At 46.5% G+C, this 71,602-nt stretch overlaps 3 protein-coding genes and 1 long non-coding RNA gene across 5 annotated transcripts in view; 2 read left to right on the forward strand and 2 right to left on the reverse strand.

The window, feature by feature from the left end:
- The window catches only part of LOC120691764 (UDP-rhamnose/UDP-galactose transporter 5-like), a 4,010-nt gene extending 1,015 nt beyond the window's left edge, over window positions 1-2,995 (reverse strand). The window contains exons 1-4 of one of the 2 annotated variants that reach the window (XM_039974951.1): window positions 2,754-2,995; window positions 1,666-1,882; window positions 790-974; window positions 515-715 (exon numbers count right to left, since the gene is read on the reverse strand). In XM_039974951.1, coding sequence (XP_039830885.1) covers window positions 515-715; window positions 790-974; window positions 1,666-1,795 — 516 coding nt within the window. In that variant the 5' untranslated portion in view covers window positions 1,796-1,882; window positions 2,754-2,995. The remainder of the gene's footprint in view (window positions 1-514; window positions 716-789; window positions 975-1,665; window positions 1,883-2,753) is intronic. The other variant, XM_039974952.1, reaches the window with a different exon arrangement.
- An 18,905-nt stretch (window positions 2,996-21,900) lies between these two features.
- Window positions 21,901-22,601, forward strand: LOC120692597. Its single transcript, XR_005682676.1, has 2 exons — window positions 21,901-22,336; window positions 22,414-22,601. It is a non-coding gene; the product is annotated as an uncharacterized LOC120692597 (long non-coding RNA).
- Window positions 22,602-42,088: 19,487 nt separating this feature from the next.
- On the forward strand, window positions 42,089-44,326 carry LOC120692744 (transcription factor MYB4-like). The gene is made up of 2 exons (XM_039976128.1): window positions 42,089-42,545; window positions 43,543-44,326. The coding sequence occupies exons 1-2, from the start codon at window positions 42,283-42,285 to the stop codon at window positions 44,126-44,128; spliced, it is 849 nt and encodes a 282-aa protein (XP_039832062.1). The 5' UTR covers window positions 42,089-42,282; the 3' UTR covers window positions 44,129-44,326.
- Window positions 44,327-48,598: 4,272 nt separating this feature from the next.
- Window positions 48,599-52,765, reverse strand: LOC120689027 (malate dehydrogenase, cytoplasmic). The gene is made up of 7 exons (XM_039971374.1): window positions 52,552-52,765; window positions 50,784-50,942; window positions 50,513-50,688; window positions 49,710-49,987; window positions 49,481-49,616; window positions 49,287-49,398; window positions 48,599-48,985 (listed from the first exon to the last, which is right to left on the reverse strand). Exons 1-7 carry the CDS (start codon window positions 52,592-52,594, stop codon window positions 48,891-48,893), a joined length of 999 nt encoding a protein of 332 aa, XP_039827308.1. The 5' UTR covers window positions 52,595-52,765; the 3' UTR covers window positions 48,599-48,890.
- Window positions 52,766-71,602: the final 18,837 nt, after the last annotated feature.

Here is a 71,602-nt window from a genome sequence, read left to right on the forward strand (position 1 = left end):
TGCAGTGCTGATAGAATGATTACTAATATGTAGGCAGCAAAGGCAATCAAATAGTTGAAAACTGACAAAGTAAGGATATTAAATGAAATTATATATTTCATATCTGGGAACTAGAGTGATAACTTGTAAAGGTTATAAGAAATAGCATAATGAGGACATGGCATCAAGTCTTGCAGTTCATAAACTGGCAAATACCAAGTATTGGCATGGTGAGTAGCTATATTTGAATTTTAGAGAGCTACAATAGCTATATCCTAGTGTCTAAACAAAGGTGCTACATCCTAAAACAGCAGCAACACCAAAGAATGATTCAGTAACTGGCTAACTGCTAATCATTCATAACTTTGCAGTGAACAAGCATCACTATAAATACTGTTCCATAAGCCATATTTCAATACTTTGTCCTTTAAAAAGGTTTGAAGTACACCAAAATTGCAGCTAATTGCAAACAGAAGCACACAAGCAGTCATAGCAAGAATATAAGAAATCAATACACTAAAGTGGTCAAACTTACATATTGTTGCAAAGCTGTGCTCCAAACAGCTATAACAGCCGCAATTAGACCTCTTGCATTCACACTGACATCAGTGACTGTGCAGACTGCAACTCCTATAAGCACAACCATTATGCTCAGCTTTGTGTCCCGGGAATAATGTACATGGTCAAAGACAACCTCCAGAAGACATGATGCAGGTATCATGCACAGCTTTGCTATCTGAACAAGGGAAGAGAATGGATTTAATTGTTAACAATTCAAAATCAGAGCATAGATACTAAAAGTACACTAACCTGATAAAAGCCTACAGAGTTCCACATCAAGCTCACATTCATCCCAACAATCGATAAGTTTGAAAATATGACAAATTTGATAAGATCTGCTAGCGGCAAGTGGGAAGGCTGGCTCAGGCCTAACCACCGAAATACGATAGTCATCAAAGTGGTAGTAACAAAATGAAGCCCAGTTAAAGTTGTGGCTGCAAAGAAGAAACTGTAATTAATGGCATGGAAGGAGATATATCCATGTTCGATTCACAGTTTGTTGAAAAGGTGCAGAAATATGATAGAATCCACAACTACCTAACATATTGCAAGAAATTAAATAATGCTAACATGTTCTACTGCTTCCACAGAGGCCATTAACCATCAAAAGAGACACTAATAATTTATGCCAAGAAAGTTTAATCTTAGCAGCTAGAAATAGGCTTCACCTTTTGAGCCTCTGCTAGTCATCAGAGCACTTGATAAGTTTTTTTTACAATTATATTCTTATTCATTAACAAAGGCAAATGTGAATATTTAGTTGCAAACTCGTAGATGAAAATAAAGTGTTATTGACAGATGAGCATCAACATTCATATTAAGGTAGGAATCCCTTTTCTTTAAATAAATTCAAATATTGCATTAGCGATGTTAAAATCATTAATAAGTTTATAAGATGTTTCAGGTCAAAAACGTGCTAAGGAAATTGTACATGTATTCCACAAATAATTAAAACCCACCATCACTATTTTCTACTAGAAACAAAACAGGATAAGACTGATTTGTTTTTCAAAACAGAAAAATATGAATGCAACTCAGCTATAACTCTGACAGATGCATAAGATATAGCACAAGATAGCTCATTAGAGGTTTGGTAAATAAATGTTCACTAAACCACAGACATACCAAAACTAAATCCATGAGTAGCCATTAAAGCTTTGTTGACCATGATGATTCCAACTGATGTAGTAACATTGAAACTCCATGCTGCAAAATCCAAGGCAGCTTTCTTGTCGGATTTCTTCAGAGAACTCATCTCTGTTTTCACAAATTCAGTTCAACGCTTGCTGAATTACAATATCCTAAGGAAGGAAGCCATAAGATTAAGGAATCCAAGCATGAACTGCAGAAAAATGAAACGATCAATTATATATGTGCGTAAATGTAGTATTGAAGTAGAACAGAGTGCCAGTGCGAAAGTTAACCAGCAGAAGTATCTTTATGCAGCCATGCAACACCGATACGGATAGAACGATTAGGATATCAGATTATGCTATTTTCCAAGAAAACCCAGTACATGGATATGCTTTACTGTCTAAAAAGAAACAGTGATAAGTTGCTCCTATATTATATCTAAGTTCTATTACATAACATACTGGAAGGAGTTTCAAATTTAGGACATACTAAAGGGAATAATGACTAGCAATAAGCTGTTAACTAGCACAGCTGCACTCTGGTTCATCCTCCACCTGGGCTTCTTCATCCTCATTTCCTTCATTTTGAGCCCGCTGAAGTGGTACTGTCACGTGGGCGTACTCTAATTCCAGACTTCGATATTTGAGGCAAATGTGATCAACTCTGACATAGCTCCCATTGTACTACAGAGAAAAATACTTGCATTTGAATAGCACAATTCGTCCTACAAGTGTCTCTAGAATACCTAGCAATACAGATCGGTTCCAGACCCATCCTAAATCAGAAGACCGGTGGCTTCGGCAAGGAGGGTAACGATCTGGGAAAAGGGGGAAGTAGAAGCACGCGAGCCTAGCCATAGCTTGGGAGAAGCGGAATGGATCTGGAAGTTGTTCCTTGAGATCACGCGGAGAGGACAACGGGTCGACACTGGATCTGCAAGGTGGGCTGAGCAGGGCTGAGCGGAGGAGGCGGCATCTGGAGCAGGAGAGGTGATGGTTGCGGAACGAGGACGCCGCCGGCCGGGCCTGACGAAGAGAAGAAAGAAGAGCAGGGGCAGGAGAAAGGGGGGACGAACTCACCGCCGCTCGCCGACGACTGGCCGCCGGCAGGTTGTGGAGGTGCTCGCCGCCGCCGTTCGCCGCTGCGCCTGCGCTGCGGGTTGCAGGCGAGGCTGCGAGGGAGACGCTGTCAGGTGGCGGGCTGCGCGATGCGGGCCGGTGGGAGGAAGCACCGTGCGGGAGATAATTAAGTATTTGCCTCCTTGGTTAAATCGCCATCATTTCGTTCTCAAGTAAGGTGACAAGAAAATGCTGCCATATCTGTAGATTCTGTTTTCAGGTGAGGTGACATGAAATTTGTTTTTTATGTCGTAAATGGATCCGGATGAACATCCGAATTATTCGTATTCGCATCCGCTTAAAATATAAATATAAATATTCGTATTCGTATTTGATTTTAGTATGGATGTCATATAGATGCATCTGAATCCGACTTTGAGAACTTTTCTCTATCTGATTCCATATTCGTATTCGAGGAATATCCGATCACATCTATATCCGTCCGTATCCACAAAAAAGTGACTAGTGAGACAATTTTAAACTTATCTTTATACTTAATTACTTAATGATGTACACTATTTAAATTATTTAGAAAACTAGAAAACTATAATATATTTATTAAAATTAGAAATGAAATAAAATTAACTTTAACTATTTAATATATTTATTTCATGATTAAAATTATTTTATACGAATCAAATTAATTATTTATCTAATAATAAAATCTTTTTTATATATCTTAATTATTAAGTATTTAAATATTTATTTATTTTACCTTTAAAGTTAGTATTATATATTTAATATAAAAGCTATATATAGATAATTATATTCTTTTTTATTAGCTATCTTATAATCTTTTACTCCCTACTTGTATAATGATTTTGATCTACTATAAAACTGTTGATAGAATAAACTGATACTCGTGGTAGCTCTATGTTTCAAATCGAGAAGGAATCCGGATTCGAACTATCCGTTTTGTATTCGTATCCGATGAGATCCGCATTCGCATTCGTATCCGGATTAAAATGTGGTAAAAAGTGACATTCGGATCCGATTTCATCCGTATTCAATTCGAATCCATCCTTAGTAAATGGTAATGTTGAATTAGACCTCATCAAAAAATTAATTTTCTGTGAGGAATCCAAAATTTAAATTTGATGTGTTCTCAGGAAAAAAAAGATTGAGTTCGGCAGCAGTATGTGATAAGATTCATGCGAATTATTATTTTCCAAGGGAACAAACGATGGCTATTGCAATTGGAACTATGTTTCTAAAATTTTTATGTACTTATAATATGAACTACAACTTGAAGTTGTTCCTCCTATGACCATTAAAGTTGGACCGGATGATCCAAAGCCTGTAGTATATTGTAGCTCGAGTACAATAATCGTGTAACAGTATAACCGTGTTGGTTTTTCGGTAAAAAGACCTGGCCACTCACTACGAAAAATAGACTTATGAATATTCTAGTACAGTTCCAGGCTACTCCTCTCCGACGCTGGCATCGCTCCTCGTGGCGACTCGGGCAGATCCGAGTCCTGAGCGCCGCGCCCTCTCCCTTTGCTTCTCTCCCTCGCTGCCCGAGCAGACCAGCGGAAGTCCGCCTAGTTGCAAGGAAGATGGCGGTGAGCATCTCCAGCAATCCCCAATAATCATTTCTCGGTACTGGTATTGGGAGATGTTCAATAGCAACTTTAGAATTATTGGGGGAGTTGTTTTATAGTCTCCCAATAATCTCATTTCAATCCAACTATTTTATTGGGAGAGTCACAACTCCCCCTTTATTTAGAGAGAGTTGGGGGTGAATTATTGGGTTGTCCCAATAACTATTGGGAAAAGGGAAAGATTTAGTGAGACTGCTGGAGCACTGTTTCTTTATCAACTCTCCCAATATGGTAGTTGGATTGGGGATTGGGGAACTGCTGGAGATGCTCTAAGGCCCTCTTCCTTGTCGAGCAGGCGCAACTGAGATCCTCGGCCGCTGCAGGTAATGGTGCGGCTCACCGCTGGGCAGGTGGGCGACGGTGGTGTGGTCGGATCCGGAGCCCCCACGGCCGGATCCAACTGCCTCAAGTCCGGATCTGCTGTCAGACGTGATGAAGGCGGCTTTTCACGACTAAGGTGGTGCGGCGATGGCGAGGTAGCCGCAGCGTGGCGGGCGGCGGCGGCGTGCAGCGTGGTGGAGTCCCGTGTGGAAGGGCTCTCACTCAACGGATCAAAGGTACGCCGGGGATAACAGGCTAATGACTCCCAAGAGCTCTTATCGACGGAGTCGTTTGGCACCTCGATGTCGACTCATCACATCCTGGGGTTGAAGAAGGTCCCAAGGGTTCGGTTGTTCGCCGATGAAAGTGGTACGTGAGTTGGGTTTAGAACGTCGTGAGACAGTTCGGTTTCTATCTACCGTTGGTGTTAAAGGGAGAACTGCGAGGAGCCAACCCTAGTACAAGAGGACTGGGTTGGGTCAACCTATGGTGTACCGGTTGTTATGCCAATAGCAGCGCCGGGCAGCGGCGTCTAGGGATGACTCGAGTGCACCGCAAGCGGCTACGCGCGAAGGCGGGGGACGCCATGGAACTCGCTAGCGGCGCGGCTGCTACAGGCGCTGCGACAGCCAAGCGCACAGGCGGCGAGGCTCCGGCGGGCATGGCGAGCAAGCAAGCATAGGCATTGAGGCAACGGCTGGCGCGACAAGCAGCTTTGTGTGCCAGTGGCACAACAACAATAGGATCGGCGAGGAGCCCGGTCTGCATGTGTGATCCGGTTGGAGGGGGTGGCAGTCGACACACCTATGCGGCTGCGACACGTAGCCGACGCGCCGACGCCCCTCTGGAAGGGCTTCTACTGGACGTCAGGGCAACGGTGGCGGTGGCGAGCTAGGGTTCCGGCATCCTGGCTCGACGATTGTGCTGGGGGTAACTTGGGTGAAAGCCTCAACGATGGTGACGCATGTGGGCGCTGTTTTCCTGTTGAGGGTGTCGTATTCCCCAGCACGCCTTCCATGGGTGAAACCTAGTCCATTTGAGTGGCGGCGGCGGTATTCGCGTTGTTCCCTTCATGAAAGCATCGCTATTGGAACTCATCTCGGTCATGACATCGCTTCCAATGGATTTTCTACGCTTCTCCGCACCCGATCGATGTGAGGAGGCGGGGCTTCCTATATGAAGTCAGAGCTGCTGTGTAGGGGGCGTGGCTCGGTAACGATAACACAAGGCGAACCCCTCCTTCTTCGGCGTCCGTTTTTTCACTTGGGAAGTTCGACACACTGGGGGCGGGCGTGACTGCGTGGGTTTCTGGCAGGAAGTCGGAGTTGTTGTTCCTTGAGCTTAGCAACGATGACCTGTTGAGAGGATCTGAAGATGCCTAGAGAGGGAGTGAATAGGCTTAGTCTGAAATATTAAACACTTAAAATCTGATCAGTAGCAGGAGACCCGAATACTCCGGGTTTGAGTCCGGATACTCCAGACTGTCCGGACTATCCGGGTGAAAACCCGGACTCTTCGGGTCAAGGTGCAACGTGCTAAAATCTTAATAAATGTGTGTGAAATTTAGATCGAGTAAATTTGAAGTTACCAGGAGATGCTTCTAGGACTATTCAACCAGATACACTTGACAGAAAACTTGTATATGAGTAGATCGAGCTCAAACCTTAACAAATGTGTCTCACAAGCAAATATCAAGTAAAAACAAGTAAAGTAACAACAAGAGACAAAGAATTTGTTTCCCGAACTTCACACCCAAGAGTTCAAGAGACGGTGCTCAAGAACCCCTATACTTCTCACCCAAAGGCGAGACCAACGCTCAAGCCCGAGGTCACCTACTATGGATTCCTCGGAGAGGAATGAAGCTTACAAACTTCCCGTGGAGCTCACAAAATAGTTTGAGCACTCACAAGCACGCCTAGCCGTCTAGGAGCTCAAAGCTCCAAGAGTAGAAGACTTGAAACCGCCGGCTTGACGAAGAAGTAGTGCTCAAGGGTTGGAATGGATGCTCACCAGCTCAAATCACTTCTCTTGCAAGTCTCTCACTTGAATCTCTCAAGAAATCACTCAAGAATCAAAGGGGAGGGAGTGAGAGAGCCTTCTCTAGGGTTTGGCCTGTTCGGTTTCGAAATGAAGCAAGAGAGAGTGAAAGTGAAGGGGTATGGGGGTATATATATACTCTAACAGAAAACTAGTCATTGCTCAAGGGTTACCCGGATACTCCGGGCCTGGTGCCCGAACTCTCCGGGCTGAAACCCGGATACTCCGGGTTCAGCAGCATGCCTCACTCAAGATTGTTTCTTTTGTGGAATTTTGAGTGGTTTTTTGTCTCTCGTTGGTTTTGTTTGTGTCCCTTGAGTACTAGAAACCTGTCACAACTTTTAGATCGAAGTCCCCCTTGATAGTACGGCATTCCTAAACTCAATTATAAATCAAAAATCTAATGCTTGAGATCATATCCAACTCCACTTTTCATTTCTTTTTTTGAGGAGCGTACTTCAACATTTTTATTCGCTTATCCAACTGTAGCTCCTGCACACATACTTAGATAACAACAATAAAACGTACATGGTTTTGTCGTCAAACACCAAAACCCACTTAGGGGCCTAGATATCTTTCACCTGTCGTGACCTCTTGCTTTATACCCTCTTGTTTTGGCATCGCTAGTCGTCGGGGTCAGCCATGGGGAGTCGGAGCTGCTGGCTGCAACCCTGCTCGGCAATGATGACCAAGGGTTGTTGTGTGCTCTACTGCGTTGCGTGGGTGGGTTAACCTTCGGGGTGCTCGGTTTGGATTTTCTGCCGATCTATTATCTTATTATTTGGCCAACAAACATAGTCTCCACGTTTGATCTTAAGGCCTAGAAATTCCCACGTTAATCGGAGAAAATAAGAAAAATTAAAATTACCCACCACTGCCATTACAAAAAAAATTAGCCTAAAATACACATACACATGTTTATAAATTACCCACCAGTGCCATTAAAATATATTTCTATTTATAAATATAAATCTATTCATCATTTTGCATATCAAACTACATATCATGCATACATATAGAATACTAGCTACACAAATAATTAACATATTTTACCACACGTGTATTCTATTATATTACCAATATTTCAAATGCACCTTCACGACTATTATTATTAGTCAAAATAAATAAGATAATTCTAGACTTTGCACTATATTAGACTACCACCTGGCCTACAATGATCATGATAAGAGGGTGGCCAAAGTTGGTCGTGGAGGCATGGCACCATGCAACAGACAACATAATTAAACATAGTAGCAACATACGACTAAGAGGATCATAAAGTAGAGAAGCTAGTAAAAGAACAACTGGGTCAGTTGAACTGAGCAGTGGGCGGCATTACTGCAAGGATTGGCAGATAAGAACATGTTACTACTACTACAGCGAATGATAGTATAGGTAGTCGTGACAGGATTAGAGCTGTGCGCTTGTCATGCAGCTACATCATTAACAAAGAACGATGTAGGCAAAATAGGCACCACTGCACTAGCAGCAGAGAAGCACTCTTAATTACTAAAGCAAGTAGCATGGATGAGAAAGATTTAATTTTATGAATAATAGTTAGATAAAAATACAAGATATACTTAGAATATCAATACTAGCCGCGTAAATGCGCGGGTCACCTCACTAGTTCTTCTTAATTAACCGTGCTTTGTACGGTTTTCAGGCCCAGTTTTCCTTATAAATATATTCAATTCTATTCTTTTTATGTGAACTGTAGGAGCTCCCTATCCTTTTCAAAGGAAGGTTCTTCGAAGAAAAGAATATTCTAGTGCCTTGCTATTTTCTGGCGATTTAGAATGTCGATGAAGCAAGCGCCCAACTACACACGAAAAGCCGTGAGAAAATTCATGTAAAATGCAGAGCGTGCAGGGAGTACAATATAACGTTGATACAAATTTAGAATTTCATTTAAATCAGCTAATAAAGCCAAACATATATAAATGTCTTTTTCTAGATAAGCACATATTTAAAACTACAGAAAGTTGTACTCTCATACTGATAGAAGAGTGAATATAAGTCCTTTAGGACATTGACAATAGCGAGAGTTTTTACCAACATTTTTTATTAGAATATGGTATTTAAAACAAAGGTAATTAAATATATTTTTAGAATATAATTCGTGTGAATATAGTAACATCTATCTCATATTATCAATCTATGTACCTTTTTGTATATTGATAGTAAAAAAGTTGGTCATCCCAACTTATATGTTAAATCAGATGGAAGTATCAGAATTTTGACCATCAGTTACTGAGATTGATTGAACATTAAAAACCGTATGGGTAGATTTGTCTCAAAATAAGTTTTTACAATCATACCATTTTGCTATGATTTGCCGATGTTTCATAGAAGAAATTAGAGGAAACGTTTTGTTCCGAGGATCACGTTCCAAAATATGACTCCTTTTACAACTCTTGAGAGTTGGGAGTATTCGAATGGCAAAGCCGTAGCTGTAAGGTAATTTAAGTCAAATGAATAGTCTACTCCATAAAGTCCAAAGTTATTTGGTTGCCTGTGCATCAGAATCCTAAGGCAAATTGCTTCACACACTTCTGTAGCTTGTGACTTTCTAACAGCGTTGCGTTGAGTCTATTGTGGAATCAACTAATGGCTCAATGTTTTCGAGAGAGAAACAAGAGGCAACGCCTCTACTGTGCTACTGTGCTAAAATATATGAAAAAAGAGAGTATAAATCAGCTCTAACTCTCAAGAGCTACTGTGATATATTTTAACCCTATTGTGCTAAAATATATTTGAGAGAAACTAACATAGAGGTCACAGGGTATAATCAGCCTCTTATCACCCCAAAGAACGTCGTATGGTGACCAAGATTTAAATCCCGGCCGGTTCGTCCGCACTCTATCAGAGACGTGGCCCGCAGGATTCGAATTCTGGTTGCCAATCTCGCACCCACACGGGCTGACCAACCGAGCTGAGCCCCGCTCCCTATTTGAGATAAACTAATGGTTCAATTGCTCGCTCCTGATGCGGACCCATCGTCTAAATTAGCTCTAGCACAACATCCGACTTTGCCTCCTTGATTCTTCAACTTTACCAACATCAAAGGGTCTTCTTAGGGTGATACATGAACTCTCCGTCACAATGTTCAAGCAGGTAAATCAGCTTACCATCAGGCCGGCCTGGTAGAGCACAATATTACAATGTTGAACTTGTTTTAGATGTTAAGGTCAACGCCCATGAGCACGTCCGAGTTGTACTGAGGCTGTACTCAAAAGTTCGTTGCTTGAATGAATTTTCAGAAAAGGTATCCATCGCACAGGAGAGCTGTATATCATTACATTAAGAAGAAAAAAAAAATTAAATTTGTGGCCAGCAGAGGCGCACACACACTTCATATAGACACTTAAATTATACGGCACTATGAAACAACCGGGGAAAGACTAGGAGCACTAGGAACCTAACTAGAGGTGGTGCTTCAACTAGAAGGCCAACCTTCCGAGAGAATGTCTGAGAGCAGCTGGTTTAGGTTTCTCTCAGTCTTGTTGAAAACCCACGTGCGCTCTTTTCAAATCGACCAAGAAACCAGCATCACAGCAGAGTCGAGTCCCATCTTTTGATCCTTCGGCAAGCTTTGTCTTAGGAGGAGCCACCACTCCAAGATGCTAAACCCGGCAGAAGAGGGAGGATTTGGATATGCCAACACAGTAAGCACGGCATGCCAGACCTGTTGAGTGAAACTGCATGTGCTAAGCAAGTGATCCGCTGTTTATACCTCTTGATCGCACAACAGGCACGTCACATTTGTTGTTAATCCCCTACGCTGCCTCCTATCCACCATCCAGATGCGTCGCCAGCCAGCTAACCACATGAAGAACTTGACTTTCAGTGGCGCCCACGCTTTCCAAATCGGCTTTGCTCCCTCAAACCGTGTTGTTCCTAGGAAGAAAGCTTGGTAAAGCTGAACGAGCCGAAAAAGTGGGATCAGGAGTCCATTTCCACTTCAGGGCATCTTCAACACCTAGCTCAATTCAACATTTTCTGTGACTTGCCAGAGAATTAAGTACTTAGAGATAGCATGGACCTTGAGCGTGCCAGAGATGTCCTGGATCCAGCATTTCTCTGTTAAGGCATCAGCAACAGTCCTCGAGTTCTGAGCTTCTTGGTCTGATGAGCTTGCAGAGGTGTGGTGCAATCAAGCTTGGTGAGTTCTTTCCCAGCCAAAGATCGGACCAAAAAAATGCCAGGTTCTCATCTCCCAGCTCTATGTCGATCACTCGATTGAGGCTTTGAAAATTGCTTGGACAACTGCATCCTTGCCAAAATCCAGCTCCAGATTCTTCCACGGCCTGTTAGCATCGATGTGCTTGAGCCAAAGCCACCTTAAGCGCAGTGCATAAGCTGCGGTGCGAAGATCAACCACTCCCAAACCTCCAAGGTCCGTTGGCAAGCAGACGATCGGCCAGGCTACCAGGCACTGGCCACCGTTGGCTTTCTCCTTGCCCGCCCAGAGAAAACCCTTCCTCCTCTTATCTATTTCTTGGATTACCCAATCTAGCACCTCGAGGGAGATCAGAGTGTGGACACAAAGCGGCCGATATGGTGACTTTCACCAAAGTTAAGCGGCCTGCTTTGTTCAGCAAAGGTGCTTTCCAGGTCAGGATGTAGGCAGCAACCCGATCAACCAGTGGTTGTAAGTGGGATTTGTGCAGCCGTCTCACGGTGGGCACCGTATCCTATGGAAACCAAAGTTTCTGTGCAAACTTTGGAAACTCCCATGTAGACCACAGGATCCCCATCCGAGGGCAGCGGACAGATCTGAGAAATTTTTGCATTTAGGCGCCCCCACCTCCCCCACCGTTCCCTGCTGTTTTTGCACATCCCCCCCTCCGCCCGTCCGTTTGCCTCCGTCCGTTACCCCTCCGTCACACGGATCCACGCGACGGGAGTCGGACTCCCAGGCGTCATTCCGAGATCATCCCTTCGGTCGCCGCCACCGGACTCGAACTGGGTCGCCGCAGCCTCCCTTGAGGCGCCGCCGCCCTCAGGTCGCCGCCACCGGATTCGACTGCGCCGCCCTGGGGTCGCACGTCCTCGAGTTCCTGCGGTACCTCGACAAGTTCGAAGCTCGGTTCCTGGGCACGTACGTCCGCGCGAGCCCTAGGTACGCACGGGTCGCCGCCGCCCGTGGCTGAAGGGCACCGGAACGGATCGCCGCCGCCCGCCGCAGCGGGGCCACCTCGCCCACGTCCATTCTCGCACGGCCCGTGGTCTTGCAATCGGCCATGGAACCGCCGGCCGCCGACAACGCGATGGAGTTGGGAGCTACGTCTTCGGGAGAAGGCGCCAACTCCAACAGCCTCGTCGCCGCCCAACAGACATGGAGCCATCCACCTAACAGCACTGCTCTCGACGCTCCCATCATTCAAAGCCGCCCGTCCGCCATGGAGCTCCTCGCCGCCATGGAGCGGCCGTCCGCCATGGAGCCGGCGGCCGGCAGCCACGTGAACTTCAGCGTTGGTAGTGGCAGCCATTCATGCCGGCATTATTTTTTTGTTCAAAATTAATCTGATAATTGCTAACGTGCATGCATGCCTACAGTGGATGATCATGATGGCATCAACGTCGACGCCGGAGTTGAAGCCCACCCTGACCGTCCAAGCACACCACAACACTTGAGTACAGCAGTAAGTTCCTCTACTGTTCTCTTCATGGCATCGAGTGATTTTATTATGAGTTCATACAATTTATCACTTCCGTAGGTCTCTTGTACAAGTGACAGAAGCAACAGAAATCCCAAAGAACATTTGAAGCCAAAACTTGGAATGATATTTGATACACTCAAAGATGTGGAGGAATTCTACAAGTTGTATGCACATGAAGTTGGTTTCTCAGTTCGTGTTGGTCAGCACAAGAAGGGAAATGAGGAAATATTAATCAAGAGGTATTATTGTTCAAGGGAAGGGTATAGAAAGGAGAACGTACCAAATGCAAGTGATGAATCTGGGAAAAAAAGGAAGACACACAATGTGATGGAAACCAGATGTGGATGTCAGGCACATATTGTTGTCAAGCTTAGCAGTGACAAGAAGTATAGAATTATTTCAATGGTTGAGGAGCACAGCCATGGGTTTGTGTCGCCAGATAAAAGGCATTTGCTAAGATCCAACCGGAGAGTCAGTGAGAGGGCTAAGAGTACGTTGTTCAATTGTCATAAGGCTAGCATTGGCACCTCATAGGCATATCGACTTCTCCATGTTAGTGAGGGTGGGTTTGAGAATGTCGGGTGCACAAAGAGGGATTTACAAAACTATTATCGTGACCTCCGAATCAAAATCAAGGATGCAGATGCACAAATGTTTGTGGCACAACTTGAGTGAAAGAAGGAAGTAAATCCTGCCTTCTTTTATGAGTTTATGGTGGATGATGAAGGACGACTTGTTCGTGTATTTTGGGCAGATGCTATATGCAGGAAAAACTATAGTGTTTTTGGGGATATGGTTTTGGTAGATGCGACATATACCACCAACCACTATAACATGAAATTTGTGCCATTTACTGGAGTCAACCATCACTTGCAAAGTGTTTTCCTTGGGGCCGCATTCTTAGCAGATGAAAAGATTGAGTCATATGTATGGTTGTTTGAGACCTTTCTTAAGGCTATGGGCGGAGTAGCACCTCATCTAATCACAACAGATGAAGATGTGAGCATGAAGGCTGCTATTGCTCAGATTCTACCATATACAGCTCATAGACTTTGTATGTGGCATATCATGGAAAAGGTACCTGAGAAGGTCGGGCCCTCTTTAAGAGAAAATGAAGGGTTTTGGGAAAGACTAAACAAGTGTGTTTGGGGGTCCGAGAATTCAGATGAATTTGTGTCACAATGGAATTCTATCATGACAGATTATGGATTAATGGAAAATGATTAGTTTTCCTCTAGGTTTAACATTCGCGAATCATGGATTCCGGTATACTTTTTGGACATACCTCTAGCAGGAATGCTTAGGACAACATCACGATCGGAGAGTGCAAATTCCTTTTTTAACCGTTTCATTCATAGGAAGTTGAGCTTTGTTGAGTTCTGGCTAAGGTTTGACACAGCTTTGGAGTGCCAGCGCCTAGAGGAGTTGAAAGCTGACAATGTAAGTCTTCACACCACTCCTAAAATGATGACACCATGGCCCATGGAGAAGCAATGTAGTGTGATATATACACATGAAGTCTTTAGTAAATTTCAGGAACAAATCGTAGTTGCAAGAGACCATTGCATTGTTCAAGGTATTGAAGAGTGTGAAGATATAAAATATTTCACCATCAGTAGCCTATCTGGAAAAGAGCGAGTTGTTCAGATGAACAAGACAAACATGTTCGGTAGGTGCTCCTGTAAATTATATGAGTTCTATGGCATCCCGTGTCGGCATATCATACAAGTGCTTCGCGCCGAGAAGCAAAATGAGGTACCATCGAGTTATATTTTGAAGAGATGTGAGACAAGATGTAAAAAGGTGTGTATTGTATTTTTTTTCCTTTGGCTGTTTTGTTTCCTTCTGTACAGCCCCTTTTATATTTTATACTATCAGTCTTAATGACCTCTTCAATTTTACAGGGAACTATTCTATGATCATGAAGGTAACCTACTGGATGAAAAGCCAAAGGATCCTAGGGAGGTGGCAATGTGGAAAAAGATTTCAGAATCGCGCAACAAGTTTGAAGACCTTATCCAAATGGCCAAGAACTCTGAACAAGGGATGGACTTTTTATATTCGAGTTTATCGAACCTAGTAGAACCTCTCCAGAAGATCACGCCTGCTACGAGAGTTGATAAACATGATGAATATGAATCTTTCCTGGGTAATAGAATTCCAACTGAAGTCGATATACATCCACCAAACGATATCAGGTCGAAAGGGAGATCCAAAAGAATTAGGAAGAGCAAGGAGCCTAAGACCGGAAGTGGAAGTAAGGGTAAGAAGAAGCGCAAGTGTAGGAAATGTAAGCAAGTAGCTGATCATGATGCACGCAATTGCCCAAACAATGTGGTTGGCTGATTTTTCAGTTTCCTGTAACCTTATTGGTGGTAGGTGGATGGTTTGCCTTTCTTTTATGTGTTGCTGGGCTCTTTTTTTCTTCTTCTGTTAAGCAATATATTGTTTGCCGAATGTTTTTAAACATTCATTATGACCCTTATCACTGTACTGTTAGACATCGATATACAGTTGTTCTTTTACTATTGTTCATATAGTTTGGTTTGTACTGTGTCTTTTGACATGACAGGACAAAATACAAATTCTGTTAGCCAATTAGCATTCTATTATATTGTCTCCCCCCTCATGATGAGACTAATGCAGAATGTTTTCGCCTGTATAAAACTCTCACAACATGCAAGAATCTAGTTTGCACTTGAGTCAATCTCATTATCAAATGACAGTACACAATTCCATTACATATTTTCAGATGATATAGTACAATTCAATCTAAATCATTTCAAATGGCATAACACAATTCAATCTCATCAATTCTTTTTGGTACAAATGGACTGAACACAAAACTTGGACTTGAAATTCTTCCATGGGAACGTCTGGCTGGTAGGTTGAAGTCATCCCACTGCGGGTCGACGGTTTTGGAGAAATATTGTTCGACTGCCTCATCATGCACTTGTTCCATCCTTGGAGGTATCCACTGCAATATGAAATTATCTGAACCTTTGGATTCCAAAGTTTATCTAACAGTATAGCCCCGCAGCCCTGCAACAGGAATTAGAAATTCAGAATATAGAACTTGCACGCAAATAAACATCTTCAATGACCATGAAAGTGTTCAGGTTGTTGACATTGACCTCAAAGAAGTCTCTGCTCAAGTCACCACGCATGACATGGAAAACCATTCTATATTCTCGACGCAAGCACTCCCCAACAGTTTTGTGTCCTCCCTTCTCTTATCTGAAATCAGAGATACAGAACAAGCCATGAAACAATATGGTTTTAAAGATGTCAGGTAGTTTCTGAGGGACAATGATTTCAGAGAGAGTTTCAGACTACTAGCAAAGTTTCTGACATAATATAATAGTTTCAGACTACTAGCAGAGTTTCAGACTACAGGGGTGCGGCGACCTAGGCGATGAGGGGGGCGGCCACCCGAGGGAGGAGTAGCTCCGGGCCACTGCTTCCATATCTTGGAGGACTTGTGAACCTCCAGTACCTGTATGAATTGCTTAAAAAGCAGCAACGAACTGCAATGATCAGTGATTACATTCAGAATGACATTTTTCTGAATCTTTACATGTCCATGTTTGCAGTGAGTTGTATGGCAATAGCCTGATCATCAGAACTAAGAGATACTTTGTATAGTGTGCGTTTCTGTCAGCTCAATTGGAAATCCATCTAAGAAATCAATTGTCAGCTCTGCAGATTAGACAAAATATTGGTTCTACCAGAAGTCACATTTATTTCCATAAAGGATCAATGGTTGATTAGTACTGAACATATTGGTTCTGAACACATTTGTACATCCCAAAAAGAAGAATTGAGCAAAGCAAAACCATTTGAATCATTTGACCTCAAGTCTGAATCAGGGGCACATCAGAATCGAACTACACAGCAGAGAGGTTCTGGGGCACAACAGAGAGCGGGCAGTGCCAAATCACGGCCGGGGGGCGCCAGGGCCATGGCCTCGCGGACGGCCCCGTCCTCCATGGCGGACGCCTGGTCCATGGCAGCGGCGCTGTAGTGGAATCGGAGGGCGGCGGCACTGTAGGGCTTCAGAGGGCGGCGCCGCTGATGGAGATGGAGACCGGCGGCGCTGGTGTTGCTGCTGGAGGCCGGCATCGACGGGGGTGTGGGGGGAGGACCTCCTGGGCATCGATGGGGGACGACGGGGGCGAGAAGCAAACGGACGTGACGAATGGAGGGGATGACGGACGGAACGGAGGGGCTGACGGCGCCGTGGGGGTAGCTGATGGAGGGATGTTTTTGCAAAATTCGCAGGCCAGGTGGGGTGAGGGCGGGCGCCTAAATGCAAATTGTTCCCAGATCTGTCCGCTGCCCTCGGATGGGAATCCAATGGTCTTCATTGGAGTTTCCAAAGTTTGTACAGGAACCTTGGTTTCCATAGGATACGGTGCCCTCACGGCAAAGTTCTAAATAGCGGGCTAAGGGGTTTAGCGGCTGGACTCTGAAAACAACTAATAGCGGGTTAAATGAGGCTATAGCGGGATATAGCGGCTAAATTACTTGTGAGTTCAAATAGCGGCACCATGCATAAATAGGTATAGCGGTCTATAGCAGAAGCTATAACGGGAGATTTAAAACTCTGCCTCACGGTGAGGGTAGTCCTAGGTATGTTATAGGGAAGTCTGAAATCGCAGCCGGGAGCAATTGGCCGGATAGAGCAACATCATTGGTAGATCATGCTATTTGCGCGATCAGACTTTTTTGCAGATTGGTGTGCAGGCCAGATGCCTCACCAAACAGTGTCAGGCAGGACCTCCTTAGCGGTGACCCTGTCTTGGGCAGCAGGGCTGCAGGGGAGACGAAGAACATTACGTCATCTGCATAGAGGGAGCATTGATGCTGGATGACATGATTTGCAGGTGGTGCCAGAGCTCCGAAAGCGGCTGCTTTCATGAAGAGGCACTGGAGCATCTCCATAACGACTTCACGAGTATGAATAGCATCGGTGACAAGGGATCGCCTTGTCGAAGTTCCCTTGCATTGCTCTCCATCTCAGTAGGACTCTGGTTGAAGCAGTTGAAATGAGAGAAGCAATCCAATCTCTCCAACGAGTGCCAAACCCCAGAGCTTGTAGTACCTACAGCAGGAATGGCTAGGAAACTGTATCGAATGCCTTTGAGATATCGAGCTTGAGAAGTAGGGCTGGTTTCCTTCTCCTATGCAGCAAGCGAGCCGCCTGCTCCACAAACTTGAAGTTGTCGTGGATGAAGCGCTTCTTGATGAAAGCACTTTGATTGACCCCCACCAGATTATCCAGCTCAGGTACTCGGCGATTGGCAAGGCACTTTGCAACCAGCTTAGCAAAGCTGTGTATGAGGCTGATTGGCCGTAGTCACTTGGCTTTTTTTGGGTCTTGACATTTTGGCAGCAGGGTTATAAGTGCTCCGTTCAAGCGCTGAAGCTGAGTTCCGTAGGTAAAATAGAAAGCTCCAAACGCTGCCATGATGTCTGTCTTGATTATTGTCCAAGTCGACTTGTAAAACTCTATGGAAAAGCCGTCGGGCCCTGGGGATTTTGTGCAGGCAGAGAATTGATCATATGCCACGCCTCGTCCTCAGAGAAAGGATATTCCAAGGATGGTGCCGTGAACTCCAAGTGCTTGGAGGTCGATGGCAGCGCCTTGATCTGGCTCTGTTCCTAAAATTGCAGAGTGATGATGCAGCATCGCTTCCTTCTCGTCGTGGGGCGTTGCCAATCCCGTGTCTTCCTCGAGCTTGGAAATAAACTTCCTCCTCGTTCGGTAGCTCGATTGCAAGTGGAAGAGCTTTGTGTTGGCGTCCCCTTCCTGATGGTAAGTGGTCCTGGATCTCAATCTCGCGATTGTCCGCTCCAGGGAAGCGAGGCCAAGACACTTGCATTTCAGCTCTTACCTCAGCTGGTGCTCCTCAGCCGAGAGCTGCCGTCTATCCGGCGCACATTACGAAAACCAGTCACAGGTGCTCCCAGTACTCCGCACATACTCACCAAATACAGAAGGCAATGCCTTGCAAACAGTTAAAATATTTGATAAAGCTGCCTTGATGTCTTGCAAAACATCTGGCACTGCCCTCTGCAAATGATTCGTGGAGCCAACAATGAAGTCGTACAGTATGCTTGTAACTATAATAATGCTGAGTACAGATGTCTGGTCTTAAGATAAATTTTCATAAAAATGAAATTTTTTATTATGGACAAGCGAAAGAGTTTGAAGATGAGTATATTGAACTCTTTGGATGCAATGCTGGGGAGTATCCTTTTAGATATTTGGGTATCCCAATGCATTATTGACAGCTCCGTAATATTGATTGGAGGAAAGTCAAAGAACGTTTTGAAAAGAAGTTAACATGTTGTAAAGCTAAGCATTTGTCATATGGAGGTAGATTAGTTCTCATAAACTCAGTGCTTAGCAGTCTACCCATGTTCATGATGTCCTTTTTTCAGATATCCAAAGGGGTTCTTAAGAAACTTGATCAATACAGATCGCGTTTCTTTTGGCAAGGTGGCTCGGATAAGAAAAAATACCGCTTAGCTAAATGAGACATTCTCTGCCACCCTAAAGATCAAGGGGGCCTTGGAGTCATTGAACTCAAGATTCAGAATAAGTGTCTTCTAAGCAAATGGATAGTTAACCTGCTTAACGGCGAAGGCACATGACAATCTTTACTCAGAAATAAATATTTGAGCTCAAAATCTCTACCACAAGTCTAAGCTAAACCAAACGACTCTCATTTTTGGAGAGGGTTAATGAAGATTAAGGAAGAGGTCTTGGCATGTGGATCATTTGAGATTAAAGATGGAAAACAAACGAGATTTTGGGAGGATACTTGGGTGGGCCAAAGGCCATTCAAAGATTAGTATCTAAGAATTTACAACATAGCTCGCCGACCACATGCATCAGTAGCGAGTGTGTTAAGTTCAGAGCCCCTAAACATTTCGTTTAGAAGGGCTTTGGTGGATGAAAAACTACAAGAATGACTTGACCTGGTAGCTAAGATAACTAGCTTCAATTTAGTTGAAGGGAGAGATCATTTCAGATGGAATTTACATAATGATGGTATCTTTACTGTTAGATCTATGTACCTTCACGAGATGAACCAGCATGCTCCCTTTCGCCACAAATTGATTTGGAAACTAAAAATCCCTCTCAAGATAAAGATTTTCTTTTGGTATCTCCAAAGAGAAGTTATCCTAACAAAAGATAATCTAGTGAGGAAGAATTGGAAGGGAAGTTTGAAGTGTTGCTTCTGTAACTGTAATGAATCGATTACACATCTCCCCTTTGATTGTCACCATGCAAAGGAGATTTGGAGGATAGCCTATTTAGCTACAGGGTTAACCCCACCAAGATCAGTTTCACATATACTAGGGAATTGGCTCTCAAATTTTAGTGACAAGGAGAGGCGTGTCATGTTGGTGGGGGACAGCTACATTGTGTTGGGCTATTTGGAGATGTTGTAATGATATTATTTTTAACAAAACTAAGTATTCTTCATTTATACAGGCTATTTTCAGGGGGGGCCTACTGGTTGCGCCTATGGGTGCACCTACAGCATGAAGATATAACGAAGGTGCTATTCCGAAGGACGAGTCTTGCTTTGGAGACCGCCATGCCACACATTGTGAAGTTGGAGCTGCCGCATTCGAAACGTGGCTCGGCAACGATGACACACTGTTAGCCCCCTCCTCCGAAGGCTGGGTCTCTGTAGGGGCCTGCTTCCGCTGGGGGCGAGGTGTAGGTTCGTGATCGGAAGTCAGAGCTGCTTTTCAGTGTTTGAGCTTGGCAACGATGACTGGTTGCGGCCACTTGCTTCGGACCCGTCGGTGGGTGGCTCGTGGGTGGCTTGCCATGGGAAGTCAGAGCTGCATAGCTTGCTCTATGCTGGCAACAATGACCCATGGCGGTGCGTCGTGTTTTTGCTCAATCGCGTTGAGTGGGTTGGTTAGCCCCTCGGACGCCTTCTTTCGGCTTCTCGTTGGGTAAACCTTTCTTGTACATAATTTCTTTCGTCTTAATTGAGCGGCAGAGATCCTGCCTTTATATTCCAAAAAAAGGTTTAGCTTCTGTTGTAAGAGTAAAAATAGTTTTCCACATTTGTGATACTTGCATCACCAGAAACTGAAAAATGGTTGTCTCAGATGAACAAAGATATAGAAGACTATCGCCCTGTTCGGCTAGCTGGGCTGGAGCTGCTGCCCAGCCAGCCAGCGCAACTACCGATACTCTCCCTCTCTCTCTCTCTCTCTCTGGATTTGAATTGGTCACTGGCGCTGGCTGGCTCCAGCCCAGCCATTAAAGCGCAGCCGAAGAGGCTGTTGGTATTTCATAACGTCTACTTCAGATACATGGTCGTTCATCCTGGTTCCTGTAGTGGTATCAGAAATGCCCAGCATCGGCGCCAACAATGCCTCGACATTTCATATAGCAATTACTGGAAACCAAACTATCATGAACCATGAATCATTCCGCAAGCAGACGGAATCACCGGTGTAACATTTTATCCAGAGAGTATTCCGGGGTGTCATTTATATTTCCATAGGGAAGACGGCAACTAAATTATGTATGTATGCTGGATGAACTAATCTCAATGAAATATTTAGATGTATAAATAGTGGTAAGATAAATATGGATGAAGCTAGTTTGAAACACAAGCAAACTCAATTATAATAAAAGTAAAAAAGAGGCAGGGAACTAGGTAGAAGTTAGTTAGTCAGGTCTCTCAAATGTTCTTAGAGCATTTATAAAGTTTACTAGTACTTTATACTTTTCACAAAATATAATTAGCCTCTATCTAGTTATTCCTAATACAAGGAAGAACTGTGCAAATGGCTGACAGATATGACTGTCAAATCATCACAACATTTTATAACCCTCCTATCCAGTAACCGAACATGGAGGATTACGATGGCATTAAACAGGACTGTCACCACCTGCAGGCTACCTCTACAAACCGAGAGAAATGATGACATCCAGCAACACTTATCTAACCCAGACACCATGTGTATACACTAGTAAGCGATACTATAGTATTCCGCGTGGAGCAGGAGCGGATCCAGCGGTGGATCAGGGGGGGCTTGAGCCTCCCCTACCGCCGCCGGAGCCATGGAGCCCCCCTTAGCCCCTTCATGAATTTTTGGTGCAAGATCCATGGTGTAGGGGGTGCTGGAGGTTGAAGAAGACCTGAAAACGGGCTGCTGATGAGTTGGGCCAAAGAAATATGGTATGGCGGCCCACTAAAACCTAAAGCCCAAGGCCCAACCGTGGCAAAGAAACCCTATCCAGTCTCCTGTCTCCCATCCCCATCGGCAGATCGCACAGGCAGAGGCAGCCAGGGGCGACGGCGCGCCGCAGTGCCGCACGGTAGTCCCGCTCGAGCTCGACGCCGGGAGCCCGCGACGCGGCGCAAACAGGAGCCAGCGCTGAACATCCGGCCAGGCGCGGCCGCGCGGGGAACGGCAGGCCGCTGGCGGCCCGCGTGCGGCACGTTTGCGCCGCCCCTCGCTCGCGGCCTCGCGCCGTCGCGCGCAAGCGCGGCTGCGCGGCCTGCACCCCTGCGACGGTGCTGCTAGGCAGGGTGCTGGCGTGCTCCTGCTGGCTGCTGCCGTGTTGGACTGAATCGAGCCGAGGAGGTGCTTGTGCTGCATAGCTGCAGCCTGCAGTGGCCAGGGGCCACGGCCAGCGCCCAGCACACCAGGTATGAATTAATTTCTTTATTCAATTTCTATTTATTTCTATGATTCAGCCATATCCATTATAAAGACAGATTTGCCTAGTAAAATGGGTGATGAATGGCTGAATGACTTGATGATTTGCTATAATGAGAAGGAGATATTTAGAAAGATTGGTAATGAAAAGATCAAAAAGAGATTTGAAGAGATGAAAAATCGTCGTATATTATTGCCTAAAAAATTGATGGTAAGCTCTCTTCTATTCGAAGTCATAATTTGGAGGTTCATATATGTTTGATTAATCAATTATGTCTATTTATGTAGATTGCTTCTTCGGATGAATAATGTGTACTGGTCACCGTCCCGCCCGGCGTCTATTAGTTTCGTAACTTGGTTTTTTGGTATGGATAAACCACATTCTTTATTTTTCATGATGTATTTTGTGATTTTCATTATCCATCGATGTTTTAATATAAGACTACTTCAAACTATTATATTTGTCTTTGTTGAGATGTCGTAGTGGTGTTATGTCTTTGTAGCGTTTTCTGTTCGGCCCCTCCTAAATTTTTTCCTGGCTTCGCCACTGGCGTGGAGCCCTCACCCTTCAGATGGACAGATATCATACTAGAGCAAACATATAAATACTGGAGCATGTAAAAGTTAACTAGAACTAAGTCTCTAACCAGACAAGCATATAGTAACAAAGAAAACTAATCATGAATTCTATGTCTGACATCGCAAGGCATAAATCATGCAAATATAAATAACTGTAAGATAAGTCTATTACATATGACCAAACATTACAAAAGGGAACTAGTAGCGAATCCTTGCCTATTCTCCGAAGCACATCCGACGATCTGACAACTACTTCACCTAAACTCCACTAACCTAGAACTACTCAAGAGAGAATGGAGCTAGAACTTCAACTTGTGTTTGTCCTCATTTGTACCCCCTCTCATATTTATAGAGAGTGCAAATGGGGGGTCTTGCGCCGAGTTGCAGCAGTCTTAGCACCTTGAACCGACTTAAGAAAGGAGGGAGGAAGCTTCCTACAGAAGCTGGAGGTCGGTGGCGCCTGGACCCACTCGGCCGACCATAGTGGTCGGCCGACTGCCAGGTGGCCCCAACCGCCTCTGGACCTTTAGTAAGTCGGATTTGATACTGTAAGTGGGTCCATTGATCCATGTGATTCTGAATTCTGTGCTTTGATTAGTCGAAGATTTTTCCTGTGGATCATAAGGACCTCACAACCTACATTTTAATATTTTTTCTCCAACATTGTGTAATTTCTAAGAGCATAGTGAATTTTGACCTTATTTAGAATAAATATGCATATGAAATATATAAATTCTAAAAATTTCCTAATTAAATTGATGCTTGAAATGGGCGTTAACAAACGTCAACAGAGGTTGTATTTCTCAGCACCTGCCATTTTTTCCAACTTAACTTACCCGCGGACCTCACTCGCAGTACACTACGCTGCTGTTTGCACCTGGTTCAGCTGCACCCCGTACTATATCATTCCAAGAGCAGCAAGGACCATCCCAAGAACTACCTAAAGATTCACGCCCTCGAGATTGACACCGATGGCAATGAAGCGACTGTGACAAAAAAAAAACTACAGAATGAGAGAAACAGTATGGTACGGATGATATTTTTAAATCCAAAATTCTGATGCAATGAAATTTAGTGAAGAAGACGAGCAGACAACGGGCGGGACGCGAGCCGTAGCAGCAAAAGGCCCGTCACGGCCCATGCGCGCGCACTGGTGACAACAAGCGGCCTATCGCGGCCCTGGCGGTCCTCTTGCTCCATTTTATGGCGGTTTTTTTATTTTTTATTTCCGTTTTTTACAAAAATATATTTTCGATATGGAAATTTACAGAAATATACCCCGGCCGCCCTGCTGCCGAGCGGCAGGGGCTTACCTGAAAAAAAAAGACGAAAACAAATTGCAGACAGGTCCCTGGGAACCGGCCGCCCGGCAGCTGGGCGGCCGGCCTCCCAGGCCGCCCGACTGCGGGGCGGCCGGCATTTTTTTTTGCAATTTAGCTCTTTTTCGCGAAATAATTTCACATATGTGCCTTTTTTTCTAATTTTTTGCAGAAATAAACCCTGGGGGTGGGCGCTGTAATATGTGGCGCCGAGATAACACGTCTTGGCGCCACAGATCACGGCGCCGAGGTGCCACGCACGCACAAGCTATTTAGTAAATCTTCGAACTTGCCTTTAATATTTTCGGACATTTTCAGGAGACTAGAATACTGTGAACCACACATCAAATATAACGGTAAGAATTAAGAACTAAAAACTGCATTACACAATATAAACCACAGGAATTACATCATAATACAACATCAATGAAACACATATCAGACATGCAGTGGCATGGCAGAACCCGTTGCAACTACGGTAAACAGATTCTGAACTAAGCTAACATGCCTTAGGTAATTTAGAAAAACACAACAAACACAACGATGCAGCATGTGACTAGCAATAGGTAGTCCTAGTAGCCGTACCCCCACGTAGCAAACTGCGTTGAGCCTTCTCCGCAGTATCCACCCATTGCAGGTGGTGCAGGCGGTGGTGCAGGCGGTGGTGCCGGAGGGGCAGGGCCCTTCTTGTGACAAGGGCAGTTGCAGTAAGGAATAGTGCATGGTTCATCCTGTGAAGCGGCAGCATTGCTGGTATCATCATCTTCGTCGTCTTTGTTACCCTCGCTCAATTCCTCGTAATGGTTTACCTTACATTCCAGATCAAAGATTTTTATCTGGAGGTACTCGATGAACTCCTGAACTGAATCAATTGGTGCAGGATCGACCCATCTGGTAAAACCACAGTTTTCTGGAGTATCTGAAGACTGCAAAATAAATTTCATGTAAGATATCTCAACGAAGATAAAGAAATAAAACAACCGAGTATTACCCATGCGTGTGGGCATTTGAAGAAACGCCGACCGCCATCCATCCCGTCGGTGCACATCTGCACTAAGCAGTCCTCACCATGTCTGCATTTTGGCCACGGTTCTCTACGGTTATCGTATTGTCGTAGAGGAGTTTCATTGGTCAAATCACTCTTGTACTGTGGCGGAAACTCAAACACTGGTTCCGGAAAGGAATCAGGTCCAAGAGGCACCTCCCATATTATGGGGTCTCCCTTTCTTCCCCCTTTTCCTTTCCCAAAACCGTAGTAATTCTTCCCGCTAGACCCACCTCCAGACATTGTGTATACAATGAGCTTTGTTGTTTGAGTGCTGCTGGGAGTTCACAAACTTCGGAGTATTTATAGGCGCACAAATGTCTGATACCCGGAGTGTGGAGTGTAAATGGACCCGAAAAGCCTACATGACAACACAGTGAAGAGGCTAGCTGACCGAACACTGAAAAGGCTAGATTCAATTATCGAACTGACTACTCGATGCATCTCTGTGCATGCAGACTCACAGCACTGCATCGCTGCCGCTCGGTCGATCGTGCCTAGATGCCGCCTTCCCCACTACACGCCACAGACCTTCGCTGTAGAATGACAGTTCCGTCGTCCTCGCCCGAGAGACTGCTTTGAATGTGAACTGGTGTGGATGCTGTGTTGTCACATCTTTTTGAAATGGTGAAAGGACACTACTATTGGGCTGTCGTCTTTTGTCACGTTTGTCTGGGCAAACAATGCGACATATGTGAAACCCGTGATCGCCGTGCTGAGCAGTGGCAACCTGTGATCTCGTACTCGTAAATAGATACACTATGGTCCCTATTTTGAGCTATACGAGCGTGTCACGAAGTTTACTCTGTATGCGGTAGTCGTCGTCATCGTCGGCGGGATCTCGGCCGCTAACTCCTCCCGCAACTAACTTGTCCTTCATTAAATCACGAAAAAATACGCAAGAGATTCCCTTATTTCACGAGCATTATGGAACCCACAAACATAACAAGTTCACATCAATAATATCTATAGAAACAAATGACAAGTAAACTACCACAATCATAAACAATCATAATCCGAACAGTCGAAATAGTCTATAATGCCGCCAGAGAAACAAGTGGAAACAACTAACGACCCCTACCATTCCGACCTCTCTTACGTTGTGCGTGTACGTGTGATCTGTAGGGTAGCTATGACGTTCCGGTGGCCCCACGTTTCTGGCAGGACGGCATAACTGAACCAGAGGTGTATGCAAGCTGGGATCATCGTCCTGGCCAGGCGTAGCAAACAACCGTGTAAACTCGTCCAAGGAGGCCGCGGCGTTGTGTTCAGACCACCCTACAGATCACAAAAAAAAATTTAAGTAACATTCAAAAGGTGAATGCAATTCCGTACAAATTATTGTACGTACCCTGTGTTGGAGGAGGTGGTGGTAGTGGATACGAAGAAGCTCATTCATATCCTCCTGGTGACGGCATAGGGTGATACGAAGACGGGCCCGCTCCGGTGAACTGTTGTGATCCTGAGTATAAATAATAACGTATGAGCCTTCGACCATAAAACATAAGCAAATAAAATTATGCACCACATATTTACCTAAAGTCCATCCAACATGTGGCATAGAGGTAAACTGGGTTCCATGAAATGGAGCCCCCTTGCGAGGCACCTGGACCTCCATAGGGCAGAGAACCGGGGTACCCGTACCCTGTGTGGAGTCGTATTTAAATAATGCATATAAACATACGGATCGGTAAATATCACACCATACCTTCTGCCTATCGATGGTATAAGGGAGGCTGCTGCCATGCGGGACCACAAGGAACCGACGTCGACGCTTGCGACGATCCGTAGGAATCATCGTACTCCGTCCGCGTACCAAAGGCCTGAAGCATACCTCGGGCTCTATCACGTTGAGTGGTCCAGGCCTCGAGTTGTGCCGGCACGCTCATCGTAGACCTGCCATGAATCCTCATTACATTCAGTGAGCAATCTAATTCAAGCAGCCTGCATGCCTCGAACTGCAACCAAAAAAACTTAGTATACAAATATTAAAAGATCGAAAATGCCGTCAACATTTACTCACCGCCCCAGCTAATGCCTCATCCCTGTGTCGTGCATAGCGATCCTGCGAAGTCGCAACATGCGGCTGTGGATGCATGTCAACATACGTCAAACGGCAACGAGTCTTCGGTTCGTACCAGGTCAGGTATGCCCAAAACGAAGGCTCAGTGTGTGGACCGGTATCCTCAGCCAACTGCTCGTCTGCATCATCCCACGCAGCCACCCATGGTTGTAATCTAGTGACCCCACATTGTCGAGAAAGGATGCCTAGCCCTTGATAAACTGCACGTTAAATAGAAATTAGTTTCACGTTATTAGTACATGGGTGCTCATACATTTTTGTTGCCTATGATCGTGGCGCTGAACACGATCCAACGCTGAAGACACAGGGAAAGACTGGCGTCGACCGAACTGCCTCATGACTCTATCCGGGCAGTGGGCCTCAACTGCAACGTCGTACACCAAAGCTGCAGTAGTCATCCATAAGACCTGGTCCTGTGTGCACACCGAAGATATCCCTAGCGGTGCACGTGCGGCTATAGCCGAAGGACTGTATGGCTCCCACACAATGTCTTCTGGGGTCAATCGATCAAATTCGGCAACAAACTCAGGATAAGACCGCCGGGTCTGTACATGTTCCCATGTTTTCTACAAAAATAAAAATTATGTGTCCATAAGAAAGGTATTGAGGGAACAATATATGACCATAGTACGCATAGAATATAAATTTTTATCGGGTCCATACCTGTCGAGAATACCAGAGAGTCCCCATGGTGGGTCTGTCGTCCTTCATGTCACCGTACATATCCGGCATGTACAGTGACTGGTCAATCATGGGACGACCGATCGCAATCCCCTCGTAAGACCAAAGTTGTAGCAGAATTGTGCACCCCGTTAGGACAGCATTCCTATCATTCTACCTTGATGCCTTGCAGAGTCCACGATATGTGCATGCAAGAGCCGCTGAACCCCAACTATATAAGGGTATGGCATCCTCATCTGCATCGGCGATCTCCTGTGCGTATGGCAGAAGCACCCTATCCAAACAGTGCCCGTGTGAGTTGTTGAACAGGATGTACCCAAATAACCACAGCAGGTATGCCTCGATTGATCTAGTCACGCTATAGTCATCAGCATGGGCTGCCAACAGATCCGGCTGCAATGAAGTACGAACATTGAGAATAAGAAACACAAGAGTTATTTCAAAGCCATAAAATACATCAACACATCGTTTTGTACGAAATTGTACTTGAAACTGTAGGAGCCATGACGTGGAAGGGCCTTTCGATTGTGGGTGCTCATTGAAATCTTCAGGATCAATCGTGGTGGCAACACCTGCAAAACGTTCCTCAAGATCCTCCAGCCACGTAGAAGGTACCACACGGGGCCCGACAGCGTCTCCGGTGATAGGAAGACCAAGCAGCATCGCAACATCCTGCAGGGTCGGTGCCATCTCCCCACAAGGGAGGTGGAACGTGTGTGTCTCAAGTCTCCATCTGTCAACGAGAGCTGAAAGTAGAGACCTGTCTAGCTTCACCAAAGCACTCTCAGCAAGACGAGCCACTGTGAGAAGACCTGCCTCGCTCAGCCTGCATCATACAGTGCTCAAATGTTAATACATTATATAACGAAATGTATAACGGATAAAAACAGAAAATGTACGACATATCACCTGGGCACCCATCGTGGGTCTACAGCAACCAACTCTGCAGGTGGACGTGGACGCAGCACGTTTAGTTCTTGGTGCCGAACCTTCGCAAGGAAGGACCGGTGACCCGAGTCTATTGTTGGGTCCAGCAACGCAGGAGTAACCCCGGCCATACCTACCACGTAAGATCAAAACAATACAATAAAATCACACACATCTAAATATTTCTAATATTTCCTTATATTTCCTAAATAATTTATAAGATTTTCTAACCATTAATAATAATTTCTAATATTTTGTAACATTTTAGAAATTTTCTAATATTATCTTGCAATTTTTAAGATTAATTAATTAGATTGCTAATGTACTATATCAACGCTAATCACTATAATTAACTACACATAAATGTACCAATAATCAGTCCTAATAATAATTAAAATGATTGCTAATCTACTGTTTCAACAAAATAGTTTCTATAATTTTTTATAATTTTCTAACATTCTCTACAATTTTCTAACATTCTCTATAATTTTCTACAATTTTCTAACATTTTCTACAATTTTCTAACATTTTCTACAATTTTCTAATATTATCTTGCATTTTCTAATACTTCTCTAACAATTTTCTAGTATTTTCTAATACTAAATCTAACACTTAATGTACTATATCAACGCTAATCACTACAATTAACTACACCTAAATGTACCACTAATCAGTCCTAATAATAATTAAAATGATTGCTAATCTACTGTTTCAACAAAATAGTTTCTATAATTTTTTATAATTTTCTAACATTCTCTACAATTTTCTATAATTTTCTAAAATTTTCTAACATTTTCTACAATTTTCTAATATTATCTTGCATTTTCTAATACTTCTCTAACAATTTTCTAGTTTTTTCTAATACTAAATCTAACACTTAATGTACTATATCAACGCTAATCACTATAAGTAAACGCACATAAATGTACCACTAATCACTCCTAACAATAATTGAACTGATTGGTAATCTACTGTTTCAAAAAAATAATTACAATATAATCTATTTATAAAATGTGGAAAATTTTAGTTACCTAAAGTCGCTGGCTTGAAAATCCGACAGGGCTTCGCCGCTTTGCCTCTCCCTCACCCCTCCTCTCCCTCCCTCCCTCTCTTTTCTTTTTTCTGGATTTTTAGCAAGGCAAATGAGGGGAGGGACAGCCAACACCCTTATATAGGGTGGGGGGCCGGCCGCCCCCCCAGCCGGGCGGCCGGTTCCCAGGGACCTGTCCGCAATTTTTTTCCTCTTTTTTTTTGCAGATAAGCCCCTGCCGCCCGGCAGCCGGGCGGCCAGGTCCCGGCCGCCCGACAGCGGGGCGGCCGGGGTATATTTCTGTAAATTTTCATATCGAAAATATATTTTTGTAAAAAACGGAAATAAAAAATATAAAAATAAAAAACCGCCCGTTTTATGCCCTCAGCGCTGGGCCATCATCGTCGGTGCGTTTAGAGTTTGAGGTTGGTGGGCCGGGCGACTCTCCAGCGATAAGGCGCGGATTCTATACATGTTTCGAACGATTTTTTCTTCCTCACCTTCTAGAGTTTAAGATTCGTGCAATTTTTCTCTTTTATTAGATCTTTTCAAAATTAACCTTCTTCCACCTCATGCCTCCTTCCTCACCATGCGCCACCGCCGCCCCTTGAGCCCATGCTCCGCCCGCTACGCTGCTACCCTGCCCACCGCGCGCGCTGCCCTGCCGCGCCGCCATGCGCCATCACTGTTGCGCTCCGCCGTAGCTGCTGCGCGCCGCGCCATGCCGCGGACGCCGTCACCAGAGAAGAAACGCCTAGCTTGCCATGACAGATAGACAACCCATTCTTATCCGGCTTATCTGCTTCCGGCATAATATCTCACACAAAACATTCTTCAATCAACCAAAATCAGACCAGGCGAACAGAGGGAATGACCTACGCGGCCTATGAACCCTAGACAGATTAATGTAAGGAAACGTACACTGACAAGACGGCAATCACCTGCAAAGACAATGTACTCAACCAGTAGCGTATCTAGAGGGTAGGTCAGGTGGGCCGCGGCCCACCCTAAGATCTGACCCAACAAACTTATCCAATGTATTCTCTTTTCTAAAAAAGATTGACTGTATTTTCAGCCTCACAACTATTTAATAATTCTGCTTGCATTGGACCACCGTAATATCGACATCTGGATTCGCCACCGTGCTCAACCCAAACGTGTGGTACGGCTATGAGGTGGGTAGCTACCCACCATTGCAGCAAATCCACACTCTTTTGTTTTACGTTTGTTGGAACAGTGCTTACAACGTTTTCTTTTGCAAAGCTTTACACTATCTAGCCTGCCCCTCTGCCCCCACCATCATCTGGGAATTTCATTTCATTTCATGCACACCTATCTCGCTCCTCTTATAATACTCCGGAGGATCTCCAATCCGATCCCCGGAGAGGGAAAAAGGCCACACACACACACACACACACATAGCCTCCGGAGCTCCTTTTTCCTCAACTCCTGTAATGCCGCACGCACGCTTTACCTAAACCCAGCGCCATGCCCATGATTAGCCATCGTTAGTAGTGCTGATCGTTACATGCATATGTCTCCCTCTCTGCCCATCAGTTGGACCCAAACAGCATTATATACGGGATTATTTTATTTTCAATATATGGATCATGGCTGCCCTGGTCCTCTTGCATGCTTTTCAAATCTCGCTATAACATATCCGACCCTCCACTCAAATTGCATGCCGTTTTAACTTCCAAAAATTTACAATTTTACTTTGTATCTAGGCATAACGATAACGTATAACTAATTGTATTAAAAAGTCAAAATTAAATTGAATTATCATCATTAAGGACGAAGACAGTACAATACGGATCGTAGTAATAAATCTACGACCGGCCAGCGCGCGTACGTGCAGATGTCTTGTGCACCGACGCGCCGGCGGCCGGACTTTGTCAGCCGAAGTAAACAGGCAGCCTTGGGTTGGTTGGCTGCGGCCGTCGTGCGCTCAGATTGACCTTTTACTAATGATGAATGTTTTATTAATGTACGAAAAGTGCTTTAATTTGTTGCTCCAAATCTCCAATCAATGCGTTGAGAAATCAGAAAAATCATATCTCTACTCTCAGCTGTCACGGTCAAACATATAGGCATATGTTAACTTGATTCTGTAGAACGTTGACACCTACGACCTACCTCTAGCGATCGATCAGCGCCAATCCAATCCTGTCTACGAAACTGCCGGGACAGTGGAGTGACGCATGCAGCTACGTGTGCCAGCCCAATGTTAGGCCACACTACTGTGCCTGGGCGGGCCCCTATTTCTCATTTCATTCGTAGAATCAGTGACATGTAGATGCAGGTTCATTCCAAGCTTTGGCTACATCCATCAAATCGATCGGCCCGTTCACGTCTCCCATCAACGTCCTCCGTTGCTTGTTTGCTACGACCAGCTTGGACTAGTAGCTTTAGAGTGCCATTGAAGATACTGACCATATTAGTGCACAATGATGATATGTCTCTATTACTCTATACTGCTCTTGTTCTTCGCCAACCAGGAGAGAGGCAGAAATCTATCGTTTCAAAAAAAAAAACAAGAGACATAGAAAGAGAGGTCCGTTTTTGCTTTTGGTTGAGAGAGAAAGGAGTGGGTTTAGTTGATCCTGGTGGGGCCTATTAATTTCTCTGCTTCCCTTGGAAATCCACACCCTGGACTTTGGCCAAAAAGGTGAACAATCTCCAATCAAGTGCTTACCGACTAATAAAGTGCTCCAAATGTTCAACCATCAATCTAAAGTTGGGATTATGTACGGGCTAAACAATAGTTTATGCCATGGTAGCCCTCGTTTTATACGGTTTAGATGCTAGTTCACCATCTGCGTTGTACATTGTCCATTTGAAATATGGTCGCATGCATATGCAGACTCCTTTTACTTATTCAGCTTTCTCATAGCAACTCCAGCAATAACTTCTACTTTCTGAGCAGTGGCTGCCCTAACTTTCTAGTCTCTAAATTTTGTTCACAACGGCAACACCCCCTACTCCTTAGCCCCTTCTTTATTCATGACAAGTGGGACCCACCTATAAGTGACACTTCTTTCTTTTTTCTTTTTCTTTTTTTCTTTTATGTACTTCTTCTTTCTTTTCCCCCCTGTTCCATCGTGTCCATATCGCGACTCTGCCACTTCACCCCCACCTCCGTCCACGCCGCCGCATCGCCGGTTGCTGTTCTTGTCGCCCACGTGGCCCAATGGAGGGAGCAAGGGGGCCAAGCCTGCGCCGGATGCCCAGATTGGATCTGCTCGGGCTGGCTTGAGCTCCCACAAATAGTCACGGGAAGACGGTGCTCGAGCATGGATGGCGAGCGAGCTTGGTGAAGTCTTAGCGGGATGGGCGGCAGAGCTTCAAGAGGTCACGCTCGGGTTTGGGTAGCATGGTTCCGCACCGGTGACGCAATTCGGCGGGGATGGTGATGCTCGAGCCCGAGCAGCGGGGTCGGGAGGAAGGGAACAATGGGGTTGTTGGGTCCCTGCGCACGCAGTCGGCGCCGTCATCGGCAAGACCGTTGCGAGCCTCATGATCGTGCTGCGGCGGAGAGGCAGGCGCTGCCCACATGCTTCTAGCGGAGGCGCGGCCTATGGCATGGCGTGTTCTCCGCCATCGAAGAAAAGCTTGGGGACCTAGCCATGGGCGAAGGCACCGGTCCAGGCAGGCGCGCGCGAGGAAGTAAGGAGGAAACGACCACACAGATAGGGGCCTCCCTAGCCACCCGTGGGAGATGGGGCTGGGACGGGGGATTTGGGTGCCTCTCTACTCTAGGGACCTGAGTAAGGGCCATGCTGGAGATGCTCTCAGGTCCGAGTTCGGGGCTATCTATCTCTTACCTTGATAAGCTTTTTCGAGACTTGTCACCGTAGTCGTTGACATTGATTTCAGACTTCAAAGTGTTGCACGTTGTTGATGTAACGTAGAATGTTCACCTTTCTCTAAAAACTCACTATGCTTTTGGTTAGAAGGGAATTAATAGATGGGAACAAAGATGGTTAGAAGAATTTAAGATATCGCCCTTCTTCGAGTGATGACTTTTTGAGTTTCTTTTTTTTTAGATTGAATTATTGAGTTTTGATGCACCAAAGAAACGAAGATGGTGATGGCTTGGCCGATCGATGCTTGTTCATATAGACTCTTTGCACGGGCCAAAATATAAGCCAGCGCAAGTTGAGGCTGTGCTTGTCACCTCGGGCCATTCCAAGATCTAGAGCATCTCAAATTCATAATTTGTTTTGTTTTGGGCTTTTGGCAGATCTTTATGTGTGTGTGTGTGTGTGTGTGTGTGTGTGTGTGTGTGTGTGTGTGTGTGTGTGTGTGTGTGTGTGTGTGTGTGTGTGTGTGTGTGTGTGTGTGTCATTCTTGGTTTCTATTCATTTCCACGTGGTCTGGACGGTGCGGTCTAGAGTATGCTGGATGAGCATTGCCACCCTATGATTGTGTAATTTAGTCAAATCTCCAAGATTCATAATCTAATTAATTAATATTACGACTGTAATCATTCTCATTATATCAATAAAATATGTGCCATGATAAAAGAATTAGAGACATATATACACTTCGCGTATGTATCTTTGAATTTCCACTTTGTTTCTCACTAAAAAAAAGGAACTGAAGGAAAGGAGAGAGCGAATGCACATGCCCTTTAATTTGTATATGACTTCAAATGCAATGATCGATCGTGATAACAACAGCTAGCACTACTACCATGGATTATTAGCAAAAGGAAGAATCTCGCTTTTCTTTGTGTCGAAATTAAAATAGTTGGATGTCCCCCCTATGTGCTAGATCAGAGAAAAATGTACTGGAGTAAACGAAATGGGCAGTCAATCCAAGCACGCCCAACTTCTTACCAAGCAGAGAGGATACTGTTAAAAAAAAAGAGCTTTCGTGGATGCATGGCATGGCACATCATACACATTTCCCGGTCTCGTTCAAAGCTATTCCATCATGGCACAATGTGAACTCTCGCTTTCCCGGCCGGAGAGTTTCGATCAGCTCCGCTGCAATCTTCCACAGCAACTAGCTAGCTAGTAGCCCGAAAAGTACTCCACCCTAGCACAAGTCCAACCAGGCCCTGCGCGCGCGTTTCCTCCCATCTTCCACCGGAAACGTTATCAAATCAAGGTCATTTTTTCTAATTAAGTTCACAGTTCACATGCTGATTTGGGAAAAAAAGAAGAAGAAGAGAAAGAATCGTGTGTACTTACGAGGGACTTCACATTGGCATGTACAATTGTCCTGCTAAAAATTAAAGGTGTGTCATGCTGGTCTAGTAAATGTTATGGGACACTACTAGTGCTCTGGTACATGATGGTACCTGCTTATTAGTTGGTGATGACTTGTGTCGATCGGACAGCGTCGTCGGCCGGTCGTCATCGTCGTCCCGGCTCGTCAAAAGGAGGACACGACGACACGTACATGTCGATCCCCCGGCCATGCGTTCACATGCCGGAGATGACAAAAATGTTGGCAACTAAAATTCCCGACGAGAGAAGCTGAGGCCGGTATACATAGATGTGGCCGTCACATCGTGTGCAGCATAGTATCTTTACTAGAGTTAGTGTAGCTAGACATACAAAGCGACGGGATAAATGAAGTGTCCAAGACAGTGACATTTGTTTCAGCGCGAACGGTCAATGGCGCACTTGGGGTCGTGCTGCCATCGACTGCCGCAGCCTATATTGCCAGGCAGAGCCGGGCCGAACATGGCCGCCGCTTTCGGACGAGCAATATGCATCTGCCATCTACAATTCTGCATACCATCTTCCCTGGTAGGCTTATTATTACCGTTATATCTCGCCATGCATGCATGTCTAATCAAACCATATATGCACGCTGTTAGCCAAACCAAAATTTCCAAGAACCTTCCTTTTCTGAGTAACATTTTATTATTTTGACTTTTAAGCGTGCGCGGTTCTCTCCCTGTGCACACTCGTTTCTCTTTACCTCTATCTTCTCCACTCATGCGATCGGTTGCGACTAATCCTAATTGACACTTTTGCCCTCCTCCCCCGCCTAATGCTGACTCCAACAGCGCACCGCTATACCTCTGCTGCCACCTTCCACCACCCAACTCAAATCATCTCGTCATACTAGCTCAATTATCCTGCTGCCATTATGTAATTGCCACCATCATCTGCCGCCAGCGGGTAGGCCTGGGCACTTAAAACCGAAAAACCGAAACCGACCCGAACCGAACCGAATAAACCGAATTGTCGGTCTATTCGGTTTTTGGTTTTCGGTTTCGGTTTCTAAAATCAAATTGTTCGGGTTTCGGTGCCGGGTTCGGTTCCTGCCTCTTGGAACCCGAATAGACTCAAAGAACCGAAATGTAGATGAACCCCCCGAGAGGCCAGGAGCAACCGAGCACCCCAGCCCAGCAAACTCGGCCCAAGGCCTGCTCCACGCTAGTACACCACCGCGTCCCATAACCCTAGCGTGCTGCCCCTCGCTCCCTCCCATCCCCGCGCTGGCGCCGCCGCGCCCCGCCGCCCCCGGTCCCTCCCATCCTCTCGCCGGCGCCGCCGCGTCCCGCCGCCCCCGCTCCGTCCAATCCCCGCGCCGGCGCGTCCCGCCCCCCGCTCCCTCCCATCCCCGCGCCGCCGCGTCCCGCCGCCCCCGCTCCCTCCCATCATCGCGCCCCACCGAGTCGGCAGTCGGCACTCCTGCAGCCGCCGACGCCCGACGCCGCACTCCCGCATTCGCCTCGGCGCCTCCGCCTTCGCCTCCGCCCTCCGCAGTCCGCCCTGCTCCCTGCTGCAGTGCTGCCTGCCTCGGCGGGTCAGCCCCTCCGTCCTGCTCCCTGCGCGGCCGGACGGCGCCGCCACCTCCTCCCTCGTGCCGGGATGTGGGATGTCACGCCGTCTCTTCTTCCGGTCCTCCCCGCGCGGCCGGATGGGGCGGACGGCGCCGCTGACCCCTCCCTCACGCGGGGACGCGGGTGCCGCGCCGCCGCCTCCTCTTCTAGTCCTCCCCGCGCGGCCGGACGGTGCCGCCGCCACCAGGGCACCGCCTCGTCGGATCCTCCTCCTATAGGTCCTCAACCTGCTCTCTATCTCCTCGGGTATTTCGGTGGACCGAAAAACCGAACCGAAATTTTCGGTCTATTAGGGTTCGGTTCCTGTAAATTTTCTAGAAACTTCGGTTCTCATTTTTTGGAACCCGAAATTTGCGTAACCCGAATAGACCGAACTGAATTACCCTAATAGACCGAATGCCCAGCCCTACCAGCGGGTGGCGATAGCCCTGTCGCCTCACCTTACCGCCATCACACTTGCCACCACCATCAATCTGGCCACTTCACGACAACCCCTTTAGATTTGTCAGCTATATATGGAAACCTAGAAATCCGGAGCTCTAACCTCGAAGTCTTATACTCTAACAACGATGAGCTTCTTTATCTCTAGCATTGGTATTGATGATTATTTTTTTCTGTAATCCCTCTGCGCGTGTATTGGGTTGGTTTTACGTCTCTGAAACCGACCTTTTGTAATGTCAAACTCTTTGTCTTATAAAAATCCTTCTGCATGTGCACGCTAGATTCTCAAATTTTACGCGTGCAGAAATAAGTATTTCTCACTATCTTTATTACAGATGTTCCATTCAGATTCAAACTCAAATGGACAAAGACGATAATAACAGCCTCCCAAACACGAACATAGCGACCGTCGGCAGCATTCATTATTTAACCATCTTGGAGAATTTGTACGAATCATAGTAAACTTGTAACGCCGCGTCGATGACCTTGATCGATTATTTATACGCTTGGATCGGAGGGCACGCACCTGGTCTAAACAAATTTCAGCAACTATAGTTTAAGTTGAATAAAGCAACATTTTGAATCTGCGCCAGGCACTTTATTTGTCGACGGCGGCAGACAAGTCGACGACTATCCGTTTGAACACACAGAGAGATCGAGCAGAACTATTTTGCCCACCACCACTACCAGAAAATGCCTCATTCGTCCCTGACTGTTTGTACCGGTTGTAATTTGATCCGGTACTAAACTTGTCCCGATGCCATTTTAGTACCGGGTCCAAATTTGAAAGCCCTCAGAGCCAATTTAGTACTGGCCCAAACCACCGGCCGATACTAAATGTCGCATTTTAGTACCGGTTGGTGTTACCGGCCGGTACTAAAAAGGCGCGTCCATTTAGTACCGACCGGTACTAAAATGCGTCATTTAGTACCGGCCGGTGGCTTGGCCCGGTACTAAATGGCCCTTCACGGGTTGGTTCAAAAGAAAAGCATCTCTCACACAATCACATGTGATGCATAGCTGAGATGGTAAGGAAGTAATGCGCGAGGCCAGAGGTCATGGGTTCGAATCCTCGCGACCGCGCACGCGCATTTACGCGTGAAAAAATCGCGTGACTTGTGACTTGGGACGATGCGCGTGTGCGGATCTCCCGAGGGTTCGTCAAATTTTCTTTATTTTTGGGCTCAAAACCATTTAGTACCGGACCGTGTTACCGACCGGTACTAAATGGACCATTTAGTACCGGGCATTTTGACTGGTACTAAATGATGTCCCATTTAGTACCGGCCAACCGGTACCGGTCGGGAGCCCGGTACTAAACAGGGGTTCCCGACCGGTACTAATAGGCATTTTTCTAGCAGTGCACCTTCGGCTACAATATAATAATTTCCTTTGACCAATAGAAAAATAGCATGCACTTTAGAGGATAGTCATATTCGCAGGCTGCGTATATTTTGCTTTCACGGGTCGTCATGCCCAGCTCGATCGGTCGTCTGTGTATCTGGACGAGTCCTGTCAGGAAGGGAATAATCAATGAGATTGATTTGCTTAGAAATTAGCCAGATACCATGCATGATTTGTTTCTTTAGCAATACTGTAAATAATACTAGTATACGTCTTTAAATTTTCAAGCGGTACTATAGTATATATCAAATAGCGTGTTCTGTATGATAGGATCTGGATTTCGTTACTCCAGCAGAAAGAAAGAAAATGAACCGGGCGTCCAACAATAATTTTTTTTAGATAAAGGATAGATTGTCGATCCGGCTTCATTTGTCTCTAGAGACGAAATCAGGCCACACTATTACAAGACCCAAGTTCTCGTCATGGCACATGCGCTATAGATCATGCGACCACAGGTCGTAGCACCAAGCAAATGAACAAGCACATTAAAATTCACAACTTTGAGAAAGTAAATCAAGCCAACAAAATCCTAAGAGGGGAAGAGCGTTCTCTAACTCTTGTCCCCGAAACAGTACCTGCAAAAAAGATTTAGGCTTACATTTATCAAACACTATTTAATTCCTTGTTATCCACAAAGACCAACATAATACTGATGCCGCAATCAATAAACTTGAATTGTATTCAGTACTCCCCCTTTTAGACCAACGATCAAATAAATCATTTGGGATTCCAAATAGCATATGTACCGCAGTCCACAAAAATCTATCATAGGCGCAATTAAAAAATAAATGATGGATTGTTTCCTGTAAGCTACAGAAAGAGCAATTTTTACTACCTCGCCAATTTCACCAATAATTAGCATGAAGGATTAGCTAAGTATGTAGTGTTATTTCCCTAGCTAGCACAATAAATGAGTGCCACTAATGTTTAATCTCGATGTCAAATGTGTATAGTATTATAGGTTAAATTGGATGGAACTTGCTAAGATAGGATCTGGATTTTACAAATTTATTTATTTCTCGCGAAAACTCTAGATTTATAATTTCAATAATGAATGGTTTTTAGGGCATTTGAATAATGAATGGTTATGCACATAACTTTGTGGTTGTGTTATATGAATCAACACACAAGAAGAGCATCTCTAGTAGATTACTCATATCTCATATTAAAACACACTCTCTCTCTCTCTCCATATATAACTAATAACTATTTTTACTTTTTTGGTAATGGTTGTAGCAGAAAACTGTCAAAATATGATCATCAAGGATATGGTAGAGGGATGAATCCCTTTTCTTTATGTGAGAGGGAGGTGTGTTTTGGGTATTAACAAAAAAAATTAATAATGGGATTGGATTGGTAGTTTGCTGGAGCACTTCGGATCACCAAAGAACAATTATTTATATTGAGGAGAAGGATGAGTAATTTTCTAGGATGCTCTTAGAGATCATGTTGTGACTCTTTGCCAGTCGTATCCTGGTATCATGAACATGCAAATTAAAAATAAGGGTTTATTGTTAGTGACATGCATATGCCATCTTTAATATATTGGAGGAATCATATGCGTGAATATTCGTTGAGCCGCCGTCTCAAGCTAGATAAAATGAAAATTGAATATTCGTTTAGGCATCTGCCTCACATGGTTATACTCCAATCAAGCAATTGTTAAAGCCCGTGCCCCATGTGCGCCTCAGTGCCTGCATACCCCAGTATTGCTACAAAAGCTTTGCAAATTGGCTCCTTTCATGCATGGTCCAGCTTGTGTTGGGTTTGGGGTTTGAAATGTTAGCATATGCTTGTTGTTGCCACTGCTGTCCATGAGATAATCTATTTAATTTCTCCTCCAATCTGGGTTCCACTGGCTTTTTAATTTTAAAAGCAGGCACTGAATCTCTTAGGATCGTGTTGTCAGTTATAATAGGTCATAAGTTAATGTGTGGTGTACGTCATCTTTTGGTTAATGGGGGTGTGACATGGGCATATGGCTGGCAACCAATCAAAACCAAGGATGATGCTGGGTTGCTGGCTGGATCCTTTTAGATCGTTGACATGGTAAAGGTAGTACGGCCGTGTTTTCACCGAGGAGTTGTTACCGATACCTGCTGAGAGCAAATGGTGACTCGCTCTTCCCGGGATGCAAAATTTTGAAAACATCTATGCATCTCCTTCGACCTTATTATTTATAAACTACGCTACGATGAAACCTTCGTCAAACGACCGCTTCTTACGGTGAAGTGAGTACACTTAATGTACTTGGTCGGCGATTTACTTTTGTCGCTATTACCTCAACAATGTGAAAACACGCGGTAAGACGTTACTCCCTCCTCCCTTTAGCTTACACGTATATAGCCAGCGATTTACCTTTAACCTCACATTACATCAGGGTGCAGGAAAAACCGGGACAAGACTATCGCCCGGCTTATAGGCAACAGCCGACAAGTTCATCTAATCACCATTACATGACAAATGTGAAAACATGGGACAAAAGAGACCATATCGCACGCGCATCTAGTCACCAACACTTACGTCAACTTAAGCTACAAAGCCAGCATGATGGCACCCGTAGCACAATTATTGTCCCATGATGACTGACACAGTAAAACCTCTCCTCCTAGACCCCGTCCTCCCCCACACCCGCAGAGCTACAGCTCCCACGGCCACAGAGAATCCCTGTCCCCATCCCTGTCACGCGGACCCACCTATCCGCTCCATCCCAGCGTTCCCTCCGGTTTGACCGGTTCCATCCCAGCTCCCTGTCAAACCGGTCCGGTCCAGTTCCGGTTTGGGCCAGTACCAAACAGGCCAAAATTCAAAATTCAAAAAAAATGAAAAATTCCTAAAGAAATCCTAAAAATACTTCAAGGTGCGACGAATCTAATGGTGTCAAATTTTCTCAAAAATTCGTTCGTTTAATATACTTTTCGGGTATTTAAAGTTAAAACAAAAAAAGGGAAAAAATGAGACGGCCCATTAAGGCCCACTTAGTAAACCGGTCAAACCGGCCGATATACCGGTTACACATACGATTTTAAATTTGGATTTGAATTCAAACCGGTCAAACCGGCCGGTAAACCGGTCTAACCGACCGGTAAACCGGTCTAACCGGTCGGTATACCGGTACGAACCGGTTGAACTGAGTTTTTTGAATTTAAATTTGAATTTGACCGGTTTCTACCGGTAACCGGTGCAACCGGTCCGGTAAACCGGAACCGGAGCCGGCGGTTACCGGAGACCGGTCGGTTAGATGAACCCTGCTCCATCCTTCCATCCATGATCCATCCCCTCTCTCCCTCGTTTTCTGAGAAGCCTCTGAAAGCTCCACAGCTCCTTTTCCTTCAGGAGAGAAAGAAAAAAAACTGGGACGGAACACTCCGCAGCACGAGTCCAACGCTGCGGCTGTGCGGGCGGGCTCGCGGCCACGGCCAGCAAGAGCAAAGCGAGCCAGCGCACGGGGAACACAGCTCGATCGGGAAGGAAACAAAAACGCGAGGCGTGCGGCGGCCGTGCGATCGCGCAGTCGCGTCTCGCCACTTTTTTTTTTGCCCCACGTTTTCCAGTTCTGCCCCCGCAATCCTTCCGCGTCGCTCGCTCCCCCCCCCCCCCCCCCCGCTCGGCCTCGGCTCCTGCCGCTGCCACCATAAATACCCCACGCCGGGGACAGCCCGTTCCCGTCATCCTCGCGCCGCTCCACTCTCCCTCCATCTCTCTCTCGCCGCCGTCCCGGGCCGGAGAGGAGCGCGCGCGCGCTACCGAGTCCCGAGAGAGATCTCCTTCCGCCAGCTCCAGCGCGGCGCGGGCCAGCTCGATCGATCGCCGCCGCCGCTGCCTCGCTCGAGCCGGTCGATGGGGAGGGCGCCGTGCTGCGAGAAGGAGGGGCTGCGGCGGGGCGCGTGGAGCCCCGAGGAGGACCAGCGGCTGGTGGCCTACATCCGGCAGCACGGCCACCCCAACTGGCGCGCGCTGCCGCGGCAGGCGGGGCTGCTCCGCTGCGGCAAGAGCTGCCGCCTCCGCTGGATCAACTACCTCCGCCCGGACATCAAGCGCGGCAACTTCTCCGCCGACGAGGAGGCCCTCATCGTCCGCCTCCACCGCGAGCTCGGCAACAGGTCAGCACCACCTGCCTGCCACCTTCCTTTTTTTTCTTTTTGCCTATCCATTCTACCCCCAGGATATTCCCGTTTTGATTCCCATTCCATCTTTTTTTCCCTTCCAATTCTAAAAAGTAAATACTCGCGTGCATTTCTTCCCTCCGCAAAAAAAGAAAATAAAGGCATTTTCCCGGGACATCGAAAAGGCCTGCTGGGTGGGCCCGCCCTGCGCTGCAGGCACCAACAGTGGCTCAGATGGGAAAGATACTCCCCCCCCCCACCCCCACACATCTTTTCAAGCTTTTTCGTACGGCTTTTATCATTGCGCGGCGGCCATAGCCGCCTCGAAACCATAACTTATCCCCCACCCGCAGAGGCCAGAGAGGACAAGAGCCCCGGCGATTAGCCTACACCCAAGCTCACCCCAACTTGCAGATTAACCAACCAATTCCCGGCATCAAAGTCGCCAGAGATTCCATCTCGTTTGGCCTCTCCTGCCATAGGAAAATGGAAATCCATGGCGCCTGATATGGGGCAACACCGCCGCTCGATCACCACTTGCGCGCAGGCCGCTCCTTGCCCCGGCCGGACCACGCGCACTGCTCGGCGCATGTGCAGCGTCAAGCTTCTGCCTACGATGGCATAGAAAATGAAACGCAGTGGGATGCTTTGCTGTGGTGTGCCCAAGGATGTCCTCTCGGTCGTGGCCCTGATCCTTGATCCCATCCATCCTACCACTCTCAGCGCACATGAGAGCCCCCCAGTCTCTGAATTCAATGCAGGAGCAACTTGTTTTCTGTACCCAAGATAAACTAGTCGTGGGCTTGGCGAGGAATTGTGCTTGTGCTTCGAAACGAACCTGCAAGCTAGCGGAATCAAATCTTTGCGGCATCGGAATAAAAGGGGAAAAAAATCGTGCGGGCTTGCATTGCGTCGCGCTGATTTTTACTATTTTTTTTCTCTGCTCGTCGTGTTCCTGCTGGCGCTGACAGCTGAATGTTACGTGGCAACACAGGTGGTCCGCGATCGCGGCGCAGCTGCCGGGGCGCACCGACAACGAGATCAAGAACGTGTGGCACACCCACATCAAGAAGCGTTTGGAAGGCGACCCGGAGGGCGGCGCCTCCGCCGCCGGCCGGCCGAAGCAGAAGGCGCGCAAGAGCAAGCCCGCCGCGGCCAGGAACAAGAAGCAGGCCGCCGCGAAGGCCGACAACAGCGAGACGTTCATGACGGCGTCGCCGGGGCTGTCGAGTAGCGTGAGCAGCGGCGTCACGACGTTCGCCGCGGCGGCCGAGTCCACCGCGGCGGTGTCGTCGGGCGACACCGCGGCCACCACAAGCGCGAGCCTCCAGCCCGAGGCCGCCAAGGCGGAGACGGAGATGGAGATGGAGATGGAGAGCTTCAGCTCGGCGGAGTTCCCGCCCATCGACGAGAGCTTCTGGTCGTCGCCGGACGTGGTGGACATGGGCCTCGGCGCCATGGACGAGGAGCTGGGCCTCGCGAGCCCGCCGTCGGCGGCCACGAGGGACGAGGACATGGAGTTCTGGCTCAAGATGCTGCTCGAGTCCGGCGACATGAGGGACCTCAGCGTCGTCTTGTAACAGCAATTAGTGCAGAACCCGAGCTTAATTAGCCGCCACCTTGCAAGATTAGAGCCTCTACTATTTTCTTTTTTCTTTCTTTTCTCAGTTATTATCCTTTCCCCATTTTCCGCCGACGAGAAAATGTTGGGAAATTCGATCGGGTGATTTCACCCTGCTTAGAAAAAGGAATACTAGCAAGATTTCGTTTGTTCTTTAGCTGGCGTCCGTCACAATTAATCAGATGCACGCGGTGCTTGTCCATCCTGGAAATGAGATGGCAACCGGGTGGTTAAGTTAAATAGGAACGTATCCAGTGCAAACCACAGCTTTCGTGAAAACTCGTGCAAACCACAGCAAAAAAATCGTTTAAATTCACACAAAAAATCACATATATAGATGATATGATGATACACAACCTTATTAAATATCTTGTCTAAACTCGACTTTGTTTGTGAGATATAAAAATAACAAATTTCTAACAAATCATCTGGACAGCTTTCTGGCTTGAAATTTATTATTTTTTATCTCACAAACGAAGTCGAGTTTGGACAAGATATTTTACAAGATTGTATAGCATCATATCATCTACATGTGTTATTTTTTTAATAAATTTATACAATTTTTTTGTCGTGGTTTGTACAGGTATTCATGAAGTTGTGGTTTGCACCAGATATGTTCCCAAGTTAAATTGCCAAAAATTTACCTTCCTATTTTTACCCCATTGGTTTCACAATCACAAATTAATTAACTGCCTTGAAAAGAAGCTCGATTCATTCGCAGATTGGGCATCCAGATTCAATGTATTGGACAAGAAAAACAATTGACCTGCCGTAGAACTAGCACTGAAGTAGGAGGGTCCCAGCTGACAGTGGCATTGTTTCAGAGTAGCACCGCTGTCACCACTCATCGTACCGAATCGTGTCGTCGTGGCCCTTTCGGTTGTTTTTGTTGCCCTACTCGCGCTAAAAAAAACTCGAATGCATGAAGTACGAAATGATATTTATTTGTAAAATTTTTCATAGGTAAGTGCAACTTTTTACTTCAAAAAAAAATTAAAGGCAATTTCGTGCGACGAATCTAATGATGATAATTAATCTATGATTGGCTAAAGTAATTAATGCTATAATAATCATTCTCTAATCGTGCGGTCAAATGTCTTATTAGCTTCGTCTCGCGAAGTAGCCCAGGGATTATGAAGTTAGTTTTGTAAATTATTTTTATTTAATACCCCTAATTAATAGTCAAAGTTAGATACAGTGCTCTACGCTACAAAAACCTAACAGGTCAAAGTTAACGTTTTCTTGGCGCACGAGTCCTGCAATATGCTTGTGATAAAACTGGGGCGGGGGCACTGTGGTGGGGCTACGGCACCCATCATGCTTTTCACATGTCTGCAGAGAAACGGGTACCCCCAGCTCCAGCCCTCGCACGTTCAGGGCCAGGTAAAAAAAACGCGTAAAACAAGAAAGAAATCACGGCTCTAGCAATGGATGACATTACTCCAAATGTCCTTTTGAGGAAGATTATTCTCTCTTTCTTGAAAACACTGGATGGGTACTGCATCTGTCCTGGAACTCCGTATGGCACCCAGCCTTTTTCACTGTGATGATATTTCAGAAGTCTCAAAGCTGGGTGGGGCGGATATGCTTTTATTTTACTGAAAGCAACTGATCATTTCAAATGTTAGGCTCAACTGAAAGATTTCTGGACACGAAATGTCAGCAAACAAAAGCTAAGCCACTGCGGTTAACGAGCTAGGCCGAATTCTCGGTTGACCGCGTCAGTCAAACGACCTAGCTAGCTGAAGTTTGCGATGCTTTGGGTTCGTAACTCGTAAGTAAGCTGGATAGCAACTAAAGTGATTGTCGAAGTGCCTTTTTTTGGGTGGTAATAACAAGTCCAGAATTTGCCTTGGACTTTGTCTCTTTCTAGATTATTAGGCGACTCAGGTCGTAGCTGCGGACAGGTGCAGCTCCAGGCTGAACACAGGAAAAGATAGGTCACAGTTTTCATACATCTGAGGTCTCATGGAAATAAAAGGCAACTGTTTCATACATCTTTTCGCCATGCAGCTAAGAACAAACAACTAGATTCCTACTAGAGAATTTTTACAATGATTGAAAAAATAAGTTCAATGTTCACGGTTTGCTAAATAGATTTGTATATTGAATAAATGAATTGTGTAGCAGCAACATATACGCTTTTCCATAAACTTTGTACAAATCTATGTGAACTTTCAGCACTGAACAAGCTAAAAAAAAAGGAACAAGCTAAGTATATATGCAACGTACTTTGGGACACCGCCGTACAAGGCCAGAAGAACCTGGAGCACGAACGAAGAAATAAAAGGTAGGCCACAGTTTCATACATGTGAGGTCTCAGAAATAAAAGGCAACTGTTTCATACATCTTTTGGTCATGCAGCTAAACAGCTAGATTCCCATCAGTTGTTTTACCTCCTGCAAATTGGGCCTTTGCACAAAAGGTTCAACGTTCACGGTCTGCCAAATCGATTTATATATTGAATAAATAAATAACGTAGCAGCAACATATAAGCTTTTGCATAATTTTTGTACAAATCTATGTAAACTTTTCAGCACTGAACAAGCTAAAAAAAAAGGAACAAGATAGGTATGCAACGTACTTTGGGACACCGCCGTACAAGACCAGAAGAACCTGGAGCACGAACGAAGAACCGGCAAAAGATGATGTGAAAACGCATACGGCTATGTCGTCAGGCAACTTAGAAAACCCAATATGAAGCCGTCACGCCGTTTATCAACGCCCGGGAAGTCCAGACAGAGCTGACCCAGCTCCATCTCCTCTGCGTTTCGAATCAGAGCCCGGTGGATTTTGGCTTGGTCAAAGGCTAGATGAGATCACACGAGCAATCGGCAGGAGTAAAATATCAGTACCGAGCCGCTACTGGTTAAGGATGTCTGAATTCCAACTCGCAATCGCAGCAGCATGACGTGAACACGGCGGACTCGGCGGAGCATCTGCGTGCAAACAAGTCACGCTGTGGCAGGACTTGGCTGTCCTGCAGCCTGCATGCAGATGGCTATCCAGATCTTCTTTTTGAAGGAAAAAAAAAAGATCTTCTTTTTTTAATAAAAAAATCTTTTTTGGTTCAGTCAAGGATGCACGCATACAGGAAGTGCAAACTCGTGCACGTCGTTGTCCGGTCGACGACGCGGTCCACGGCGAAAGTGTTCGAGAGTACGCATCTTTCCCACTCTCGCAGCAGCTACGGAGCTCTGGACGTAGATACGGGTTTCGGCCTAGCTAGCTAGCTACTTCGCCTACTCCTACTTGAACGACGGCGGTCAATGGTCGTCCTTGGCTCTGGGCGGCCATGGTCATGGCATCCGGCGCCCCTTTCCCCTTGTGGCCCTGTTGCGTCCACACTCCACACACAAGGCTCGGCGGCTCGCTCCGCGCCCCGCACGCACAGCGACTCGTCTCCGCTTCCCATCGATGCGTGTTTCCCGCGGCACGACTCGGCACCGTCGCGCGCGCACGTGGTGGCGCACGCGGCAGTGACAGGCGGTGGCTGCTCACGCGGCCGAGCCTAAGAGTAGGCTGCTGCGGCCGGTTCGCGGCCGGGCGGGCTGCGGCGACGGCGGCGGCGACCGAGACGTCGGCGTCGCTCGCCGGGCAGCCACTGCTTGCATGCGTGCGCCGGCGCAGGCAGGTCAGGTCAGTAGCGAGCGTGGCGAAGTGTGCGGGATGCTGAACTATCTGAAACTCTCAATAATGCGGAGTGCTCTGACCGTGCTGGTGCGCCCGGCTGCTGCGTCCATCCGTTCCGTTGCGGGCGAATCGTCACCGAGCTGGTGCTGCGACGACTCGCTCCAGATCCAGCCCATCCGTACGTGTTTCCGGCCGTTATGCCCGCGGTGCTTGCACTGCAGCTGTTACGGCGGCGGGCGGCGAACGGGCGGAGGAGACCGCGACATCCGTGACGGTGATCGCCGTGGCAGGTAGGTGATGACGGCGACGAATCCACTCCTGCGGCACACGCAGCTCCGGTTACCCTGGGATGGGACGGACTGACGGTGGCAGCTACGGCCGTGAGGAATAGGGGATGTGACGGTGGCGGCATAGCCGTAGGAGGTGAAAGCTTACACGGCATGGATGTCAAGTATATTGGGCTGATGAACTATTAACACTGTCAAATTCTAGTTAAATACCTTCAGCAGAACCCAAAGTTCAAGTAATCCAGTTCCAGGAACTGATCCTTATCACCCTGTGACCGTAGATTTGTTTTCATTCAGTCCGTCAACTTGAGCTCCAGTTCAAATAAGTGTTTTTTTTTTAAAAAAAAACTGAGCTCATGTGGTCAGATCGAGAATAAAACATGAGCATCGAGGCGAAGATCCTTAGTCATGACATCGTGCCAGGACAGCAATCGAAGCAAGGGCGCACTCGACGATGCAGCAGCCGAGAGTAACCGACGAGATCAAATCCATCCCAAAACTCCGATATGTAGAATCAGTAAAACTTGAGCAGCATGGTGCCTGTTCTGCTTCTGCATTACGGAGCAACAAAACTGCGGTTCCACTTCTATCAGATGGTCAAGAGGTTCAATTGCAAGTTTAAATAAATGTCCTGCAGATCATCAGGCAAAAAGGACTACAAGCCTCATACATGCTGGGCGACGCCAGCGACCTGCACCGCAGATGTGCAGCAGTTCTGAGTGTGAGAATCTATGAATGACGCTGGAGTTTCTTTTATTCAAAACATAGGGGCAGCAATTGCTCTCTCTGAGTATGGGGGTTTTACTCGAGGCATGAGTAAGCAAGCGCCTTCTCCTCAGACAGCTCCTGGGCGGTGGCGTCCATCTTCTTCCTCGAGAACTCGTCGATGGGAAGGCCTATCATGACAAGATAAAACACATCAGACAGCTTGGAATATGGCAAATCTAGGAAGCAAGGTGCATTGTAATTTACAGAAAGAAAATAAAAAAAGCAATAGCATAACTACTTTCTACTGAGTAGAACATCAGCCCCCCCCCCCCCCCCTTCTCGAAATCCTCCATAATAGCACATGCTGCCTTTCAGACAACAAAAGCAAGGGAAGAAACTACAGGATCTAACTATCCATGACAAAGCAGCTAGAAATGTATACTTTACAAAAGAACAAGGCACCAAACAATTCAACATCAATCATCATACCTTGAACGATTTTCCATTCACCACCGCTGCATGTTACTGGGAATGAGTAGATCAGTCCAGCAGGCACACCGTACGAACCATCGGAGTACACACCCATGGAAACAAATGTTCCCTGCAACCATGTATTGAAGGCATTGATACTAGTGTATAGTTAAAACCAATAGAAACAGGAGGTTCAAGGCATCGAAGCTAACCTCAGGGGTTCCAAGAACCCAATCACGAATGTGGTCACAAGCAGAGCTGGCAGCAGAAAGGGCACTGGAGAGCTTCCTGGCCTTGATGATTGCAGCACCACGCTGCTGGACGGTTGTGATGAATTCCCCATTAAGCCTGTTAAAAAGAAGGGTGACCCATCAGTTCCGATCTCCCAGCAAAATAGAAACAGACACCAATATCTTATTAACTCTGGCATTTCTGACTTACCATGCATCATCAGCAATAAGTTCACGAACAGGTTTCTCTCCACTGGAAGACTTCACTGTGGCATGGTTAACATCAGGGTACTGAGTGGACGAGTGGTTACCCCAAATAATAACATTTTTCACATCACTGACTTGGACATTAAGTCTCTCAGAAATCTGGCCAAGAGCCCTGTTGTGATCCAGGCGGGTCAAGCAAGTAACATTCCTCTCAGGGATAGATGGAGCGAATTCTTTCAAGATAAGAGCATTGGTATTTGCTGGGTTGGCAACAACCAGAACCTGCAGAGCAGTTATTGGAAATCAACAAATGGAAACAGCGAAAAAACATAATAGAGCAGACCTGGCTTCTCTAAAAACCTACAAAATAATTGACATTTAGATAAATCATTTGAATTCACTTTTTGTTGAGGATCCTTGTTAAAGCAGAAGGCAATGCAGACTTGGTGAAAAGTGTGGAGCATGCAAACTCATAAAAGGGCAAGCCCATTTCATAGTGGCCATAGAATGCACTTTGAATGTATCACCACCCAGATGACTAAACCAAGTGCATGATGACAATGTATCCTAAATGACTAGATTCAGTGCATGATTACAATGGATCCTAAATTACTAGACTCAGTGCATGATGACAATGGATCAAGTTGATAACACACACTCTGGTAGTTTGCAACCATTTTTAGAAGTGGACCACCCAAAATACTGAACTGAGTGATTGATGACAGTGTTTCACCACCTTTGATGAAATTGAGTGCATGATGGCAGCTATTTAAAAATAGGAAGGTATACATGTGCTGCAGCCTATACCTTGCAGTTGGGGGCAGCATGGGCTTCAAGGGCAGATGCTTGAGCTTTGTAGATTGAAACATTTTTTGACATAACATCCTTCCTTTCCATTCCCTCCTTCCTAGGGAATCCACCAACCATGACCGCAACATTCACACCAGTGCAGGCCTCCACAACATCAGTTGTTGCAACAACTCCTATAGTTTACCAACGTTTAAACACCACAAAGAAAGACAACTCACATAAAAGAGGGAGAACTTCTCAAAAGAATTATGAAAGCAAATCAGCTTACCCTTAAGAAGAGGAAATGCAGCATCAACCAACTCCATCTTAACACCATTAAGAGCTTCAGCCGCTGGCGGAATGTCGAGCATGTGCAGAATAACAGGTTGGTCAGCACCAAGCATAACTCCTCTAGCAATCATGGGAACGAGCGCATATCCGATTTGTCCTGTACAACAAAAACACAAATAAGCTCACATCGTTTTGTAAAGACTAGTGAGAACCAAGAGAAGAGACAAGATTTCAAATGTCCCTTTGTACAAATTGCTTTTACTGTGGCAACAGTGAGAATGAATACATAATCCTAATTTGAAATAAAATCTATTAATCTCTGCTCAGTTTCCAGTAAACAACTTCTACAGATGATATTATGTGGGACCTTTTCATAAAAATGTAAACCTGAGATTCCAGTTAGTTTCACTTAACCCCTGATTTAACCAGGTTTTCATTAATAGATAGATGGCACCTAGCCAATCATTTCCAGTTTTCTTAATCCAAGGGGTTCCTAGAAGAAAGGTAGCATTAACCCTGCTGGCTTCACCTAACTGCGCATCTTACAGTATTTTCATGACCAAGAGGCCACAAAACCAAACAAATTTACCAATATCCCTACTACAGACGTACTACATCTTTAGAGCAAAGTGACAACCATTAAATGTTGTTAATACCATCCAACAAGTCATCAGAGCAGATGTGAGGAGAAAAGGGGTCCCTATCACTGTTGGTATAATCATGTGGAACTCATACACATTGGACACTAGCTCAAATACCATGGAAGACAACATGGGCAGCAGGCAATAACTGATGTATTGGGGTAGATGCATATCAGAATAGCTCCATCATGTTGAAATTGTATAACTAATGCTAAACATAGCCTAAAAACTGGACAAGGAGCATAAATAAAAAAATTGGCTACCCCCGTTGTTGTCATAATGGAAATGCACGAACTTGGCTATCATGCTACAGCTGAATGGCCAAGATAAGGCATTGCTAGACAATTAGACATGACTGACTTTTGGTGGGGGGCAAATTCTAGGGCCTAAAGAAATGCATTTTGGATGCCTACACCTACACTGTGAATATTTATGGCAGATCGACTGAGTCCATTACATGATTATTACATATATAAACAGCTAAAATGTTACATCAGCCAGGGCACTGATTATATCACACAGGCCATATTCATGAGGTTTTAGCATGCAAACCCCAAGCAGTAGCTAGATCCATAACATAGGTCCCACCAGATCATCTGATATGATGCAATCATTAAATCCACTGGTTTGGTGTAACCACTCACTCACCAAACCAGTAAACCACATCATACCATGCTACTATCACGAAACCTTCGCTAGAATCCTCAAAAAGGCTCCAATACAGATTGCAGCTGTGAGACCAAAGTATATGAGAGCAAGCAGTTCAACAGCCAGCTTGTCCCTAGAAGCGTTAAACCACATCATATTAGGTGCCTACCAAGAGATCTACCCACCAAGCCCAACAACTCATCAGATCGGGCTAGCACCGCTGTTCCATCAAATTCCACAAGCTGACCAAGGCCAGTGGTAGTGAGCTCTTCCACTGGTCAAATCCACACGTCAACACTAAATCCGTAAACCCCATCAGATCAAGCGGCAGAAAACCGAGATCCAGCGAGTTTGGCTCACTCTAAAGTCCCCACTGGATCGGATGGGGCTTGTGCGCACTCGGCCAGATCCGAGCCGGCCAGGACACAGGCGACACCGGGTACTACGCGGATCGGGGAGAAGGGTTTGGCGCAGTACCTGCGGCGCCGGTGACGAGCACGCGCATCGGTTCCTTCGCCATCGGAGCGGGTGGAGGCGGCGATGGGGAGCTTCGAGAAGGTACTGGAAGCGGGGGTTTGGGAGTGGCTTTGGAGGAGGCGGCGACCACGGGATAGTGGAGGAGCGAGAGAATGGGTGGTGGCCCTATCTTTAACAACGTCCTGTGACGAGGAGCGTCGGGAATCCGTTTGCCACCAGCTTCGATCCGAGATCAACAGCTAATCAGTCACTGACGGAAGGCCCCACGTGGTTGGGACCCGGCGTCAGTGTAGCGATGTGCTTTCAGTTTCGTCGGTGGGCCCTGGGCAAGCGGCTTTGCAGCTTGCGAGAAGTGTACGTGACGCCATGACGCTGTGGCCGCCCACGGCTTCGGCGATGAGATCTATACTAGGGAGCGGCGGGTGGGGCCCGCTGTCAGTTGGACAGATGGCTTTTGGGCCAACTGGATCCTGCATTTTTCTTGCGAATTTGTTTTACTGGACGGAAGCTTCCCTGCGACATTATCGTTGTGGAGAAGAAGATGCTTCTCCCGAAGCGCGGCGTGTAGAAGATGCCACTCTTTCACGGATCACGGTCGCAGCGGTGATAAGCCGATGGCTAATGATGGTATCTGTGGCCGGCCGTGTTGGGTTATCCACACATCCGAGCTCTCTGATCTAAAACCTATCAAATGAAAAGGAATAATCTCCGATCTAAAAGGCACGTGGATCTGGCCCAGATCCAGCAGCTAATGCTTGGACTGTGGCTACCAACATTACATGTCACTGTCGTTCTTTCAAAAAAAAAGAGAGTCACTGTCATAATCGTGCATCACCAATGAAATCATATTTAATCATCCAGACTAAGTCTTTCACAGCTAGTGCAATTATTCTGGACATTAGAGGAACTATGTATGCTGTTTTTTCGGCAGCTAAGGTTTAGACATGTCTTAGCGGGAGGAGTCATCGTATAGTTACAAAGAATACAAAGATTGGAAATTTAGTAACTATGCTGGAAAGTCATGCACTACCGGGATCTGCCTAAGCAACGACAACACACGGCAAAGAGATTTGCCGTGCACGGCCGACGGCAACCCTCCGACGGCGACCAGTTGCGACGACAAAGCCGGCTTTGCCGTGTCTTTTATCGGACACACGGCAAACTAAAACACTGTTATCATCATAATTTAACAGGTTAATTAATGGGCTGCGAGTGAGTTGGTCTTAATGAAGAAATTGAAGAAGGCTTACGAATCGGCTCCTGCGTGAGCATTTGGGCCCTGTGGGCCATGTATCCTTAGATTTAGTTCAGATTAAGTTAGAGATAGAGTCCGATATGGACACATTAGTTTAGATTGTTTCTCAAGTCTCCGGACTATAAATATGTATCCTATGGTATTTGTAAAAGAAGAATGTCATCACGTTTGCAATCAACAACTCTCGGCGCACCGCCACCCCTAATCCTATGGTTTCATCCAAGTAAGCGTCATGCTGCCCTGATCGTTTCTTGCGATCAGGGCAGCGTTGTTCTTGCTTTTACCTTGGTATTACTCGTACTGAAGCGTTTTTGATGGTGAGTATTACTAGTTATCTTGATGTTCATAGCATGGTTTTTAGTAGATTCATTACGCTTTGTTGCTTACCATCTACGAATATCATGTTGTTTCTGTGCAGCCACGTCTTAATCTTATGCTAATTCTTGTTGCATAGAATTAGTTGCACAGAGACAACACCCTGCTTCTTTTCCATCTAGTAGATCTAATCTGTTACGGTTTGTTCTTATGCTTAAGAATTGGCGTAATATCTGGTAGGTTAGGCCTTGCAAACGGGTTGGATGATCCGGTGACGTATTAGATGCTTTGCCTTAGTCTTAACAGGGAATTGATCCGGGAATCGGCTTTAGCTTGTTCTTAGGCCTCTATTCTGGTTAAGGTTTAGTTATTTATTACGCTCATTAGGCCCAATTACGTGTAGGATGTTCCGATCTAGCAGTGAGGCTTTTACCGTCGTCGATTAGATTAGCTAGATTTTACTGAAGTGGTTTTACAGTTATTTGCCTTATTTATCAATATCCGGATATAAGCAGATCCAATCTGACACCGGGACTCGATCGGCTCTTTAAAGCCGATGCAAGAGTCGTCCCGGGGAGCCGACCATGGCTCGGACTCATGTTTCCACGTGTTTGTGTATGCAGGCAAATCGTCGCAAGCACGTTCGCACCTTCCTGATCGGGTATAGGTCAGGTGGCACGCCCTACGTCTTACAAAGCCACGGCGTGTGCTGGAATTGCGGGCCGTTGACGAGGGAGCAGTGCCTGCCAGCGCCCCGGCAACCTCCCGGCTCTTCGTGTTGCCTGTCGCTACTCGCCGGTGGGTTTTGACCGACAACACATTCTGGCACGCTCGGTGGGACCTTCATCAACAACAACGCCCGCTGCAGAGATGACTGGACCTCAAGACCAAGCTCATGTTCCGCCGGTCACCAAACCTGTCACGTATGAAGAGCTGACTCCAGAACACAAGCAAAAATATGATGAGGTCAAAGCTCAGTTTGAAGCCGATCTCATCGGCTCTTTCGAGAGGACCCGCAACCACGACATCAGGTGGAAGGGGTTCTCACCAGAGGGCACTCTCGACAACATTGATCTGTCCTTGCCATCAGAAGAGCGCACCAGAGCCCTACGCCAGGAGATGAACTACATGGTGGCTCACACGCTTCATCGGCACTCAGAAAGCCTGGTGAACGAGCTCGAGCGCGTGGCACATCGCGTTGTCCAGGAGGTGATCAAGATCCAGTACTCCCCATCGGGACCACTCCTAGGGACCCACAGGGGGGAAACTGCATTGCAATCTAGGCCGCCAGTATCGTACTCGCTCGCGGCAGCAGGACCGCAGAGTTCGCCGATCTACGTCGTCTACAAGATCGGCGGTGACCCTGGAGAAGGCCAGTTCCTGAACGAGCCGCCTAAGGAGATCCCGCACGGCTACACGTGTGTGTACATACCTGACAGCATCAGCCCAACACGTGCGGGGCAGCTGGTGGGTACTGGAGCTTCAGGAGCAGATGCAGAGAAGCAGGCATGGCTGGCGAAGTACGCTACTGGGCCGAGTGCTGAGCCCTCGGCCCCAGGAGTTCTTAGTGTGGAGCAGATCAGTGCAATACTGAGGAACCAGATTGGCATCCTACCCAAGAGAAAGGCGATCGGCTATTCCAAGCCGTATCCAAGTGATTACGACCTGATCCCATTGCCACCCAAGTATCGGCTCCCGGAGTTCACCAAATTCAGCGGATCAGAAGGAGCCAGCTCCATTGAATATATGAGCCGATACCTGACGCAGCTTGGGATGATTTCAGTATCGGATCCTCTGAGGGTCCGTTTCTTCTCCCAGTCTCTCACAAGTTCAGCTTTTGGATGGTATACATCGCTGCCTCCAGATTCGATCCGGACTTGGAGGCAGCTGGAAGATCAGTTCCACACCCAGTATCATTCAGAGGCTGCCGAAGCCGGGATTGCCGACCTCGCCCAAGTCAGGCAGAAGCGGGGGGGAAGTGTCTCAGAGTACGTACAGCGCTTCAGAGAGGTCAAGAACGGATGCTACTCATCGCGCATCACAGAGAAGGAGGCAGTTGATTTGGCAGTTCTGGGACTCGCTAAGCCGATCAAGGATCTGGCTTTTCAATTGGAATTCACTTCTCTGGCACACTTGGTGCAGAAGCTCACGGCGTATGAACACTACCACCCTGATCTGTACCAGGAAAAATTCAAGCGCCATGTCAATATGGCCCAAGCAGGTGATTCTGATGATTCTGGCGAAGAACAAGAAGTGGCTGTGGCAGAGTGGACCCGAGGGGCAAACCCCGTCCCGTGCAAGTGGGTCAAACAGAAGGGGCTTGTGAAGGGCTTTGACTTTGATGTGGCCAAGGCAGAGCAGATATACGACTTACTGCTCAAGGAGAAGCAGTTGAAGCTCCCAGAGAATCACAAGCTGCCAACGACGCAAGAGCTGCAGGGGAGGCTGTACTGCAAGTGGCACCACTCGTTCACCCATGCCACAAATGACTGCAAGGAGCTACGTCGGCAGATCCAATCGGCTATCGAGCAAGGCTGATTAATTCTGGCCCAACATACGATGAAGGTGGACAGTCAACCATTCCCACAAGCTAACATGGTGGAGCTGTCGGATCTTGGACCTGAGGGCCAGAACTTGGCGTTCCAGATCAACATGGCGGGACCCATGCGCCGCCGTGACGAGCAGAGGAAAGAGGCCGCTTCTGGCAAACGGCCCCAGAATGAAGGTGAGCTGGAGCAGCAACATGTTACTGAAGAACAAGTGCGTCACATCCGCAATCAACTCCCAGCTTCCAATTCGCTTCTGGAAAAATAACAGTACCAGTATAAGTTGCATCGCCGATATGAATCGGAAGAGGAGGAGTATGAGCACCGCACAGGGAGGACGCTGGGGAGGTGCCAGGCTATACGCGACCACTGGCATTGCCCGTTCTTCAGGTACTGTTGGAATTCCGGCTTGAGCCGATTGCCTACTATAGATGATTGCTTGGAGTGCAGGCCTCGGGGACGCCAGCCAGTCGAGACATCAGTATTTCAGCGCTTGGGGCCCAGAACACGTCATGACGATCATGTTAGGCGGCCATCCAGGGATGACCTTGAGCTAGAAGAGGAAGATAAGTATCATCGTCCACGATGGTGTCCTGACGGGCTCAGCCGCTCACAGAAGCGCAGGGTGCAGCGCTTACGCAATCTCGAGAAGGCGGAAGCAAGGTACCTCGAAGTGCTGAGGAAAGCGCGTCCAGATCTCGTGGAGCAAGTCAGGCACCCGCGAAGGGTGGAAAGGCGCCCTCCAAGGAGGGAGTGGTGCCCCAAGCAGCCAATAGCCGATGACAAGCCATCGGCTGATGTGAACATGGTGTTCGTGCTCCCGTCGGAGTTTCGGGCGCCTCAACCGGAGGAATTGGCCATCGCGCAGCTGAATCTCGGTCCACAGCCGATCATCTTCGAGAAGCCCAAGGAGAAAAGCTACAAGCAACTGAAGGGATTGTATCTCAAGGGCCTCATCGATGGCAAGCCTGTGAACAGGATGTTGGTCGACACTGGCGCCGCAGTCAATTTGATGCCGTACTCAATGCTGCGCCGGTTGGGTTATTCCGCTGCTGATCTTATCAAGACCAACGTGATGCTCAATGATTTCAATGGCCAACCGTCAGAGGCGCAGGGCGTCCTCAATGTGGAGTTGACAGTTGGCTGCAAGACCGTCCCAACCTCGTTCTTCATCGTCAACAGTAAGGGTACATACACAGTGCTGCTTGGGAGGGATTGGATTCACGCCAATTGTTGTGTTCCTTCCACGATGCACCAGTGTTTGGTCCAGTGGGATGGCGATGAAGTGGATGTGGTCCGTGCAGATGACTCCAGCGAGGTTTCGCTCGCAGATATGAACGCCTGGGACGCGGAAGGGCAAGAGCCGATCTCAGGGATCGCGCTGGAAGACTGTGATCGGATGGAAGCGACAAAAAATGGGCTGAGGCTGGTCTTATCCACTGGCCTCACAGAGTAAAAACATCCTGGAAAGCTACGGAATCCAGCAAGATTAGAGAGGCCGGTCCCAGCGACCGGCCCCAAAAAATGAGTAATATATGTTTGGAGTTAAAGTTGTTACATTATGTACAAACAATGGCCTGCTCCGGTAGCTGGTCAGTTAATGAGCATTCAGTTTCAAGGAGTAATATAGAAACGGCCGGCCTGTGCGGTCGGCTTAAAATTTTCTTGTGTCATTTCCCCGTGTTTGCTGTCGACGTGGCAGATGATGTCGAAATGCCTGCGTCTGCAGTCGATTTAACAGGCGACAGCAAGTTGGGGTACGGGTTTACATCAGCTGACGATTTGGAGGAAGTGGATATTGGTCCCGGGGATAAGCCGCGACCAACATTTATCAGCAAGAAGCTAGACCCTCGTCTGCGTGAGCCGATGATAGCACTGTTGAGGGATACCGGGATTGTTTCACGTGGGATGATACTGAAATGCCTGGTCTGGATAGAAGTATCGTCGAACATCGGCTCCCGCTTAAGAAAGGATTTCGGCTGTTTCAACAACGAGCAAGGCAGATGAAGGCCGAAGTCCTGGAGGAGGTCAAGAAAGAGGTGCAAAAGATGTTAGACGCAGGGTTCATCAGGCCATGCAGGTATGCAGAATGGATCTCTAGTGTGGTCCCTGTACAGAAGAAGGATGGCCGATGGAGAGTCTGCGTGGATTTCAGAGACCTCAACAGAGCAACGCCAAAGGACGAATATCCGGTGCCCGTGGTAGAAACATTGATCAACGCCGCTGCCGGTCACAAAATGCTGAGCTTTATGGATGGTAATGCTGGCTACAACCAGATTTTCATGGCCCTGGAAGACATAAGCAAGACCGCGTTCAGAGTACCAGGCGCGGTTGGCTTGTTCGAGTACTTGGTTATGACCTTTGGATTGAAAAATGCCGGTGCAACGTATCAACGCGCCATGAATTACATTTTTCATGATCTCATCGCAAGCTAGTAGAAATCTACATTGATGATGTTGTGGTCAAGTCCATGTCAGCTGGGGGGCATCTAGAAGATTTGCGTAAGGTTTTGGAGCGAACTCGGAAGTTTGGGCTCAAAATGAACTCGAAGAAATGTGCCTTTGGCGTATCAGCCGGTCAGTTCTTAGGATCTCTGGTACATGAGCGAGGAATCGAGATCGGCTTGAAGAGCCAGGAGGCGATAAAGACAATGAAGCCGCCTACTACAAAGGAGTTACAAAAGCTCATCGGCAAAATCAACTTTGTCAGACGATTTATCTCCAATCTGTCTGGGCGTATCGAGCCGTTCATGGGTCTGGTGAAGATCAAGTCCGACGATGAATTTCACTGGGGGGGGCAGAGTAGCAGCAAGCTTTCGATGAAATAAAGGAATACTTGTCAAAGCCTCCAGTTTTGTTTCCTCCACGGCAGGACAGGCCTTTCTACGTGTACTTGTCCGTGGGTGACACTTCCATCGCCTCGGTTCTGATTCAGAAACATGACGACCAGGAGAGGGTTGTCTTCTACCTCAGTAGGCGCATGTTGGACGCCGAGACCAGGTATCCTGAGATCGAAAAGCTTTGTCTTTATTTATTCTTTACATGTACAAAGCTTCGACATATTTTGCTCTCGGCGGAGACGATCGTTATATGCAAATCAGATGTCATCAAGCATATGTTGTCGGCACCTATTCTGAAAGGCCGACTAGGAAAATGGATGTTTGCATTGTCGAAATTCGATATCCGATATCAACCTGCAAAGTCAGTTAAGGGACAGGCACTGGCGAATCTCATTGCAGACAGGGTCAACACTGACGTGTCCGCACTTTTTGTATGTGCCTGGGCCATGTTTTTCGATGGATCGGCTTGTGATGATGGGTGCAGCGTAGGAATTCTGTTGGTATCGCCTCGTGGGGCGGCATATTCTTTTTCCATCAGGATGGCTAATCCATGCACCAATAATTTAGTAGAGTATGAGGCCGTTCACAAAGGGATGGAGTTACTCCTAGAAGCTGGTGCAGAAGCAGTGAAAATATTTGGGGATTCAAAACTGGTGATTTCTCAGCTCACGGAAGAATATAAATGTGAGAGCGAGGCTCTTTTTCCGATATGGATGCAATGCCGTGAGTTGATGTCACAATTCAGGTACATTAATTTCCACTGGATACGAAGAACTTTGAACAGTGAAGCCAATGACCTGGCACATATGGCTTCTGGATATAAGGAAACAACCGATGGAGTCGATGTAGAGGTTCAGTTTCTAGAACCTGGAGACTGGAGAGTCGATATCTTTAATTATTTGAAAGATTCGGCTCGGGGGGCACCCAGAAGGATAAGACTCAAAGCTATGAAGTATGTTCTGATTGGGGACGACATGTTCTACAGGACATTGGAAGGACTGTTGCTTAAATGTTTGGGGCCCTCGGAGTCGAATCGGCTCTTGCATGAGGTTCATGAAGGAGCCTGCGGTACTCATCAGTCGGCTCATAAGATGAAATGCCTGATTAGGCGATCGGGATATTACTGGCCTACCATGCTTGAGGATTGCTTTAAATATTACAAGGGATGTCAGGCATGTCAGAGATTCGGCAAGATTCAGATGGTGCCAGCATCAGTGATGAATCCTATCATTAAGCCATGGCCGTTCAGGGGTTGAGCCATGGATATGATTGGCCAGATTAACCTGCCATCTAGCAAAGGTCACCAATGGGTGTTAGCTATCACATATTATTTCACAAAATGGGTAGAGGCAGTACCCATGAGGTCGGTGGCATCAAAAGATGTGATCAATTTCGTTAAAGAGCACATCATTCATAGGTTTTGGATCCCTCAGACCATCACAACCGATGGAGGATCGGTCTTTATATCAGAGGAATTTAGAAAGTTTGCCGATGACACGGGGTTCAAGCTGATCAGATCATCCCCATATTATGCCCAGGCTAGTGGACAGGCTGAAGCATCCAACCAGAGCCTTATCAAGCTGATCAAAAGAAAGATCGATGAATATCCTAGGCGCTGGCATGAGATATTGTCAGAGGCTTTGTGGGCATATCGTATTTCGTGTCACGGATCCATCAAGACGTCACCATACCATTTGGTCTACGGTCAAGACATTGTGTTACCATGGGAGATCACGGCCAGATCGAGGCGTGTTAAGTTTCAAAATGATCTATCGGCTGAAGAGTATGCAGCCTTGATGAGCGATAATGTGGAGGATCTTACAGAGCTAAGACTTTGGTCACTTGAGAAGATCAAGGAAAACAAGGCTAAAGTTGCTCGTGCATACAACAAGAAGGTCAAGCCGAAAGAGTTCCAGGTTGGAGACCTAGTTTGGGAGGCAGTATTACCATTGGGAACTAAAGATAGAAAATATGGCAAGTGGTCTCCAACTTGGCACGGACCGTACAAGGTTGATCAGGTTTTGCCTGGAAATGCAAACATGCTTGAGGAGTTGGATGGTGTCAAGTTTCCTGTGGCAGTCAATGGCCAACGCCTCAAGAAGTATTTCCCGAGCATGTGGGAGGGCGAGTGATAAGAGTCGATGAGAACCATCTGGCTGTATTATAAAAGGCCAACACGTTGAGTTGGCCAGTAAAAAAAATATATATATGTAGGCCAACACGTTGAGTTGGCCAGTAAAAGAAAGAAAAACAAAAGAGAGGGAGAGGCCAACACGTTGAGTTGGCCAGCAAAAAAAAATTATGAGATGCAAGGCATCCGATGTGCAACCATCGACTTAAGATGTTTTTAATGAGTACAAATTTCAGGTTTAACAGGCAATATTAAATGTTTTCCAAATTGTTCTATTAGTTCAGAAACTCTTCTATGGCATGGATGGCTTCTGCGCGTATGGCGTCGGCTTTTGCTATGACTGCTTGGTTGTCCTTGTCATCGCCTGTTATTATCTGTTGACTCAAGGTACTTATCTCTGCAAACTCTACCCGTATTTGCTTGGTTATGTCTTGAGCTTCTTGCTTGGAGTTTGCAATTGAGGCTTTCTCCTCTTGGATCAGTCTTTGTGTGGTGCAGACTTGTTCTTCGAGTTCTGCCAGTTCTTTCTTCAGGAGGTTGAGTCGCCTTGTACTTGCTGAGATATCGGCTTTGTCATCTAGAGTTGCCTTCTTCTGGTTGAGCAGTTTGCACTTTTGAGCAATGTCAGCTTTCAGAGGGATCTGAGAATGTCTTAATTCTATTCTCTGTTGTGCTGCTTTCACCTCTTCCCGAAAGAAAGGAAGATGGCCGGCTGGCCAAAGCTTGACTCGAAGTGACTCTGGAAGTTGGGATTCTATTTACTCAAGGATTTCTTTTATCTTGCTGGAATCATCAACCAGAGTATTGATTGGAGCAGATAGCAGATCCTTGATGAGTTGAAGCTGATCTGCCAGGTTAGCCGATTGCTGTAAAGATGGTACCTTTGCTCCAAGGGCAGTCAGACCCATTGTTGCCGGGTCAAAGGAAAGCAAGTCTGAAATATCAAAGCCCTGTGAAAATATTGGAGTTAGTATGGGGGTAAAGTGCATTAATGGAGTTATCGGCTGATTTAGAAGTGGCTCTTGTAGTGTTACCTGTTGTGAGGAAGAAGCAATGGTCGATCTGAGTGTGATCAGCTCAATTGGGATAGCGGCAGTAGCATCGGCTGTGTCGGCTTGTTCGTCACGCGTCTCTATCGGCGCTTCAGGAGTTCTGGGTTGGGCTTCCATCGTCACATCATTTGTTGCAGTTTCTTCGCTGCGAGTTTCTGCTTGAACGATGGTTGCTTCTTGCTGTTCAGGGATTTCAGTTGTTCCGGTATTGACTTCATGAACAGCGGTTCTCTGTTGTGATGGGCTTCCGGTGCTAAGGATTTCTTCAGTTGTGTCCTGGAGAAAGGTTTACAATCAACCAGAATATATGTGCATATAAAAGGGGGAAAACATTCAGGAAAATTTAGAGGGATGGATTACCTGGTTGGTGTTGGAGTCTGATGGACTCGGGGAAGGTTGTGCTGTCTTCTTGATGACCCGTCTCGTGAAGATCTTCCTTTTCTTAGTTGGCACTCGGGGGGCAGCACTACCAGAGAATTGTCTCCGTTTAGAGGCTGACTGGGGTGAGTCTGGCCGAACGATCATTATCACTTTCTTCATTGGCGGTGATCCCTTGCAAAAGAGAACATCAGGGGAGATGGAAGAAAGTGGAATGGTTCCCCGTTATTGGCTATAGGTTCTGGACCATCTTGTTGCTGAAAGCAAGGTGAGCAAGGTTAGCCAAGAGAAATTGATAGAGGACTCGGAAAGAATAAGTGCGCAGATTCAGTACCTCTTCTTTGGGGATTGCATATTCAGGATCAATTTGCTGCAGTAGAGGGCCTAAAGCTCTTCTGAATACATGAGTTTTCCACATCTCCCACCAAGTGTTAAAGCCGATTGACGAGGAAGTAAAAGATAGATCGGCTGGTACTGGAATGTGGAGGTGGTCCAATATGCTGTAGCATCTTGAGCTGGTGAGACTATCGGGCAGATCGGCTCTGCTCTCCACCAAGTGGTGAATATGGAAGTGGGGAGGGACTTGCCCTAAGCCAAATTGCCGAGCTGCTACGACTGGTTGATAAGTCTCATAACCTGGTTTAATGATTCTGTTGGAAGTGCTGATGCCAACAGGAAGGAAGCCAGGTCGGATCATTAAAGAATATAGATGCCGAGTGCTGTCGTCATTGGCAAAACTATCCAGTCTAAAGGCAGTTGGGTTTTCAAAAGCTTCAGATTCAGTGAATGGAAAATAAAGGGGATTCTTTAGACCTTTGTAGAAAATTCTGAACCATTTTGCTGCATCTATTGGGTTCAGTTTACTGCCAGGGAGGCTGAATAGGGCTTGCCCATAGCTGGTGCATCAATTGGTCTGCCATTCTCGTCAGGGAAGGAATTCTTGGCTAAGCTTTGGAAGTTTGGGATCTGATGCTGGAAATAGAGTTGTGCCCATAACTGAATGAACCACCAAGGGCCTCCAGTTTTGAGTTTCTTTTGGCTGAGCAAGCTAGTTGTCAATAAGTGGAGATATCTGTATGTTTCTCCGAGGAAAAGCTTGCCTAAGCTGGTGTGATTGCCATGGGCTAGATGGTAAGCCAAAGGAAGGTAATTCTTAGTTGGGGCTAAGGAAGAACCACAGAAGATGAAATGTTCTAACCAAAGATTTAGAAAGGCTGTGTGTTCCTTTTTGCTTACTGGACCTTTCGTTTTCATGTGCTGGTTTATGTAAATGCTCCAGTTTGTGCAGTCTGTTTTAGATGAAAGTTTGAAGGGGACTTCTACTATTCTGTGAGCTGCAGGATCAGGAGACTTAATGTCTAGGCCAGTAATCATGGTAACATCCAGCAGAGTAGGGGTCATGGGTCCATGACCAAAGAGGAAACAGTTTAGAGCATCGGACCAGAAATAACCGATGGTCTTCAGAAGATTTTCGTCTTTGTCCAAGGGAGATAATGATAGACTGAGTGCATCAGCTATGTTCAGATCTTGCCACAAGGGTATGTAGGCTTTTGCTACTCTGCTGTACCATGTAGTCCAGCTTTCGGGTGGGTTGGGCCAGGCTCTTAAGCAGTCGGCCCAGGAATTCAAATCAATGTTTTAACTTACGAAAGGGATCCTATTTGCTTCATAGGAGATTAAATCTGTGGGATTTTCATAAGTTCATGGGCCAAGACAAAAGGATTTTGGATTGGAAGGATGCGGCAAGAGGATGTCTGACACCTGAAGTTCTGAGATTCAGAAATTTACATGTGGTATCATATTTCAGAGTTTAATTTGTTAGAGACTTAACGGGCTGAAGAAAGTTAAAAGGGGCAGGCTGAATATTACCTTCAGGCTGCAGATTGCCGCATCATTGATTGCAGAATTCGTTGTCTGAGCTGCAGAGTCCGCCATGGTTCAGATCTGCTGACTTAGGGTTTGGTTGTTCTGCGGGCTCTGATTCGAATTATGATGATTTGTGAATCTTTGCTCGAATTTATGGTGCGGGGTTCTCGAATTATGCTCGGATTTGGAGTGTCTATTTCGAGTCGGATTCAGAGTGGAAGTGGTGTTCTGTTTTTTTGCGGGTTGCTTCCAATTTTGAATTTCGTCGGCTCTTGGACATTAGTAAAGCCTGATGCGATGCCATCGGCTTTTTGGGGTGAGATCCGAGCAAACAAGTTAAAAGATGATAAGTTTCATTAAAAGTTGGATTCTTACAAAAGAGCCGATTTGACAAAGGGAAATTCCTTCGGCTTTACAATACTACTTCTACTCTACTACCTACATCTACCGCTCGTGGGTACCTAGTACCTACAGCGCTTGGGGTTTCGAGCCGGCGCATCTTCGTCGTCGCTGTCATCGTCGTCGTCGCTGGCACCGTCGAAGGCGCTGCTGCCACCATCAGTCTCGGCGTCGTCGCTCCAGCCGCCGCCACCGCCGCTCTCTTCCTCGCTGTCCTCCTCGGAGGACCCGAGGAATCGGAAGGGGTTTCCTCCCATCGAGTCATCGCCGTTGGAGGAGGAGCCGATCTCCTCTTCCGAGGAGGAATCGGCTCCGTCCCAGGAGGAGTCTTCTTCACTGCTGCTCTCCAAATCCTCCTGGAACAGGAGTTGGAGGTCTTCGCCTTCAGTCTGGGGCTCGTCGTCTTCGGAGGCGATCTCGAAGTCGAACTCCTCTGCATCCCAGTGCAGAGGAGCGAGTGCCTCGTACGCCGCCGCCGGGTCATACTCCGGCGTCGGTTCCCGACTCTCTGGAATGGAGTCGAGGGAGGAGGCAGAAAGGTTCGAAGAAGAAGGGGAAGAAGGAGGGGAAGAAGAATGGCCAATGGAGTTGGAGCCGGAAGAGGAGGAAATCGCCATGGCTACTGGCCACTGAAGGTTGGGATTTTCTGTGCTACTCGGCTTTGGGAGGAAGATGAGTTTGCCGTGAAGAGAGCCGATTCGGGATGAGATTAAATAGTAAAATATGGAAGATGGATCGGCCGTTTCACGTTTTACGGGGAGCCAGTTGCAGAGACGTTGCGTCTTCCTTGATGGTTGCAGTGGGTTTTAATGAACATTAACGGGAAGATGAAGCGACGGAGTGGTTTTGGAATTATCATTGCCAAAACCAGGGGGGCATGTGTTATCGCCATAATTTAACATGTTAATTAATGGGCCGCGAGTGAGTTGGGCTTAATGAAGAAATTGAAGAAGGCTCACGAATCGGTTCCTGCGTGAGCATTTGGGCCATGTGGGCCATGTATCCTTAGATTTAGTTCAGATTGAGTTAGAGATAGAGTCCGATATGGACACATTAGTTTAGATTGTTTCCCAAGTCTCCGGACTATAAATATGTATCCTATGGTATTTGTAAAAGAAGAACGTCATCATATTTGCAATCAACAACTCTCGGCGCCCCGCCACCCCTAATCCTAGGGTTTTATCCAAGTAAGCGCCATGCTGCCGTGATCGTTTCTTGCGATCAGGGCAGCGTTGTTCTTGCTTTTTCCTTGGTATTACTCGTACTGAAGCGTTTTTTATGGCGAGTAGTACTAGTTATCTTGATGTTCGTAGCATGGTTTTTAGTAGATTCATTACGCTTTGTTGCTTACCATCTACGAATATCATGTTGTTTCTATGCAGCCACGTCTTAATCTTATGCTAATTCTTGTTGCATAGAATTAGTTGCACGGAGACAACACCCTGCTTCTTTTCTATCTAGTAGATCTAATCTGTTACGGTTTGTTCTTATGCTTAAGAATTGGCGTAATATCTACTAGGTTAGGCCTTGCAAACGGGTTGGATGATCCAGTGACGTATTAGATGATTTGCCTTAGTCTTAACAGGGAATTGATCCGGGAATCGGCTTTAGCTTGTTCTTAGGCCTCTATTCTGGTTAAGGTTTAGTTATTTATTACGCTCATTAGGCCCAATTACGTGTAGGATGTTCCGATCTAGCAGTGAGACTTTTACCGTCGTGGATTAGATTAGCTAGATTTAAATGAAGTAGTTTTACAGTTATTTGCCTTATTTATCAATATCTGGATATAAGCAGATCCAATCTGACACCGGGACTCGATCGGCTCTTTAAAGCCGATGCAAGAGTCGTCCCGGGGAGCCGACCACGACTCGGACTCATGTTTCCACGTGTTTGTGTATGCAGGCAAATCGTCGCAAGCACGTTTGCACCTTCCTGATCGGGTATAGGTCAGGTGGCACGCCCTGCGTCTTACAAAGGCACGGCGTGTGCTGGAATTACAGGCCGTTGACGAGGGAGTAGTGCTTGCCAGTGCCCCGGCAACCTCCCGGCTCTTCGTGTTGCCTGTCGCTACACACCGGTGGGTTTTGACCGACAACAAGCACATGACAGCGGGGTCGGCTACGGGGGACGGTAACGACACGAGTAGCGGCGCCGGATTCGAAGTTCGTCGTGTGCCATGGATCCTAGCACACGGCAAAGATTTGAACTTCGCTGTGTGCTAGGGATCCTGGCACACGACAAAGATTGAAAAAAACAAAAAAAAAGATTCTGCTACAGCTGCCGTGAGCCGCACGCACCGCCGGCCGCCGCACGCGCCCGCCCGCCGCGAGTCCAAGTAGATGCCGCCCGCCGCCATACCGGCGCGTCCCAACGCCGCCGCACGTGCCGCCGGCCGCCCGCGCCTGTGGCCGCCGCGTCGGGTCCACGCTCGCTGCTCCCGTCGGCTCCCTCTGATCGTGGCCCTCCGGCCGCCGCCACACGCGCCGCCGCGCCGGCCGCTCCCGCCGCCGGCTGCACGCGCCCGTGGCCGCCGCACTCGTGGCCGGCGCGCCCGTGACCGCTGTGTCGGGGCCGCGCTCGCTGCTCCCGTCGGCTCCCTCCTGCCGGGCCCTCCAGGAGGCTCATGGCCCTCCGGCCGCCGCACTCACCGTGAGCCTCGCTGCGTCGGGGCAGCACGGAGGGAGCAGCACAGAGAGAGATGAGAGGGAGCATGAGAGAGAGAGAGAAAGATTATAGAGAGAGAAAAAGCTCGGCGTGCGGAGGCGGAGCGGGTCGGTGGAGTTAAGTCCGTGTGATTAGATTAAAGACACACGGCGCCAAGATCCAAGACACACAGCAAAGTTAATTTCTATTATTTCATGTCCACTAGTTTGATAATGAAATATTCAAAAATTAACTAAACCTAAACACTCATATTTTTTATACGGCCTCAATGACATGATAAATATTTTTTGACTAACTCAAATTTCATTGTTTCATGTCATTATTGATTATATTTTAATTATGTCAATTAAAATAGTTTACCTGCAATTAATACATTAAAAATACTAAATGGACCCGGAAAAATATGAAAATTCAACATGAAGCAATCATTAACACATATTGTCTATAGAAAAAGTTTAAAAGTCAAACTCATTTTTTCTATCATGACACGTACAAATCTAAACTCATCCTCTTCTCTCTGAAACTTCTTCGGAAAACTCTCAATTTGTAAGCATCATCGTGACAAAATGTTTGTATCGTGCTCAAATTTTTATCATACATTCCACGTATGATAGCATGAAGCTGCGGCAAATCTCATAATTTTCTGAAGTCAGTTCTAATTTTATAGAATTTAAATACTATTTGCCACCACGATCGTCGTAATGTTTCATTACCAGAAACTTTGAAATTTCATTTGAACTACTAGTTAAGATTTCACACTACAGTCAATATCATGAAAATTATTTTTACAAAATTTTTTCCTATTATTTCACGCCCTTTGGAATTATATTTGATTTATACGGAAAAACATTGAAAAGAAATAAATTAGTTAAATACAACTAATATGTCTATAAAAATATCATATTCAAACCTTGAGTACCAAATGAAATATGGAGAGTGTAGAAAAAATTTGGAAGCAAAAACATGAATTTTTTTCGTGTTCGCCGTGTGCTGGACAGAGGCACACGACAAACACAATCTTCGCCGTGTGCCAGACATATGGCACATGACGAACAATGACGGCCGTGAGGCCGTGTCCCTGCGGCAAACAATGACGGCCGTGAGGCCGTGTCCCTGACAGCAGACCCGCGTGCGAGCCACGTGATTCATGTTCGCCATGTGCCTGCGGGTTGACACACGGCGAAACAGCGCCACGTTCACCATGTGCTAGGGCTTGGCACACGGCGAAGAGCGCGGTTGCCGTGTGTTTTTTGTTTGCCGTGTGTTTTCTTGCAGACACACGGCAAATCCTCTTTTTGCTGTGTGCCCGATAAAATGCACACGACAAAGATTCTGGCACACGGTGAATAAGCGTTTTCGGGTAGTGATGGTTGATGACACTCTTCTCTCGTACCATGACACTCTCTCTCCTCTCTCCTTAAAAATGGCTGCATATCAGCAAATTTGCCGATGTGGCATATCATTTAATACTTATAACACTACTATAACACTCCCATTAAGATTAGCCTTATAAAACTGGTCTTTTGCTACTAATGCTTAATTAATTCAATGGTTCATGATTTTAATGTAACATGTAGTCTCATTTTCTTCAGAAATAGATTAAGTTCAACCTACACAAACTTTTCAAAAACAAGCCTGATTCGTTAGTTAATAAAAGAGAAGGGGGTTACTAAAGTTCTGTTTGGATGGGGTGAAGTGCTAAACTTTAGCACTAGCTCAACCAATTGGAAGTGCTAATGGGCTGTGCTAAACTTTAGCCGATACTCAAAAACTTTAACATATATATGAGTAGTAATATGTGTTACAATTTAGCACTCAACTTTTGGTGTCCAAATAACAAAGTTCCACACACCTTGCCCTCAACTCGCGAAGTCATGTTGATCTGATAGCATCATTTTATAGCAACCCCCGGTACTCGATTAGGCAAACAAGCTCATACGGAAACCAATTAATTTTTAAGATCAGTGAAGAAAATATTCACCATAAAAGATGAACTTTTCAAGGCTATTATGAAATGTTTCATTGTACAAATCTCACTCACCTTCTCCCCGTTTGCTGATAATGGTGTGGGCACCTTGACACCCTCACACCCCATCATTCCATTATTTTCATCGCCTCTTGTACACCACCTACCTCGCTTGTGCTATCGTCTCTTTATACGATGCAAAGCTCACGAGCCAGCCGAAGTTATAGCCTTATATAGGGGAGGAGTTTGGAGATAAGGAGTTGAAAATGAGCTATATCTGGAGACTATGATGCTGGTATTGGACTATTGGTGATTGGGTGGTGGATGAAGAGATGTTTTTTGGACACAAGGTGTGCCAACCCTCCGTGCAAGGTGTTACATAGGCAACCAGATAATTGGAAAACAAAGCCTTGAAAATAAAGCAACCATATTTTTTGAATTTGGAAAACATAGGTGTAAGGAACATGGCCCCATCTAGGCCATTGTTTGTGATTTTGGTGATTGAGTGACAACATAATCAATGGGACTAACAAGTTTGTGAGATCACACTTGTAGGAGTTTTTAGGTCCCATGGATATGAGTCAACATGTCTAATTCATCGTCAAGACGCAATGTCTAATCTATCGTCGAGATGCCAAGTCCAATCCACCATCAAAATGACAAGTCCAATCTGCCGTAGAGATGTCAAAGCATAGTGGAAATCCAGAGATAGAATAAATTTCAAGGATCCAATTGATCGCTGCGATGCATTGGACGAGTTTGGCAGAAAACAGGGGCACCGGTTTAACCGATGCCTAAGCATCGGTGCATCCGATGGCTGTCGGAAGATCCGACGCCCTGGCATCCGTGCAAGTCTGAGCACCTCTGGAGATCAAGTGAAGAAAGGGTGAAGCACTGGTTGAACCGACGAGGCCAAGTTAAGCATCGGTGCATTCAACGTATTATGTTCCAAAGACGATGTCAAGCATGTAGCAGCCAATCCTTCAGCACCGGAAGATCCGACGGCTACCAGAGTAATGCGTCGGTGCAATGACGTCAGCAAGGTGTAACGGCTATATGAAGGACAAGTGTCACCGGAAGTTCCGACGCCCTAGCATCGGTTCATCTGATGGTCCCTTAAGTTGCTGCAGCGTGCCAGAAAGGCCAACGGTTACTTCAGAGCGTAGAGTGACCGGAAGAACCGATGCTCTATGCACCGGAAGTTTCGATGACTACGCAGAAAACTGGCCAACGGCTAGTAACGGCTCTCTTGACATGGTGGCCTATATATATGTGTTCCCTCGGCCATTTGAAGATTGCTGGAGTTGCTGAACATCACACACACAGCCAAGAACATCTCCAAGCCATCCAAGAGCATAAAGATCAAATCCTTAGGTTTTACCACTAGCTTTGTAAAGTGTGAGTGCTAGATTAGCTCTTGAATGAGTGAACAAGCAAGGTTGAGATCCTTGTGGCTGGTTCTAGAGTGAACCACACTTGAATTACGGAGCGCCGGCCCCTTGGAGCAATTGGTGGCTCGCCGGCAAGTCAACGACCCTCTGGCTTGGTGTGGAGCGGCGTCGACGACATTGTGCGGGGGACGGAGATTGTGTTCACGGAAGAGACTTGATTGCCGGGAATCGATACTCTCCGTGAGTGCT

The sequence above is a fragment of the Panicum virgatum genome, chromosome 9N (assembly GCF_016808335.1).
Source record: "Panicum virgatum strain AP13 chromosome 9N, P.virgatum_v5, whole genome shotgun sequence".
NCBI lineage: Eukaryota > Viridiplantae > Streptophyta > Magnoliopsida > Poales > Poaceae > Panicum > Panicum virgatum.

What these genes read in the sequence shown, in the direction of transcription:
- LOC120692744 (XM_039976128.1), top strand. Translation starts at nt 42,283, where the DNA reads ATGGGGAGGGCGCCGTGCTGCGAGAAGGAGGGGCTGCGGCGGGGCGCG. An exon ending in CACCGCGAGCTCGGCAACAG is followed by an intron (nt 42,546 to 43,542) that starts GTCAGCACCACC and finishes GTGGCAACACAG; the next exon opens with GTGGTCCGCGATCGCGGCGC.
- LOC120689027 (XM_039971374.1), bottom strand. Translation starts at nt 52,594, where the DNA reads ATGGCGAAGGAACCGATGCGCGTGCTCGTCACCGGCGCCGCAG. An exon ending in TGCATTTCCTCTTCTTAAGG is followed by an intron (nt 50,689 to 50,783) that starts GTAAGCTGATTT and finishes GGTAAACTATAG; the next exon opens with GAGTTGTTGCAACAACTGAT. An exon ending in CTTATTGCTGATGATGCATG is followed by an intron (nt 49,617 to 49,709) that starts GTAAGTCAGAAA and finishes TCTTTTTAACAG; the next exon opens with GCTTAATGGGGAATTCATCA.